This window comes from Gobio gobio (genome assembly GCF_949357685.1).
Source record: "Gobio gobio genome assembly, chromosome: 17".
Taxonomy (NCBI): Eukaryota; Metazoa; Chordata; class Actinopteri; order Cypriniformes; family Gobionidae; genus Gobio; species Gobio gobio.
This window is the reverse complement of record NC_137110.1, coordinates 20,801,095-20,873,183: the sequence shown is the minus strand read 5'-3', so window position 1 is coordinate 20,873,183 and position 72,089 is coordinate 20,801,095.

Here is a 72,089-nt window from a genome sequence, read left to right as displayed (position 1 = left end):
GAAAATTATAAAATATTATCATATTTCCAAAAGAGTACATTTGATCTAAAATAATATCAGTCTTTTTTAAAGAGCGAAGAGAGGCAGTTATCAATTTGAAACTTTCAAACATTTGGTATCTCTGAAAAGCCACGATTGTGCTCTTTATAGGACATCCAGAACTGTGAACTGTGTTCTGAATTCACTGAAATATAATGTCCACTACACAGGACAAAAGTCTATTCCTGGGTCCCAGGTTATAGAAAGAAATTAATTCAGGTCTTCTAATTTTATCGGACAAGCAGTTCAGAGACGTGTTTGTTTCATTCCATTTGTATGTTTGTGGCATTCCAGGCAGGTTGCTAGTCTGCTGTTGTTGCTTGGCATTATGCAGCTGTGGCTTTGTTTTGACTGAACAATAATGAATAAAATAGCTGGTTACATATTGTGTTACTTAAAATGTAAAGTATTGGGCTAGGGTTAAAGTTACTTTTTAATTTCTTGCTTGCACTTTTGTATAAAAGTCAAGTAGTGAAGGTATTGCTTAATTGTTTCATCCCTTTCAATGGCATCTCTCAGGTGCACAAGAGCAAATGGCAAACATTGGCATACATATCAGTAAATCCTTTTATTCAGACGCATTCGTCTTCAGCAGCAGCTCAACCTCCTTTTGACTCCTGCAAAGACATGAGCTACATTTCAATCGCAAGATGAGTGACACAGAAATATCTGGCTATCAGGATAAAGTAATGTATTCTCCAGATAAGTACCAGCCCTGAGGTGGGACCCCACTCTCGCCTCCTGAGACTGGTGGCATTGCTCCCTTCAGGTATAAGCAGTAACAGGCTTTAATGTCATTTAGCTGCAGGGTGGCCATCTCCTTATTGCCTCATGAATCCTTTTCCAAATGCCATAACATTTCCCGAAAAGCCCCCACTTTTTAAATCCAATAATTAGAAATGTCTATTTAAAGTTCACTGCTTCCGCACCGATATCAATTAAAAGCCATTTGAAGGTGATCAGTATCAATTGTCAACAAATTAAATCCGTGCAGTTAAGGTGGGCAAATGTAAGGAAACACATTCATCTTTTGAGGAAGGGCCCATGAATCATTAGGACTTTTCCTTTTTATCTGCTACTACGCAATATAAATTTCATTAGTGCTTTCAATGCTGGTGTTCCACACCAACAACAATCATGTGAATTGAGTAATTTAATTTTCTCTTCATTATAGCATGGACACTGTAGTTGCAACAAATTTGGTTTTGTTGGACAGAAAATAAGGTAATAGGGCGGAAAATAAAACAATGTCCCTATTATTGTAGAGGATAAACAATAAATTCTCTGTGTGTGTTTTATATTTATTCATTTTTGACACTGAAAGGAAGGAAACGTCTTGTTATACTTTAATACATTACTATGTCAATAGTTATTTCATTGGAGAGCATCATTTCATTTAGGGTTGATAATGATCTGTCAGTGTTGCACAGGAAGTTGATCATTTTCAAAAGGAAGCAAAAACCTTATTGTTAGGGATCCACCATCTGTTTTTCAAAAGCTTCTTTTAACATCCATCTTCTTGGGGCAACACAGTGGTCTCATTGAAGGCTGATTAGAGAATGATTGGCAATCAATTATGTATACCCATTGTAAATCATTATATTTTTTCTCTGCTGACTGTGCGCTTGAATATTATTAACCACATGAATCAAGTTATAGTTTGGCAAAAGATGAAATCCCAAAGCTTGGGATGACATTTAGAGCGGATTTTCCGATAACTTTTTTGTCGTTGCTTCGGAGTCATGTTGATGCGAGGTCTGATTTAATTAGGCGTCCGGATGCTCTTGCCTTACATATTTGTTGTTCATTCAACGAGCGACACGTTCACAGTGTGTCAATGAACGGTTTGGTGTTTTTGTAATTGATATTTTTTGCATGACTGTTCTCCCTTCAGTCCTGTCACATCTCCGGCTGAGGGTTCGCACAGAAGCACGGAGAGAGCAGCCCGAGGTGTCACCTCTAATAAAACATTTATATCCACGGGGAAAAGCATGTCCAGTGCCGGCAACCAGAGCAAACTCAGGATTGGCAGAGGGAGGTCCTTTTGAAGTAAGTGTTTTGAAGGCGGGAAGCAATGGTGTTCATTGTCTGGGAACATCTCCCCCCACCTCCCACCTCCCATCCCACCGCATGGGGGTAAGCGTTAAAGTCTCACAGTGGTAGCAGTAACTTCAAAAGCTGTCCCATGAATGGGGCTATGTGACCCCTGCCCACTACCAGCAGCTAAATTGGTAGATAAAGAATCAGGGTAATTTGTATCGACTCAATAAGTTACTATGTGGCCAAACAGGAAGGTCATGACTTCATGCCGCAACCGTGGCCCCATGGCAACCGGACATCAATGTAACATCAGTTCTCAAAACACTCCCGTTTCAGTCTCGATACACTGTCAACAAGGAGCGATTGTGCAAATAATATCAGGCCTGATAGCGGTATAGCAAGAGGGCAACGGGCAAAAGGAGGAAGTGGCGCTATTTTCTGGGCATCTGCATTTGTTTGTTTGAGAGAACAGCTTTCGGCATGAGATCATAGCCGGATGGACAGAGAAGGGGTGGGTGGATGAGGCAGAGACAGATATGACCCTCCTCGCCCCTCATGGGAATGACAGGGAGCGGTATTCCCCCTCGGTCCCGCTCAGTTTGCTCAGCTCAACCAAAATTCTCTGAGCATTAAAATCAATGTTGCCATTGTTAGGCCAAACAGTGCATTCTGACCATGGCCAATGCAAAGAATTCCCGATGGTCCACTGGGACTTACAGATTCGATTATGAGAATGGCCAAGGTTGTCTTTCACCCCCTCTGAAGAATGGGCCTCCTTGTTCCTAGCTGGGACAATGGTGTTTCTAAGTGCCATGTGAAACTTGCTGAACTTTGTACAATAATTCAAGCCTTTGATTCGACAAATGTTTTTGCGCCGGCCTCCACATCTGCAAATACCTCCACATTTTGTGCCTGCTAATGCTGAGAATAATGTGGCTCTGAGATTTTCTCACCCTGAAGAGAAAAGGCATTCTGGGGGAAGACAAGAAAGAAAAAGTTAGGCACGTACATAAGTTTTGCTATTTGGCTTTTGTTGTTTGAATTAAAATAAAGGTTTCCTTCTTGGCTGTCACAATCTATTAGAGACAGCGGAGAGCTGCTATCACTGTGCAGGCCGGCTCGTCCAGAGCTGGGAGTGAAGCTGACGGTGTGTGGAAACTAACACGGGCACTGCGCTGTGACCGTGTCACCTGCAATCAGCGCCAGCACCCGGCCAGATTAATCATGACAGTAGGCAATATTTCCAACATTATTAGAAGAGAAACCTAATATTTTGGGACATCAGGGATCCGGGTTCTGGTGTCCATCAAAGTGAGAGCCTTCATTTTATGCTCCGTGGATGGCTAACCTCGGCACTTAACCCCTTTTAGATATTCCATCTCTCTCCTCTCCTGTCTTTCAAAGCCGAGCTCAGCCCACCTTGGAGAATAAGAGATGCCTGGCTACAGCTATGCATTCAACCAATCCGTAGTATCCACACCTATTATTCCACGTTTTCCGACACCAAAATAAGTGATTGTAAAGTGATCTGAAAATAATGTCCCCGCATGCCGAACACCTCGAAGGTGAAGTGAAAACAAAAATGGCATCCGAGTGTATTGTATTGCATCTAAATGAATTTAAGCTTTCTAAAGGAGGAAGCTGTCAATGCACAAACACCTAAAACGGGAAATTACATTCGTTTGTGTTATTACATTTGCAACACATTACAATAAAAGTTCAACTCGTTAACATTACTTAAAGCAGTTAATAATAATTGTATTAATCTTAATGTATTATTATTATTTTAACCCATTTGCATGCATTCAATATGTAACTCTATATTAAAATATTAAAATGTTTTATTAATATAATCTCAATGTAAAAACAATTTATTTCTTGTTTTTATCTAGCTTGTTCTTGAGATTTGCCGTTTATTTAATTGTCACTTTTTCAGTTTGTGCTTAATCTATAAGAGGTAATCTATTTATTGATCTGACTCTCACCACTCTCTCTCTCTCTCTCTTTCTCTCTCACACAGCTCCGTGGCTGTTTTCTAGCCAGCACATGTTTGATTTGTCTGGCACAGGACGCTTTGTGCACCAACGTGTGACTGTTCATTAAGGAGACTTAGTGTGTGTAATACACCATAGCGTTTCCCCATTTATTTAATTTGTAAGGCTCTGACATCAATTGTTGAGCTTCGTTTGCCCAGTCGTGGCATCAGATGTCAGTGTTAATAAGGTAGTGGAGCTGTGTGTGTGTGTGCGTAAAGATGCGACCGCTTGTGTGTGGGTTGTGCCGTGCAAGGTAAAGCTGTGAAAATGCTTCATTTCGACTCCAGTGTCTGAAAAGATCAGCAAGATTAAAGAACAGAGAGATAATACATAAAGACATTCATTGCTGGCTATTTTGCCTTTAGAAAAATGTGTTGAATGTAATATAATCTCCATTTCCTCAGACATTTGAACTGTATCTATATGTCTGGCAGACTTTTGCCTCTTGGGCCATTTCCCACATTCTTGCCTGGGTTTTAGGACAAGACATTTATTGACCAGCCTTTCTTGTCACATATTTTGTCCTTTTGGATTTCTATCAGTCTTTTATGCAGAACGGGCTCGCGTTTTAAAACTAAACCCCATTTGAATAAGGGTGGACAAAAGGATGGTTTAAATCAGACAGCAGCCTTCTATGTGGTGGAAAACATGACTTCACGACACATCCTCATCTCAGGCCTGGACTCTTTTATCATTCACATTGGCTCAAACCATAAGCGCGCCTAGAATTTGATTAAAATGGACAAACACAATGTCCAAAGGTCTGCGGTGCACAGTGCAGACAAAATGGCATGACTCAGTTCTCAAACGTACTCGGTCACAATTAAGAAGCTCTTTGTCACAGACAGAAAAACACCATGATGGTGTTGTCCTCTATGAGTTCAACCCACCCACTCACAGGTCCAAGCATAATTCATGTGACAATGATACCCATTATGCTCTTGTTATGGCAACTAGGGAAAGGATGTTCTAACAAATAAGATGGCAAGATTGTACCTTAAAAAGGAGGGAAAAGCGGGATAATTCTGTCGTTGAGGACCGATATATTTGTACCCACGCACTTTGAGTCACCTCACAAAAGATCCAGTGTTTTCTATTCTCAGCAGCTGGGCTCCAACAGAGAAACTTGGAATGCTTTGTAGGCTACGGAGGAGAATTTATTCTTTGTGGAGTTTCATGAAGTATGTTTTACCATACGCCTTTGCACGGGCTGTCAGACATTTGGAGTTGCAACAGGCTAAAGAAAGTTTGAATAGAGTTATTGCAAATCTGCAGCCCACTAATGGTTTAATCAGTGGGATGCAAATAGAGACTTTGTTCAGACAGACCAGAAAAGGTGAATGCTGGTTTAATGAGAAGCTCTGTATGCACAGAGTGTGAACATCTACTGGGATAATTGATGCACTCTTTTCCATGATTTTATTTTGTGGAAGCAGTATTTTTGTTGGGACACTAATGCAATTGCACATTTAATTTGGGATATTGAGCTTAAATGCATTCGTTTGTGTGCATCTTAAGCGAAGATCATTTTATTTGGTTAACATGATTTTCAATGACTACTACTTTGTGAGCCAATGCATTGCTACAAAAAGAAAGTGTTTATTTATTTGCTCAAACCTTTGTAAAAATGCAATATCACACTCGTAGTCATGCGATATGGGTCTATATAAACACAGCTGTGGTTACCTATGGCCGAATCACAGCCGCGCTGATATAGAGCCATATCGCACTCCTGCTTATGTGATATTGCTCATATATATATATATATATATAGGCTGTGATTATCTATGGCCGAATTCGGTAATCACAGCTATGGCAGAGGCCAAAACGGAAAACAAGGACGTGTTGAATAAAGCCGTTATTTTGATTTTTTTTTGCTCACAAGAACTTTTGTTGTTGCTTCGTAAAATTATTGTAGAGCCACTGTAGTGAGATGGACTTTGTAACTACGTTTTTAGTGCCTTTTATGGGTCTTGTGAGTGTGAATGTACTGAATTCCAATGGAGGCCTATCTGAGGCCTTTCTCAGCCATCAGCTTTCAACAAAAATATCTTCATTTGTGTTCCGAAGATGAACGGAGGTCTTACGGGTGTCGAACGACATGAGGGTGAGTAATCAATGACATAATTTTCATTTTTGGGTGAACTAACCCTTTAATAAACAACAATACCCATTATGAAACTTTGCCCTCAGCCAAAACTATTTGCTCTGGAACAAATACAGTAATATATTAATGTGACCAAAGTTTGCCATTTATATATACCCAAAACAAATTATATCTCATGTTTAACCACTATAAAGACCTCAGAGCCAGCTGAAAATTTCAGAAGAACTGGCCGAGGTAAGGCTGTTCTCGGCAGGGTACATAAGCGGTGAAAGGCCGCTGGCACTATCTTTATAAATAAACCGTATATTTGAAGTTTAAACAACTATATTCTTGCCTAAAAACTCTTCCGTGACACAACAACAGTAGTATTTGTAAACTTATAGTGTGTTTACTCTTTCGCCATCACACTCATTGTGAGAAATGCTGCAAGCAGAGTGATACACATGATGAAACAAATATATATTTATTAAATAGTGTATATGACATTCTTCTTTCAGACGAATAGAATTGAATTATATTAAAAAATGTCCTGGCTCTTCCAAGCTTTATAATGGAAGTGAATGGCTGATCTGTTTTGAAGTCCATAAAAGTGCATCTATCCATCATTAAAGATTTCCACACAACTCTGGGGGTTAATAAAGGCCTTCTGAAGTGAAGCGATGCGTTTGTGTGAAACTTTATAAACTAAAATAACTAGCTTCCAACTGACGGCCTACACAAGTCGACTTATGGCAAAAGAATAACCCCTGACACGATATATGACGTGGGATGTAGAAATATTGCAAGCTTGGAAGAGCCAGGACATTTTTAATATAACGCTGATTGTATTCATCTGAAAGAAGAATGTCATAGACCTGATATCTTGAGGGTGAGTAAATCATGGGCTAATTCGAATTTTTGGGTAAACTATCCCTTTAAGAGTAAATATTCCTTGTTTTTCGCCCGACCGCATCTTTGGTAACTCAAAACTAAGAGAAAGAGAAAAAGAAATTTGCTTCATGCCAATTCAGCATTTATAGCATTTACAATTACCTCAAATTCCAGTTGCTTGCATTATGTCTCTAATTTCAGGTTGAACTTTATTTGAAAAAGATATGTAGTATTTTAGTCATTCATCTTAGTCATCTAGTCACCCCCCCCCCCCCCCCCCTCATCTTTATTAGTTTGTCTCTCTCTCAAATCTATGAAGACTTTATTCAACCACAGAAGAAATGCAGTGTCTTGGCAAAAACAGCTGCCCTGCTTGGCTGGCAGTTTATTAGTTGAAATGCAGTGTAATGAGAGTGAGAGAGAGCAAGAGCAACAACCCCGATTCAATAAAGCAAATCCTTGAACACAAAAGTGCGAAGCCTCAATCACTCTCCATCAATTTGTGAAAAATTGTATCGCTTATTGTCTGCCATTCGCACCGTGTGTACTCTTTGGTGTGTCGTCTTCATAGAGCAAAAGTTTGTGGTCACATTTAAACTAATTACATTGCAGAGCAAAGAACCTTGCAGTGTCACATGCACCATACATCTGTGAATAATATTTCTGGTGAATTAGTATTGAATATTGGTCATATGAGGATTCACATAGATGCTTGTTGGGGTTGATTATGAAAATAGGCAAGTAATTTGATTAACTGCTCATATGACTGCATATATGCAACTGGTCTTTTAGTCCAAAAGTATTACCTTGTGGGATTTGACTGAAAAATGGTTTAATCCTTATTAAAGGAATACAACTCTCAACAACAAAAACAAAACAAAAACCTTGAGTTTTGATGATGAGAAGCACTTTTAATATGAAACTACAACCTATCCAAAAAGTAAAACAGGCTATTTTCATATTTGCTGTTGGTAGTAGAAGTCAAAAAAGTCTTTTGAAGTTTTGTGAAGTAAACATTGAGAATTTTTTAATCGTAACCATCTCCGTAAAGAAATAATAATAAATTACCAGAACCTCCTAAGCAAAAATGTTTGCCTTCCCTTACCTTAATTGTATTGTTCCTCGAACAATACACTATGTGTTTACTGTCTTATGATATTCTCTTTAAGTCAACATAATATGAACAAAAAACACAAATTAATGTATTTACTTGGGCAATAAACAACAATAATCGTTTGTGTCACAAGTATGAATTCCTGACTCAAATGTAGTGTTCTCTACTGGTAAATTTGATCTTTTTTTAGAATGGTATGTTGTATAAATTGACTCGGCAATTATAAAATGGCATTCTGGTCTCGTCTCTAATTGGCTGTTAGCAGCTGCTTGGAATATGAAACAAAACAAGCCTGTTTTATCGTTAAATGTGAAACTCAATTTAACAGTGCTCAGGTCTCTTCTACTACAAGACTGTGAGGTAGGGGGGCCTACTTTTTAATGGTAAAAACTGAAATAAAGTTGTTTACATTAGGTAATGTGTTATTTTAACGGTACTTTTTATGCCCTTTTTCAAAGTTTGATTTTGTTTTTGGTATTTATAAAATAGGTTTTCATTCTTGAATGTTAAAAAAAACCCATTATTTTTCACATATTTTACATAATTGCAGCACCTCTCTTTCCAGTCTGTCTACGTTCTGTTTTGTTCATGTCTCTATGATGCCCCTTCTTTCAAAAAGTGCAATGTGTTCTTATTGGTCGGCTGGACCAGTGTTATGATTGTGATAGGTCAACCACTTTGAGTGTTTCTAAAATTCTCACGTACACGCATTTTCAACACACTACTTCAACTCAACCAGGCCTTTTTTATTTTGCCTATAACTTGGGCGGGAATTATTTTAAAGTGCCCCTATTATGGTTTTTCAAATATTCCCTTTCATGCAGTATGTAATATAGTTGTTTGTGAATGTAAACGTTGTGCTTGTCAAATTGTCAAGTCGAAAGTGCGCGATAAATAAAGTTATTGTCTCCCGAAAGAAAGAATCGACTCTGGACCGTCCAAACGAGTCATTTGTAATTCAAATCCCACTGCGTTACGGTTCTACGTCACTAGATAAGTCATTTGCATAATGCCCGCTTATGTTGTACGTTGTCCGCCCACGAACAACTTGACCCGCCCTCAAACGCCATTTTACTGACGACTGCTTCTCAAATCTCAGAGTTTAACGCAGGATTTGCAAAACGCTTGCTCTTGAAAGATGGGTCAGTACCGAGTTTATGTGGACCAACTTGCTCCTTAGTATCATAACCTGTAAGTATGAATAATTATTAAAGTATATATTTTCTATTGGGTGTTTAAAATACTTAGTTTTGCATTTTATATTGTGTAAGTTTCCGAATAAACGGATGACTCAAGTTATTACCGTCTTACTGAAATAGAACGCTAATCAGCTGTGGGCCACTATTACCTAAAACCGTATCTATTAATGCAGGTAGTCTGTCGTTCTTACTACTTTGAGTAAAGGTAAAGGATGGAGCTTTAATGTTATCAGTCATTCAAGTTAGTGCTCGGCTATGCGCTGTTATTGGTACAGTTCCTGCATGGGTTTGTTGATGGACATACACTTGTCAATGCTAATGGTGAGGAATTACAGTTGCAACATCTCACAATGTACCTCAAAATGATTAGTTTATTACTGAGAAATGTTCTGCTCAAGTCGTCCTTGCGATGGAGGGTTGAATAACTAGTTCTTCCAATATTGGACTCGGATTGATATGGTAAAATCAATATCATCATTACTGTCTTTACAGTGTGTCCAATTTCTGAGTTTTAGGAAGCCTCCGGAGCTGAAGTTTAGTTATGGTAATGCGCATTTACCTTCCGACAAGTGCTGTAAGCGGTAGACCAATTACAACAGAATGAGCCCTCTGGCCAATCAGAGCAGAGTAGCTCAGGGAAAGGAGGGATTTCTGTAATCATTCAGGTGTGAGAGAAACCCTGCTTTGAGCGACCCCAATTTTATAAATCAGCTATTTTTGAATGCGGTTCAAATACTGCTGTATAAGTGTAAATCACTGTATCTACACCGGACAGGACTGTTGTTGCATTGTGCCACACCGCATCCAGTGTACAGCATCATTGACAACCCGTTCTCACTCCCAAGGCGTCAAAATCTGAAGCATGATCTAAAGGTACCCCTAGGCGTCACTATATCGACGCGCAGGGTGCTCCATTGATTTCAATGAGAAACCTTTGGCGTCATACACAGACGTGTTGGGCATGGGAACGTTATCGTCATGATGAAATTATACATTGGGTTATGATTTTGCCATTATGACATGTTGGTGTGTGATTCTCAATTTAATCAGCCAGCATAATTTTATTTACATTTATTTTATTTACGCTATTTAGACACGTTTGAACATGTAACACAACCCCATCCCATAAACCCCATTTGTGTATTAAATAATATAAAACACAGGATATAACAGGCAGATACGACTGCAGGCACAATTTATTAAAAGGTACAAATCAAAGTGTTCCAAGACCAAATGATTGATTTGTGTGAAAAAATCCCCAAAAGCAATCCAAGTCTCCATCCGCCGAAGATCATGTATATTTACTGACTGTGTATCAAAAATTGCTGCCCGAAGAAACATTACCTCAGATTTCATGTCTTGTGACCAACTGCGTCATTACGTCAGCTTTGATTGTAAAATGTCATTGGCTTTCCTGTGTCTTGTTACCGATTGCGTCATGCTAAAGAGTCGTGTATCATTTGAATGAGATTTGACTGGGTGCGTGCGTGTGTGCACGGAGCGGCGGGATCATCATTTCAGCGATTAAAACATTAAGATCAACTTTGTTCTTTACATGAAGATATCGTATGACTTCAGAAGACTTGGAATGCAACATAAGTTGATACTTTTATACTGTTTTTTGGTCATTTTTTGCAATAAATAACTGTGACTGTACTTTTATTTGCCTGTTACGTGTTTTATATTGTTTAGAAGTGGGTAGGCTTAGGGTAGGAGTTGGGTTAGTTGATCCAAAATATAAAAGTAGCCTAAATATGAATAAAATCATGTCTGCTTTTACAAATGCAAAGAATGAAATGCGTCTTGGCTCATTTGGCAAACAACTGAAATCAATGGAGTAACCTGTACGTCGATATAGTGACGCAGCAGGCACTTGACCATGCATCAGATTTTGACGCCTTGGGAGTGAGAATGGTTTGTCATTGATTATAATGGGTTCTATTCTTTTGTTTTGTCACGTTGCTCCTCTCACGTCTGGTATAGACATTTTGCGCGAGTGTTGCGTGAGTGCTGAGAGGGCCTGTGATCACAGCATTAAATGACTTTAGGTCAGCTCTATGAAATGAGTTAGCCATGCTAATGAGTATGTGTGAATACAGTGTCTGTGCAAATATTTGAAAGTAAAATATTAAGTATTGCTCATTGCTTTTATTGCTGGTCACACTGAAAGTGTGATCTCAATTTATAAATGCTCAAATCCAATTATTTCAGTCTGTATCAAAAAAGCACCAAGAGAAACAATGTTCCTTTGAAAGAGAGATTAAACAGGTCAGTACGTGTGTCACAGTGATGCAGCTGTGGTGGTACACAAGGTAGTCTGTACAGAAGGACTTTTGTTGAAACATTACTGTATTATGCTAATGTGATCAGAGAGCACAAAGATCTAACGTAAAGTTGTTTCAAAACAGGTGGGCATCATACTTAAAATAATGATCATGTTTGGGGAAACAAGTCTGTTAATGGGATGCAAAAATATGTTGGATTGTTAATCAGACTTATGAAGATCAAACTTTAATAATATGCAAATCTGAATAAAAAAAACAGGATAAATCTCTATCCTGACACTAAGAAGGCCAAAGTTGCAATGAAAGACTTGAATGTCTGTCTGGCCTGTAAAAAAAACATTTCCTCTTCATCTCGATGAGTGTTTCATTCTCAATTAAATTATTTTTATCTCTTTGAGGCATGTGTCTTGTTCAAATGAAGCCAAATGAATAGTCCTCTCTTTTTTCTTTTAATAAGGCATCTTTTATCTCTCATCAGGAGTGACATGTGGCCTCTGGACAAACAGCTAATTCACCAAAAAATGTGATCTGAAAATCTGAAGAATTTTGGCAGTAGATTCACAGATTTACCTAACATCAGCCAAAGTCTGAATAAAGGTCTTTTGGACTCAACCGGAGGCAAGAATCTCTTCTTTAATTTTATTTCCCAAACTCATAATCATGTTCTTGAATAACACGGTTAATATGATAAGTTCTGTATTGTGACATGCTTTTATGGCTTTAAAGGAACACTCCACTTTTTTGTGGACTCCCTTAGAGTTAAACAGTTGAGTTTTACCATTTTCAAATCCATTTAGCCGATCTCCGGGTCTGGCGGTAGCAGGATAGCTTAGCATAGATCATTGAATCTGATAAGAATGTTAGCATCTCGCTCCAAAAAATTACCATAGAGTTTTGATATTTTTCCTATTTAAAACTTGACTCTTCTGTAGTTACATTGTGTTCTAAGATTTTCTTGGCCGATATGGCTATAACTATACTCTCATTCCTCCGTAATAACCAAGGAACTTTGCTGCTATACCATGGGTGCAGCAGGCGCAATGATATTATGCAGCTCCTAATATCATTGAGCCTGCTGCATCCATGGTATGGCAGCAAAGTTCCTTGATTATTACGCAGGAATGAGAGTATAGTTCCTATTGGTTTACAATTGGTTTAATGAATAGAAACTCTAAATATTTTGTTATCTGAACCACATGAATTATTTGTGATCCTGGACCTCAAAACCAGTCATTAGGCTAAATTTTTGGAAATTGAGATTTATACATCATCTGAAAGCATCTGCATCTGAAAATAAATAAACTTTCCATTGATGTATGGTTTGTTAGGATAGGACAATATTTTTTGCCGAGATACAACTATTTGAAAATCTGGAATCTGAGGGTGCAAAAAAGTCTAAATATTGAGGAAATCACCTTTAAAATTGTCCAAATTAAGTCCTTAGCAATGCATATTACTAATAATAATACATTTTTGATATATTTACAGTGGAACATTTACAAAAGATCTGATTAATAATATCTTTATATAATATTAAAATATCTTTACTTAAAGGGGGGGGGGGGGTGAAACACTCAGTTTCAGTCAATCTCATGTCAATCTTGAGTACCTATATGTTTACTCATTGTTTATGAGGATATAATTTGGTTTATGGACTATTATATGCGATTTAATGTTAGCAGTAGCAAGCATAACGGTTTTGCACGTCAGACTAGTGCGTGTTTACATAGAAAAACAATGGAATAGTAGCGCATTTGAATGAACGAGTCGATAGCTAACAACACAAAGACATTTTAAGCAGTTTTACTCACCGCCTGCTTCAAACGCATGACCGTGAACCTTAAAGGTCCCATGGCATGATAATTTCATTTTATGAGGTTTTTTAACATTAATTTGAGTTCCCCTAGCCTGTATATTGTCCCCAAGTGGCTAGAAATTTTGATGGGTGTAAACCGAGTTCTGGCTGTCTTTCTCTGCCTTTGAGAAAATGACAGCTCAGACGAGCTGATCTGGAATTTTCCTGTTATGACGTCATAACAGGAAAGGTTACCCCCCTTTCTCTGCTTTGCCCGCCGAGAGCATTCTGAGAAAATGGATTCAGTTTATGTCAGCACAGGCTTTACAAACAGACTTGGATTCAGACTCAGACAATATGGATTCGACAGCACCGCGACAAACAGTAAGTAACAGTAATGAACAATAAGTGTTCATTAATGCCTGATCTGTGATCAGTGATTTCTGATGTGTAGGTAATCATTCAAGTTCACTCAGACTTTCTTTCTAAATCATTTAATGATCGCCGTCTTGATGCCCTAAGCGCAATGCATCAGTGAATCAAGCCAGTGACTAAAACGATCGTTTCTGTTAGTAGCATGAAACAAATCCCTTATTTAAGTGATTAAACTACAGAGAGCGATCAGAGAACACTCTTTATAATGTTCGTGTGACAGAGGGCTCTGTCACGATCACGGCAGCACTACATTTTACACGCACATTTGATCCATTATCCACCTGGTTTATTGTTTCCTACCCTTGGGTGCACACGAGGTCAGGTTAACGCTTCAGTAGCATACATAACACACACATATTCACACCATTATCGCATCGTTTTCCAAATCCCCTTTATAAACACACACAGACAACAGATAAATTAATCCATAGATGTTTATTGGACTTATCTGCATATTATGTTTTGTCTTTGGTCGCGGTCTGTTTGTGTTGTGGTAAGTCCAGGTTACCGGAGGCAAATGGCAATCAATCGGTCAATCACACGTCGCGAGTGTATCTGCACACTTGCCCAAACTGCCGTTATAATGAATGACACTGTTATGCGGCACAAAGCTGTGTTCCTGTCGATGTTGTGTTTGCGGTTAGTTGTGGTGAAAGCATTTTGTGAGAGAAAACGCGTTGCAATGACGAGATCACTGCATTCACGTGATCAATAGACTGTCTGTGTACTCAATGCTCATCACTGCAGCCTTTCATGTGATAGGAATAGATGTCAGCCAATCACAACAGTGGGCGTTTTCACTGAAGTCTCATAGCAGACACGCCCCTTGAAACAGGACATTCAGCCAGAGGGGTAATAACAGTATAGAAAAAATGCCTTTTATTTCTAAATTATGACATTTTTTTAATGTAAAAATCATACTAACAATAGTTATACCTATAATAGAAAAGTGCCATGCCATGGGACCTTTAATCGCTGGGACTGTTCCATCTTTCAGCATTAGACGAGCTACAAATCCGGCGCAGGGCCTTGCTTATAAAACTATCGTTGCGGAAATGCAGGGAACAAACAAAACAAAACATTTGAAGAAATCCGTTGCTGCTCCGGAAAAACAAACTCCATCCACTGTCCCATTAACGCTGGGTTCTTTGGGAAGCTGTACAAAAACACATTTCTTTGGTGACATTGTTGATGTTGTGAAGTCCTGTGACTGTAGCGCAGCCGAGCAAAGTGATTTGATGGGCTTACTGTTTTCGCTCTCTCGCTCTGGTCTACAGGAGAAGTGCCCTTAAGGCCGTATAAGGAAATTCTACCCCATTTGACGTCACATAGGCCCATACTCGAAAAAAACGTTCCGATACTTGTGAGAAACCGGATTTTTGTGCCAAAAATACTCTATCAAACGTCCAACTTAATTTTTGAAACTTTGTCCATGTTTAGCATAGGAATCCAAGTCTTTAACAGTGTAAAAAAGTTCAGTATGCACGAAACAGCATTTCACCCCCCCCACCCCCCTAATATACTAATGATTTTTGGCATAAAAGAAAAATTGATAATTTTGACCCACACATTGTTGGCTATTTCCACAAATATACCCATGCGACTTATGACTTTTGTGGTCCAGGGTCACATTTAAGTTGACATTTAAGATAAAAAGGTGTGGTAACAAATCATGAAAACAATTTTTACAGTGTATGTACAAAACTTTAAGCAGTTTTACATTTTGCGTTCAAGTTGAAGTCCCAACGGGGATAGAAAAACATGTACACACACACACATTCATAGAAATTTCATTAAACCCTAAAACACAACATAATGCAATTATGTAGTTTAAAATCTGGGTAAAACACCTGTGAAAAATCTATGCGGGTTTGCTTTTAAATGAATGCAGTAACACTGGGCCCTATTTTTTTACAGATTTTTCTTAGAGTGTATATATAAAAAATGTGTAAAATGTAATTTTGAGTTTTTTCCCCATTCAAACGGGTTATAATATTTTAATTTTGTCAAACGTATGATGGAATCCTCCTAAACTGAGGGTGGAATGTCACAAAAGTGACATTTTGGTGGCGCAGGATAATAGAACCATGCAAAATATAGCCTACTTTCATAGTTTTAGTATCTGCTTCACCACTGTTGTCTTCTCTAAACCTTAAGGGAGCCCTTAAGGATCTAATTTTCTAGTTAAATATTCACCAAACAATGGCAGCTGTGCAGTCTTGATTTACCGTTTCTACCTTCATCCTGTCTTAATCAAAGCAGGAAAAGAGTCTGAGATCCCTCTCTGTCTACCCCCCTTTTCCCACAAACAGTTGATACAACATGATGAGAGATTTTTAAAAAGCATCCTTTGTTTGTGTCCTGGTGTGCTTTAGAATACTTTAATTAGGGGAAGTCGTAGTGCCATCAGAGGATAGCAACCCTGTAGGCTCATCGTGTATATTTGTTTTCACAGTGTTAGAGAGAAGTGATTGGGTTTTAATGGCTGGGGCCTGTGCTGTGCTTACCAATGCTCTAGCGCAAACTTCATTTTTATTACCTTGCGGAAAATATTTGTTCTTTCTCAGCTTTGATCTCTCAGGGTAAACCAAAAGCCTTTGAATACATAATATGTAGAATATATTACATTGTGCTTATACATCTCTTTGAGCCTGTCCCTGAAATGTAAGCAGTATTTTAATCATTCCGGAAAGGGTAAAGCTGCAGGAAAGGAATGAGCTGACCAGCACAACCACAATTTAGTCAGTTGGATTAGCGCTAGACTGACACCCTTAGATGTAAGGTTAAAGTTGATGCCACCTCAGGGTGAAAAAAGAGAGTTATTGATGCCGGTTCTCCTCTGATGCCCCAGGGTTCAGTCTCCTGGTCCCACACTAGCACACAATAGCATCTCTGTGCGAAACAGTATCAACTATAGGCTATATCTGGGGGTGAAGGGGCAGGTTGGACGGCATTTAATTGCTTTGTGAATCACTTGCATGAAAACATGGGATGCTCATAGACGGTGCATTCTGAACTCAATTAACTTCAAAACTGTACATATCGATTTTAATAAGCGGTTAAAACAACTTCTCAAATCAGGTTTTAATGTCCAGCAGACCTTTGCGAGGTGCGGTTTTAATACCATCCTCAGTCATCTCACTGCAGCCACTATTTTGGCCACTTCTGCTGTATAAAGTCATCCAGGCTCCAGTCGTTAGAGAAAGCGAAATTACATTACTGCTTTACTAATGTTTAATTACATTAATGTGCAATATCAGTCGTTAACGGCCATTAATTATAAATGAAGATGTAATGACGGCCATTAATATTTAATTAAAGAGCAATCAAGTGTTATTTGGCAGTGTTACAAAACTAGACACTAATAAAAGAAAGAATGTTCTCAGCCTGACAAGACAATGGCCAGTGTGCCATCGTATAATGCAGAAACTGAATGAGAAGGGCATGGATACATTTTCACAACCTTTCAGAGGTGAAGTTATCGGCTGATGAGCTTGGCTAATGTTTATGTTCAATGTTTGTGATGAAATGATTAAGTTTTATTAAACGCTTTGATTAATTATGCTCACTGAAAAGCGAAAATTCTGTCATTTACTCACCATCAAACCTGTGTGCATTTTGAAAATTTTATTTGTGGGGACATTTTTTGTTCCCCATGAGAAAAGCAGCTTATAAATCATACTAAGTGCCATTTTTTGAAAATGTAAAAATGCAGGAAGTTTTCTGTGATGGGCAGGTTTAGGGTATAGAATATAGAATACTGTATACAGTTTATACAGTATAAACATCATTATGGCTATATGGAAAGTTCCCATAAAACATGAAAACCCAACGTGTGTGTGTGTTCATGTTTTTCTATCCCGGTGGGGACTTCAACTAGCCTGGTTAAAACCAGACCATTCTCAGTAGTAACTGAGTAATGGTCTGGCAAAGCTTCATAGACAAATCATTTCCAAAGGGGCGTCACCAACGGGCGTCGCTCAAATGCCTCTCGGCGCAATTGGATAGACCTAAAACCAATCAGAGCGATGAGGGAGATGACGTATGCAGAGCGACGGAGAAACATCTGAGACTCTGGCCGTTTCTCAATATGCGTTCTTGTCTGTACTTGCGTTCTCAAATAGGAAATGTCCCCGGTTTCCATTTCAGAAATCTGGTCACCTTACCTAAACCACATATTAATGTTTAATATATTATTTTTAAAATGTAAACGAAAAGGGTGTTTTATACTTCGTTTTATTATAAATATATAAGATAATCAATGTAGGCCTAGCTACGCGTTGCCTGAACCACATTCGTGTGGCTATTATTATGTTTATTTATTTTTTTTATGAAATGAGGCAGTGGTGTTTTATGACATATTTCGTACGCGAACTTCTGACTTGCGTCCGTGACTTACCAAGTTTGACTCCGGATAATGAACTCCCGAGGACGGGAGGACACTAGTCCGCCTACTCTGCTAATGGACAAGCAGCGTTCTTGACAGTATCACTCAGTATATATGCAGTGCAGGCAATGCATATTATCTTCAATGCATGTTTATAACAAAACGAAATATAAAAAACCCAGCCTCTTTTCCTTTACATTTAAAAAAACACACACACATAATATAGGCTATCACTGTAATAAATTAAATATGACACAAAACACAACCCAGTCTCTTTTTGTTAAATGTCGGTTTATGTGTGATCATCAATAGCAGTTATAAAAGTATAAGTAAAAGGTATAAGAAGCTATACAATAAATAAAGCAATTCAGTCAAAGTCAGCGCTAGGAGACTACAACGGTAAAGTTTAATATCTTAAAAATATAAAGTTATGAAACTTCACTTTTCCCTCAGACAAAACGATCTGTCTAGGAACAAATTATAGATTAATGAGAGCAAAGATCAGCCGTTAGATCTACACAAGGTTTAACCACTGCAGAGACATCAGAGCCAGCGGCAGACGGCAGAAGGACTGGCCGAGGAAAGGCGCCTCTCGGCGGGCTCAATGATCGATTGAGCGCCGCTGAACCACTGGAGCTCACAACTCCGAAAATGGCAGATCAAATTTAAAAAAAGGCACTCTCTTTATAAATAAACCACATATTTGAGCTTTAAACAACTACATTCACGCCTGAAAAGGACTTAAAACTATATTTTGTAAAACATTAACACTACCAGAGGGCTCTCGCTAAGACCCATTCGTTTAGCCACCAAAGGGCCAAGCTGGTATCAGACTTTTGCCGAATCCAGTCGGTAAGACAGCGATAACATCTTTTTTAGATATGAAGGCTTCGAGTGTTGTTCTTTGCTCGGGTTTTAACGAAAAGGAAAAGTTTAAATCGCTTAAAACAGACGCGATAGCTGATTCGAACGAGTGATGCTCCACGGCTGCTTCAATGTCGCTGCGCTGTCGTCATCGTGTAAAGCCCGCCCCAACGTTTCTGATTGGTGCCGCGATTTCTAGGGTTTAGAAATGGGCTTGAATGGGCTCTTTGCCAGACTGCTTGCAGAGCAAATCTAAATTTGCCGGAAGTTGTCTGGGTTTTCCCAGGCTAGACTTCAACCTGACTGCGCACAGACTCATGGGGACTCGTGTCACCGTGTGGACCTAAATTGAGGTCGCCATGAGGAAACCAGCTTATAAATCATACAGAATTAGTTTTTTTTATTTTATTTAAAAATGCAGAAAGTTTTGTGTGATGTGTAGGTTTAGGGGTTTGGTTAATGTAAGGGGATAGAAATTACAGTTTGTAAAACCATTACGTCTAGAGAGCCCCCACAAAGATAGTGAACCAGACATAAATAATGATATTATTTTTAAATAATTAAAAATAAATAAATATAATGGTTATAATACATTTTTATTATTCATATATTACTTTTCTGAAATATTTTGGCTTAAAGTGTTGTATTTCTTGATTTTTTTTACGATTATTTCCACACGTGGTTCAAGTGTCCAAATACTTTGTGTGGCCACTATATATCACAACAATTCACATAATAACAAAGCAAAGCTTCGAAAACTGTAAAAATTGCAACAAAAACCTCAAGAGTGGCTTCAGATGGATTCAAATTCTCAAAGACAATTCCTTTTTATTGCTGTGCATAAACAAAGAGCAGAAATCAAAATGCAGTGGGCTGTTTTAGGGACACAATTGAAGCCTGTTTGCTGTCGAGTTCAGGCCATGCTATTCTCATAGTTTGCCTTGTGGCCCAGACTGTTGTGATGAAGAACACCCATGCAGCTCTATTGAGATGGTAAGCACTGCTTGTTTACTCAAGTTTTCCTTTTTTCCACATCCACAGTTACCAGTTAGCAAAACAAAAGAGCCTATGAGGCAGTCATTTGTCGAGTGGGCTCGCAAGCTCACTGTTCGAGTGGAGGAGGCCGGTTTGTGGTACGGCACATGTTTGTCAAGGTGGGTGTCACCATTGTTTTAACCCAGGACACCCTCCCTCTGTTCCTTGTGATGTCTTTGTGTCTGTCCTCATTGCTTCCAGAGTTTCCCTCTCCATACTGGAAGAAAGTTTGCGGAGAGACATTCAGTAAATGTTTATTGGAGTTTATTGTTGCCATTTGATTCAGGGTTGCACTTTACAGTAGAATTATCTGTATATTTAGGTGGACCTTGTTGCCTTGGTAGCCAACTCATACTAAGTACATTAATCAATCAAAACCTGATTTTGTCCTCAAACAAAGAATGTTTATCCATTGTCAAATTTAGTTAACTTGGCTAATCTAGATAATGCTTACAAAAAAAAGAAAAAGAAAAGAAAAAAAGGGTTCTTAACCGAAGGCAGGACTTTATAATGCCTTCCAGCCACCATAAAATTCCATTAATAAACCTCCTCATGTGGTCTCTGTTTTAAGCTCTTTAGTAAACCAAATCTCGACACATAAAATAAAATAGTCATCATGTCTTTGTCTTTTGGCCGTGCTTTTACTTGCGTTTTCAACAGAATTTTAATAAATGTGTTCCAAATGTCTGATCTTAAGGTCTATGAATAGAGTGCATATTAAAACGACTCAACAGAAAGCTTGAATCAGACGATTTTGTCACAGAATATATTAGCATAAGATTATTACTTATCGGCACTGACCCTGAAAGATGAGATTCATTACTAATAGGCTTCTTTAATGCTAATATATAGGCTATATATTATATATGCCTCATATATATCTCCCCCGACAGTAATGACTAAATGTTACTTTTCATTCATGCCATTACTATGATCAAAATTACATCTCGAGGACTTTTTCCTCTTTTTAAAATTAATTCCTGTCTTCTTTCCTGCAACGGATATTGTGGTTACAGACTCGAATGTCTGTATAAAAAAAATTGAAATCAAATGTTTCATTTGCAGTTCAACACACTTTGCGACAGTTGTTAGAGTAATGTAAAAAGATGAAAACTTTCCATTGCTTCATAAATGAAATATGTACATTTCCTCCTCCTCCAACAATTCTACTCTGTGGCTGTGAAAGCACATATTTTAGATTAATAATCATATTCACAGCTATAATGTGTGTAGCACAGTATTAGTGGAAACTAGTGTGTGGAAAACGCTCAGGCCATTCCTCAGGTCATCAGTATGCAGATAACACTGCACTGTAATTAAACACAACCCCCCATGCTACATTCACCCTGCAATATTTCATCCAATTTTGTCCACCTGATGGGTTCACCCCTTATGGAGTCATTTTAAGACTGCTGTGTTGGTAGATATACAGCATATAAAAAAGAGACTGCAGTGTAATGCTAATGCTAACGCTAACAGCTAATTATATAGACTTCTTACTGATAGATATATTCAGATTTGTTATCCGATATCCCATTTGTCTGTACCATTTTTTTTGTACAAAAACAACAACAAAAAAAGTAGACTATAGAAGATAGTTTGAGACAGCGCAACTCTTGAAACTGAAGCTAGCTATCCATATCACCGCACTGCCAATGGGTTTGAGAGTGTAAAGACGGGCACAAGGCGCTGATGCAACAATTTTATAGTGACTTAACAGGCTGGAAACTTCAGCGGACACACCATCATTCTTACTTCCAGAGGAGTCCTAATAGAGCAGTGGAGACTATGGAGTCATTACTGAAAGCAGATATATTTTTCAATCCATTTTAGTTACTGGTACCTAAATCTCAGAGACGTAGCAATGAGGGGTATCTTGGCACACCTTTCTGTATTTGAGAGAAAAGCCAACTTGTGTTTAAGTACACTCTTTGTGTTTAAATAATATATTGGATTCCTTAAGTAAGTACAGTTGTATTCTGGGACTTTTAGTTTGCTTTTCCTTGTTTCCTGTGTTCCTTATGTTTCCCATAATATAATACAACTGGTATTATATTCACATGACCACTTCCTTGCCTTCGCCTCACCTGCACCGTAACAGCTTGATTTGAAATATTTAAAGCAGATTTGTAATTCATTCATTTTGATTTCCTTGAATAGTGTAAATACTGTGTGCGTGATATTACAGTGTTTGTTTGAGGGTCCCAACATTGGTTCAACCAATGGTGTGAGTTTAGTCTTTGGTTTGGGCTGGACTATTGTTTTTATGACCAGTGTTGTTATAGTATCCAAAATACTAAAAATATTATTTTCAATTACATCAGTAATTGAAATGAAGCTGAAATAAAATAATAAATATAATAGAATAAATACATTATATTAATACATATATAATACAAATTAATAAATAAGTTAAGTTGATGATTCTAAAACTTAAATAAAATTAATTAAAGCTAATATAAATTTTAAAAACACTAATTCAAAATATTGATAATTACTATATAAATAAAATACTAACACTTTTTTTTGACTGGTGTGTGTTAGGAAACCCGTTTAAAAACATTATTTCTGCAATTGGTTTTGCATCCCTAGGGCTGCAGAAATGATGCCCTGACGCATGCAAATAAAAAAAACCTTTCCAGATGACGAAGAACTGCAATGTCATGTGAGTGTGACGGTGATAGAGATGATGATCAAAACCAAACAGATGTTTTGTTGGGTTTTGGCAGATCATCAGAGGCAGGAGCTGTAAAGGCACAGCACTGTTCTGGATAGGGGCAGGGAGCAGCAGTTCATTTGCATTTCATGATACATGTACGAAAACAGCACTAAAAAAATATCTGTGGGGTATTTTGAGCTGAAACTTCACAGGTTGCCTAAAACTATTTAAGTTTAAAAACTAATATTTATTTACTGCAAACTTATTCCACATAAAGTTAAATTAAACTATAATTCCACTAAAATATCTATGTAATTGTGTAATTAAATTGCATTAAAATCAGAATCTTTAAATGAACTCAAATCTTTTATTGATAACTGCTAGTTAGCAATAGCACAAGCATACCTGCATGAGTGATTAGCAAAGAGACTGTCACTGCTGAAGTGTGCACAGCTATTGCCTTTTAAATAAAGCAGGATTTGAAATTAACACCCGCCAATCCACCAAATGCAGGTTAAAAATCAACTCTGGCAGGTAACGCTGTCAAATCACTTGCCAATTTGGCGGTTTAACGTTACTTATGTTTACTTACTTTGCGGGGAAGATCGTGTAAACCAAATCTGCGCAGATTTAGCAAATACTCGTGTGAGTCGTGAGCGAGTCAAAAGCCTATTGCGCAGAATCTGCGCATATCTGGCTTACTTGAATGTACATGTCACCATGCAACAAAAAACGGCGAGCTTGTTCATTTGCATGGAAGCAGTAGCGAACATTGCTAAAACATAATAATGTGGCGATACTTGCCTGGAGTAACTAACCCCAGTGAAAAAAAGAAAGAACCACCAAGCAACGGAGGAAACCAAGAAAAGTTTTAATACCAAGTGGCAAGGTGGGTATAATTAGCCTACAATTGTAGCAGTTCCTGCTATCCTGAGACCAGGTTCGTTTTGTTCCGCATGGTGTTATATGTTCTTTGTAGCCTACTCCATATATATATATATATATATATATATTAGAGGTGTAATATATCGTGTCACAATATGTCGCAATACAAAAATGCAACAATATAGTGGATACTTGACAATATGTAGCCTAATTGTGTATAGTTGACCCAAAAAGAAAATTACTGTGTAAGAGAAAAAAAAAATCAAGTTTAAAAAGTTTTAGTGTCAGTAATACATTAAAATACTATAGCCTATATAATGTTGAATATAATGTATAATAATGCCATATTTGAGGGTTCGGACAATGCCAAATGTCTTATGTAACCAGTAAAAAGTGTCCTACAGTATTTTAGTTAAATATATCTAGTCTAATATTCTTCTAGCATATTCTTCTAAAATAATTCTGTATTTTTTTAGCTTCAAATATTTGTATTCTGGTGTCAGCATTGTTTTGTGCATTGGGTTGCCAGTACCAAATCCAGGCCTATTAATTTCCACCCCCAATATAATACCAAATTTAGCATTTTAATCAACAGTAAATTTTTTGTTAACCTTGTACCATATGTCTTGGAGTATCGCAATAATAACGTATTATGAGATCATCATTGTGATATGTATTTGAATCGTGACATGAGGATATTGTTATACTGTGTATATATATATATATATATATATATATATATATATATATATATATATATATATATATATATATATATATATATATATATATATATATATATATATATATAAGCTGTCACGTTTTTATCCAGTAAATTTCTTTTCTCATTTTTTCTCTTTTTGGCTAGTAGAAGTTCTGAATGGCCAGTAACTTAAAAATTTTGTAGCCAAATTGGCCGGTGAGTGAAAATGTTAATTTCAAACCCTGAAAGCAACATTGCTCCGCTTTGCAGCTTGTTTACAAGTTAATCGGACCACCTTTGGCATCGCCATTGAGCACATGCTCCAAAGACAAAGGAAGTACTTGTCTCTTTCAATAAATCCTTCAAATATTAGATTATGCATTGTATAATACGCATAGCTCAACTCCACAAAAACCTGCTTTAGCTCGATTATAACTGTGCATGTAAATGTATGTGAGGATAGTCTTTTGTCCACTTGAGGATCTTTGGTGTTTCTTGACTCACAGATCAAGGAGCCTGCTGTATGCAAGGAGTTTCAATGCTTCGGTGACACATTTCCAAGAGTTGATACAAGCTCCCAGGAAAAACACTTGCATGCCTTTTCCCTCCATTCTTGACGTCAGTGGGACATGTATAGATTCTCAGGAGAAGGTATGAGCCGCTAGTCCACGGTGTTTGACGTTTCTTCGGAATGCTAACAGTGTGTAACCTGACTCTGTCTATGCTCCATGTTACCCAAACAGCACAGGTGTACTCTATATCGCATCACGTCTGACTCTTCACCCCACCTGAAACCGCATCCATTAGGTGTGAATGTCTTCTCAGTCATATTATGATAGTGGTGTTATTGTTAGAAATGCTGTATGTTTTTCTCCTCCTTGTCTCCCTACAGCTGTGTCTGTAACTCGGTGTCCATGTCCAGTTCTGTTTTATTTTAGGGGCTTTTTAATGCGAGGGAGGATGAGTATTTGGGTTTGAGAACTGCATGTTCTTTGGGCAGAGGTCGTCTGACATTTCTAAACACTTTGAGATGTGCTGGGCTTGTATATGGCCTGGTTAAACCAGGTATTAACAGGCACCCAACACGTCCAACATGTTTGTGATCCGGTCACTCAAACCCCATGTAGTCGAAAGACTGCTTTGCATTTGTATTGCCATCATTAATATGACCTAATGCTTTCTTGTGCATTGAAAGACCACCTGTCAATAAACCACTGAACTATACACAGAATATTCTCAGTATGTAGTGACACAGAATATTAATACCAGTAATGTGTCTTGGCTGACAGCTTGTTATCAAATGGCAAAAGGCAGATGTTAATACCATGTATAAACTGAATCTATGACATACATTCTTAAATAATACAGGGATCCCTAATGAAGCCACCACTGACAATGCTGTTACAAGAACATGGACATAAATTGGACTTATAATACCTGAATATATTTTTGGGAGCAAGGACACTGAGCAGTTTCTACAGTCTGATGTGTTCTTGTCTCGCTGCACTGGTTTCCTGTAGTTACCTGCATCTATTTCATCTGCACCTTCCTGCACTTGTTAGCCACATGGTCTTCTTTACATTTATTCATTTAGCAGATGCTTTATCCAAAGCCATGTATGAAAATGAAAAAAATATCTTTCCAGAACTTTCACTTTCACAGCTCTGCAGTGGTGGAACAATACTATATTGCAATGTTTGCATGTTATGGCTGATAACTGGCTGATAATTGTTAAATAATTGCCAATATGATTATATAGGCTATATAATATATAATATTATATAGATATTACAATATTATTATATAGGCATTTAAATGCTACAAGTGAGTTTAGGCATCACAAGATTATGTATAATATGAAAAATGTATGTCTATTTTGATATCCACTAAACATGACATGCAGTGTTATTAAAATTATTAGCATTTTTAAAGATTTACTTTTGCTGTCAGCTCACAATCACGTAAAATGAGTGTAAACTAAGGAACTGAGTATGCTAAAAGAATATCATATGCAACCGTTCAAAAGTTTGGAGTCGGTATATATTTTTTATGTTTTTGAAAGAAATCTATGCTCACCACCGATGCATCAAAAATACATTAAAAACAGTAATATTATGCAATATATTACAAATTAAACGAACTGTTATCTATTTTAACATATTTAAAATGTGATTTATTTCTGTATTTTACATAGCTCACCCTTGCCACCTTCACCAAGACAGATGCATCAGGGCAAGCGTTCAGGGAGGAGAACCATAAGACTGGCTGCTCATAGGCATAACAAGAGCAGAGGTGATGCCTCCAAAGGTGAGAACTGCCCTTCTTCTGTAATCCCTGATGTTCTGGGGGCATCATCACCTTATTAGCCTGGTGAGACCTGGAAAAGGGGGTTGGTGGCCCAGATTGAAGAGGATTAGGGGAGCTGGTGAAAATCGCAGCTCCATGCGGAGAGACCTTCTATGAGGAACAGGCGGGGGCAGATGGGAGGTGATCACAGGAAATCACAGGACCTCTGACACTGTTTGTGGTCCTGGAGTGTTAGTTCTCACCCATCATTGCCTTTGGTGCCACGGCCCACACCGGGGGAAGTTGTTTTAGCACATTCATAAAAAGCGCCATTTAGCATTGTCACAACAACATTTAAAGCAGTGCTACTGAAAAGGCACACATGCACTACAAAGCCAGATGAGGGTCTTTGCGCAAGTGTACGTATACTCTCAAGTAACTGTGAATGATCTCTCTGGGTACAAGTTATGGTGTTGATTACTTACATGACAGGAACAATGATTAAAACTGGGAGATGATAATGGTGTGGCATTCATGCATTGACAACTTTGACTCTATGTTCCTTTCCAAAGGTTGATGTATAGCATCATTAGGATAACCTCAGGCCCTTAAAGACACTTATCTTCTTCATCTTGTCCTTCACACTTTCTTGTTTTGACATTTAGAATTATGTGTGTGTGCACAGTACCTGTGGTGTGTGTATTGGCGATAGCGGTACTCATAGCAGTGTGCAGTGTTTTAGCTTTTTTTTGCTCACATATTATGCATTTTAAAAGATATTCAAATAAGATTTTAAAGACAATTATGTAGTCACATGGTGCTTGAACATGCAAAACTTGACGTAGTGATGCTAGGGTGTTGCTATGCAATAGATAAATATAATCCAACGCTCTCCATTGACTTTGCATTGCGTGAGGCTGCATCCTTGTCATTTCGGACTTATAAAAAAAAACAGAACAATGTCTAAAAGCTGATATGTGGCAAAGTGTACAGCAAACAAGCTAAAAAACACAGAAATACGTTTTTATAAGCTGTCGACCCAAAAAAAACAGAGTTTAAGGAGAGAAAAGTGGATAAAGGCAGTAAAACGTGACGCTTCAGCAGGAAGAGTGGGTCAATTTTGGGATCCTGACACTCAGTGTGCCTCAGTATACCTATGTGTGCAGTAAATATATTGTCACTGTTAAGTCAAATATCCAAATGTCAGTTTTATATATGATATTTCCTGTCGCTGATTACGTTCCCCTCTAGTGGGTGTACTTCTCAGTGTAATATAACGTGTCTCAATGGCCTGTATCCACTTTTTTGTCCTTAAACGCTCGTTTTTGGGGCCAATAGTTTATAAAAACGTCTGGGTTTTTGGTTGTGGGTTTTGTTTAGCTTGTTTGCTGTACACTTTGTCACATATCCGCTTTTAGACATTGTTCTGTTTTTTGTTATAAGTCCGAAATGACAAGGATGCCGCTTCACGCAATGCAAAGTCAATGGAGGGCGTTCGATTGTTTTCCCCCCCGGTGGGCGTGGTCTTCAGATTATGATGCGTGTCGCTCTGTCTCTATTGTTAAATATTCAGAATGATTTAATTGAATGTGGTTGCTAGTGTATTCAGAATGGTTGATAGGTGGCTGCCAGGTTGTTGCTGGATGATCAGGCCTAATTCAAAAGAGACCCTGTCTCTGCTGAAAAAAAACAAACAGCTGAAACTGGGGCCTATATACCATGAAGTCGGTTTAGGTGGATAGCTACAGTAAGTATGTTTCAGTTTAGTTTGTGCCAACCCTGGGCTTTTGGCACCATGTAAAAGGTTTGGCTTTTAGCGGTGTTCATCCCCATTGTAATTTATGCTCCACGGCTAACCTGCTCTGGGGCAGGTTATGTTAAAGGGGTGGTTGATTGCCCCTTTTTACAAGATGTAAAATAAGTCTCTGATGTCCCCAGAGTGTGTATGTGAAATTTTAGCTCAAAATACCCCACAGATAATTTTTTATAACATGTTAAATTTGACACTTTTTGAGGGTGAGCAAAAACGTGCTGTTTTTGTGTGTCCCTATAAATGCAAAGGAGCTGCTGCCCATGGGGCGGAGCATCAAAAGCTTGTGTTAGCAGCAGCTCTGATTACCTCATGCAGACAGGCAATGAAACTGTTCAGCCTTTTATGTTCAGACCAGAGTCGGAAAATGATGGAGAGACTCAAGAAGAATGAGGATGCAACAAGATGTTCCTGAATGGTTAGTTGATGAATTTATGTAGTTGAAGTGGAATTAACTATCTTCAAGTCATTGATTAGCATATTCTGTCATGATAATCTCACCCCCTTTGTTGCATGTTCTCGGGGGCGGGGTTTATGTAAATTTCAGGGTTAGTGATGTCACTAACCCGGAAGGAAGCTTGTGTAGTCCCTACCAGCCGTTTGTTGTAGTCCTCAAAAAGCAATTTCTTTAGAAAAAAATATCTCCCTTTGCTTTGAACTTTGAGCGTCGTAACTTTGCAGATGTTGTTTATGCTCAAACAGCAGCATTACACACTAACTAAAGTTTAAAAAGTGAAATCATAATCAACCACCCCTTTAAAAGATATCAAACCAAGATGGACCAATCAGTTGTGAGCAAAGTGACTCTGACACAACAAAGTCACCCCCAGTTTCTCTTGCGCCATATTAAATGTCACTAGTAACAGATTTTTAAGGACAAAATTATCTGGCTTTTAGCGATGATCATTTATTATAATTATTTTATATAATATATATTTAAATAACTATGATACCCCAAATCGATTACACATGAGCAATTTTAGTTTAACAATTATTATTAAGCATTTAATTTAAATATATATAAATACAGATATTTATTGCAAATACAATTTAGAATCAATAGATAAAACTTTAAAAATGACTACATGAGCTTACATGTTCAAATTTCTGTATACTTAGATATATCATCAACTATATAAATTAACTTCATACCTCTCATTTGCACTGATATAGCAAGATATTTTCTTCTTGCTCTGTAAATGCATTTATATACTTCATATTATTCAATCTCTTAACCTTTCATCAGAAGAGAGAATTGAATTTATTCTCTCATGAGAACTGAATAAAAATAAATGAAGTGAATAAAATAACCCTGAGTTTGTTTAACTACCATCATGGTACGAGCCCCTGGTTTGCTGATCTCAGGGTTATTATTGTTTTGTTATTATTATTTTTAATTTTCTTGCCTTTTTTATACATTGCCATGTATCAAAAACTAAGATTAATATCTAGCCATTATTTTAATTTATTTTAAATTATTTTATTTATTCACTTTAACCTTTGTTGTTGTTGTTGTTTTTCCCAGTTAATGTTTTGTTTTCATTTAGTTTTTGTTAATAATAATGGGTGGCTGGTCTCCCAGCTCTCTTCAGCTGGTTTTACATCTGAAATGTGCCCCAAAAAAGAAAAATAATAGCCAATCTTTGGATTTCATGTGTTTGTTCAAATAATAATACAATGTTTATTTATATTGAACATTTAAAACAACCGAAGTTGACCAAAGTGCTGCACAAGGTATGCAAAACAGGACAGTCCACAAGATTAAAAACAATAAGACACAATCTATAAAACACACACATATAAAATGGACGAGGTGCATTAAAATAAAGGATCATTGCACAGCAAGTCAGGAAATTTTAAAGGGGTGATAAATTGAGAAATCAACTTTCCCTTGAGCTTTTGATATATAAAAGGTAATGGTAATATAAGAATATCCTGTAAGTTTCAGAGCTGAAAACTTCCTTGTTAGTCAAAGAAAAGCTTTTATTGACACCAGGCCCAGCAAACGATCGATCTCAGAATGTGCCCGGCTATGACGTGAGAGTGTAGTGAAGCACCGCTTCAACAGAAGAAGAACCACGCCTGATTCTGTAGCCCCGCCCGCCGACTCGTGCCACTAACATGACAGCTAAGAGCAGCATAGAGCTAAACAGCATCAAATTTCTAAGCAGTAAACATACCACATAAGCTTTTCGGATTCTGATTTTTAAGCATTCGGATTCCAGTATTATGAATGCATGGATGTACTTTATTTTTAATGAATATCCAGCTCACGTGGCGCGTGCCACGTGTGTGTTTGCCACACGCTTTCACTGACAGGGGGAGCAGAAGCTCATTAAATATGCAAATCTTATCCAATCCTTATCCAAATCTTATCCAATCCTTTACTTCCAAGTCTTCAGTGCGGCACGCCCATCAAAATCCGAGCGTGTCTTCAGAGAACCTCAAAACCAGGTCAGAAAATAGCCTATTACTTATTCATTATGATGTTTTTGAATGTAAAAACCACGCAAACACAATAAGTTGACCTCAGACAACAGTATAACTTTTTTTTAAAAAGCCAGTTCATGACCCCTTTAAATGCTAGAGAGAACTAATAAGTTTTGAGAGTAGACTTAAAAATAGACAGAGTTGAGGCAGCTTGAATATGAATTGGGGCCAATAACAGAAAAAGCATGTTCGCCTCTGTCTTTGAGACGTGCCCTGGGAACTCGCAATAACGTCTCGGTTACGTATGGTAACCCTCGTTCCCTGAAGGAGGGAACGGAGACGTACGTCGGTAATACCGACGAATTGGGATCACTTCAGAGAGCCCCTATCAGCTTCGAGAACTTAAGAACAGGCCAATGAACAATTGGCGTGCGAGATTTGCATCTCGCGCTCCGCCCCGCGCCGCGGGTATAAACAGGAAGCGAGAGCAACGCACTGACGTTTTTCACTGAGGAGCCGAACCAGTGACTCGGCCATGCAGTGATGGAAGGAACTGTGGCGACGGGACGTACGTCTCCGTTCCCTCCTTCAGGGAACGAGGGTTACCATACGTAACCGAGACGTTCCCTTTCAGTCGGTCACTACGACGTACGGAATTGGGATCCCTATGGAAAGCGCCACAGTTACTACCACTACCAGCGCCCAGCGAGAGCCCCTCAGACCCCGTTCTGAAGCGGGCGGGGAGATTCACGCCAGGAGAGTCATACTGCTGTTCCGCAAGACCCATTCAGCAGACTGTATTGGATAACGCTGGGAAAGCGTGCCCGAAGGACGCTGCGGGAGCCACATCATGCCCAGAGGGAGTTACCATGTGGAAAGAACGTATGGGCTGGCCGTGGGCAGCTCAAAATATGAAAGTCCCAGGGGTGGCCCCGGCCTAATGCAGGCGGGGGACGACACCGTACTGAGACGGCAGAGCAACTCTGCCAAGGGAAAGACACGAGCTCGCCGTAGGGAGCTGTACCGTGGAAAATACACGTATGGGACCGCCGTAGGGGTCACGACATACGGAACCCAGCCTGACACAAGTTCCACCAATGCATACGAGTGCCAGACCTGGCATCGGACGCTCCGCAACATCTGACTGCCGAGGGGTGCGGAGGACTCAACAGGGTTCGCCAATCCTGGGGAACTCGACTGGAGAAGATAAGCGCACGTATCCGTTCCAGGGGAAGGGAATGGCGCAGCAAGCCGACACTAGAACGGGCACTTCAGTGAAGCTGACTATGGGAAGCGAGCACACGAGAAGCCACCGGCTCTACACGTAGGCTATAAAACCTAGCGAACGTGTTAGGTGTCGCCCAGCCCGCAGCTCTACAAATGTCTGTCAGCGAGGCGCCACGAGCCAGCGCCCAGGAAGAAGCTACACCCCTGGTGGAGTGAGCTCTAACCCCGAGCAGGCAGGGCACGTCTTGGGAATCATACGCCAAGACGATGGCATCCACTATCCAGTGGGCCATTCTCTGCTTGGAGACAGCCTTTCCCTTCTGCTGTCCTCCGTAACAGACGAAGAGCTGCTCTGAGGTCCTCAACATAGACGCGCAGAGCGCGAACTAGACAGAGAAAAGCCAGGGCTGGGTCTGCCTCCTCCGAAGGCAGCGCTTGCAGGCTCACCACTTGGTCCCGGAAGGGAGTAGTGGGAACCTTGGGCACATATCCAGGCCGGGGTCTCAGGGTCACCTGAGAATCACCCGGCCCGAATTCCAGGCACGATTCGTCGACCGAAAATGCCTGCAGGTCCCCTACCCTCTTAACTGAGGCCAATGCAATCAGGAGGATTGTCTTTAGAGACAAGATCTTAAGCTCTACTGACTGTAAAGGCTCGAAGGGCGCCCTTTGCAGTGCGGTCAGCACCAGAGTCAAGTCCCAAGAGGGTATAGAGGAGGGGCGAGGAGGATTTAGTCTCCTCGCTCCCCTCAGGAACCTGACGATCAGATCATGCTTGCCTAAGGACTCACCATTAATGAGGTCATGGCTTGCGGCGATAGCGGCAACATATACCTTGAGGGTGGTGGGAGACAGCCTTCGCTCCAACCCGTCTTGAAGGAAAGATAGCACAGATCCGATCGAACACTTCCGGGGGTCTTCTCGGCGAGAAGAGCACCAGTCGACGAACAGGTTCCACTTCAACGCATATAGCCGTCTCGTAGAGGGGGCTCTGGCGGAAGCGATGGTGTCGACTACCGCTTGCGGTAGGTCACCTAGAACCTCCGCGTCCCGTCCAGGGACCAGACATGGAGTTTCCAGAGGTCTGGACGCGGGTGCCATAGGGTGCCCCGTCTCTGAGACAGGAGGTCCTGCCTCAGAGGAATGGGCCAAGGAGGTGCTGTCGCGAGGAGCACTAGTTCCGGGAACCACGTCCTGTTGGGCCAGTACGGAGCTACCAAGAGGAGATGCTCCTCGTCTTCCCTGTCCTTGCACAGTGTCTGTGCAAGAAGGCTCACTGGGGGAAACGCATATTAGCGCAGAGCCCGGGGCCAGCTGTGTGCCAGTGCATCCGTGCCGAGGGTCCCCTCGGTCAGGGAATAAAACAACTGGCAGTGGGTCGTGTCGTGGGCGGCAAACAGATCGATCTGTGCGGCCCCAAAGCGACTCCAAATCAGCTGGACCACCTGGGGGTGGAGTCGCCACTCTCCGGGGAGCACTGGCAACCGTGACAGCTCGTCGGCCGCACGATTGAGCAGGCCCGGAATGTGAATAGCACGAAGGGACCTCAGATGCTTCTGACTCCACAGGAGGAGATGGCGGGCGAGTTGGGACAAACGGCGGGAGCGTAGACCACCTTGTTTGTTGATGTACGCAACGGCCGTCGTGCTGTCCGTCCGGACCAGAACGTGCTTGTCTTTGAGCGACCCCTTGAGGCGGCTGAGAGCAAGACGAACTGCCAGCAACTCTAGGCAATTGATATGCCATTGCAGTTGGGGCCCCGTCCACAGACCCGATACTGCAAGCCCGTTGTACGTGGCACCCCAACCCGTGGGTGAGGCATCCGTGGAGACAACATGATGCCTGGACACTTGTTCTAGAGGCACTCCTGCCCGTAGAAATGAAGGGTCCGACCACAAAGTGAGGGTTTGGCGGCATCTCGGCGTCACTTGGACACGGAGGGACCCGCTGTGCCACGCCCATCTCGGGACTCGGTCGTGTAGCCAGTGCTGAAGCGGTCTCATATGGAGCAGCCCTAGCGGCGTTACTGCGGCTGCTGCTGCCATATGCCCCAGGAGCCTCTGAAAATGTTTCAGTGGAACCGCTGTACTGCGTTTGAGCGTACTCAAGCAGCTCAGCACCGACTTGACGCGCTACTCTGTGAGGCGCGCAGTCATGGCGACGAGTCGATCTCCATCCCGAGAAAAGAGATCCTCTGTACGGGACAGAGTTTGCTCTTCTCCCAGTTGACCCGAAGACCCAACCCGAAGACCCTGTGTTCGCACAACTGCTCCCGCGACTGGGCAAGAATCAGCCAGTCGTCGAGATAGTTGAGGATGCGAACACCACGCTCTCTCATGGGAGCAATGGCCGCCTCCGCGACTTTCGTGAAGACACGGGGCGACAGGGACAGCCCGAAGGGCAGGACTTTGTACTGGTATGCCCGTCCGTCGAAAGCAAAGCGTAGAAACGGTCTGTGTCGAGGGAGAATCGAGACATGAAAGTACGCATCCTTCAGGTCGATCGCTGCAAACCAATCCTGGGGACGGATGCACCTGAAGATGCGTTTCTGTGTTAGCATTCGGAACGGCATCCTGTGGAGGGAGCGGTTCAAGTAACGCAGGTCCAGGATCGGTCGTAACCCGCCACCTTTCTTGGGTACAATGAAGTACGGGCTGTAGAACCCGGACTTCATATCGGCTGGAAGGACCGGCTCTATCGCGTCCTTCGCCAATAGGACAGCGATCTCCGCCTGAAGCACCGGGGCGCCCTCCTTCGGTATAGATGTGAAGTGGACACCCCTGAACTTCGGGGGACGCCGGGCGAACTGAATCGCATAGCCGAGTCTGATGGTGCGGATGATCCAGCGAGACGGGCTGGGGAGCGCTAGCCAGGCCCCCAGAGACCGAGCAAGCGGGATCATCGGCACCACGGACGTACCCGGAGCGGGGCAGCGAGGCGGAACGCAGGGGCCCCAGGACGACATGGGAGTGGTCCGTGCAGGGGTCTGGGTCTGACACACGACCTGCATCCGCTGAGGGGACGGGCGAGCGTGGGGAGGCACATTGTGTGCGTCCGCACAACCGACGCCCCCTGTTGGCGAGGAGAGAGGTGTCTGAGGGGTACGAGGCATGGTAGCGTCGCATACCGCCAGACGCGCTCTCTTGGCACCCAGAGATGTTGGAAATTTTTTTGAAAATTTGGGTGCCACTGGTTGGAACCCAATTGTCTGAACAGACAAACAAATGGTGTTCCCCCGGCCCTCCACTGGGGGAAGGAGTGGTGCTGTAGCCATCTCCTGAAGAGCAGTTTCCTCCATCTCAGGGCGGCCCGTCTCAGGGTCTCTTCCGACGACGCTTGCCACCTGGCTTGGCAGCGGCCTGAGCGGGCTGGACGTTCTTCCCGCGACCGGCTCCACGCCCCGGTGGAAGGCTGCTGCTGGGCTGGGGCGGGAGCGGGGGCGGCCGCAGGAGGACGTCCTCGGCGACGGGCAGGCGGAGGTGCTGCAGCCGGCGGCTGGGTGGAGGAAGCAGCGGGCCGCCGGTGCAGGATGTGTTTTATGGCCTCCGTCTGCTTCTGGGCGGCCGAGAATTGCTGGGCGAAATTCTCGACCGCGTCGCAGAACAACCCGGCCGACGATATGGGGGAGTCCAGGAACCGGTTCTTGTCAGTCTCCCTCATGTCGGCCAGGTTGAGCCAGAGATGCCGTTCCTGGACCACTAGGGTGGACATCGCCTGACCCACGGAACGGGCAGTAACTTTCGTCGCCCGGAGGGCGAGGTCCGTCGCCGCCCGGAGCTCCCGGAGGAGCTCTGGGTCAGACCTACCCTCGTGCATGTCCATGAGTGCCTGGGCCTGGTGCACCTGAAGCAACGCCATGGCATGCAAGGCAGACGCGGCCTGTCCGCAGGACCTGTAGGCCTTCGCAGTCAGACTGGACGAAAGTCTACAGGCTTTGGACGGGAGACGAGGATCACCACGCCACTCGGAGGCGGTCGCCGGACGCAGCTGCATCACGACGGCGCGTTCGACTGGCGGGATCCTCTCGTAAGCCTTGGCCTGTCCACCGTCAAGGGTAGTGAGGAGGGAGGAGCCACCAGGTCTGTTTCTGGCACTGAAGGGTGTCGTCCACGACCTGGAAAGCTCCTCATGCACCTCCGGGAAGAATGACACTGGGGCGGGACACTGAGAACCAGCGCGACCCCCCCCCCAGGAACCAATCATCCAACCTAGAAGGTTCGGGACGTGGTGGAGGGTTCCACACAAGCCCGACCTTTTCGGCGGCCCGGGAAAGCATAGCCATCAACTCGGGGTCCGACTCAACCGTTGCCACTCTCCCAGAGGGAGGCAGTACAGCTGAGTCCTCATCCTCCGAGGACTGGAACTCCCCCTCCGATGCTGCGATCGACATCTGCTCGTCCGCGGGCGCTCCGAAAGAGATGACTGGGCGCCCGTGGGCGGGACCAGCGATCTCTTCCGGTGGCGCCACCGGCAGCGGTGCTTGTGAGGGCTCAGGGACCTCCGTAGGCACACTAGGCGGGTTTGTCCTGAACGTTATCCTCAGATCACCCCGGTCATCCGTCGAAGTAGGTCTATCCTGGTTAGGGATAGCTCTAGATCGAGGTATGGGGATGGGGACTCCGCCTTCCCGGAGGTAGGTGAGTCTAGATCTGCACCGCAATAGTCATGTTCCCGCAGTGGGAACACGAGCTATTCACAAACGCTGCCTCAGCGTGCTGTAAAAGTTGTGTGTCGTCAGCATACAGATGAAAAGAGACCCCATAATTATTAAAAATAGATACTAGAGGAATCATATAAAGGGAAAACAGTACTGGACCAAGAATCGAACCCTGGGGGACACCAGACTTTAGATGTATTTCAGATGAGGATTGGTTTCCAATGCTAACAACATACCTCCTATTAGTAAGATAAGTAATGAAACCACTGCAACACCATGCCCCGAAGAGTCATCAATAGTTGTTATGCGTAGTTTAGCAAAACCACAAACTAGGTTCACTATATTTGTAAACACAGACATGTAATATAAGCATGTAGCTAATTTCAGTTTCCCTTCTCAGACCTGTCTGTATTCATCTAATAGCTCCCTTGAATTTTAAATTTGGTTTGTCAGGGCATCGGAATGGTGGTGGCTGTAAACACACTGTACTACCATCCGCCCAGTCGGGTTGCACTGGGCAAATGTTTGTCAGATCATCTCTGTAAACACGCACACCCTGACAGGGTCATTCAGAGGGTGTCCAACACTTAAGCCAGTGCGCTGATACCGCAGTCATGTCAACGGAAGTGTAAGCATATACCCAGTTTTCCTAACAAGTCAAGCTGACTGTAAAGTCCTCAGGCATCTGCCGACTCCAAACACATGCCCACCCCTCCCACACCCCGAAATACACACTTTATTTTCAGCATATGTCTTCTTGATTATTCTAGCCACTGCATTTTAGAAGATTAGATTCCCCTTGCTTAAGTGCAAAGAGACGTGGGGAAAATGAGTGGCAGCGTCGTGAAATGCGAAAGGCTGTAGTTTATGGGTAACGGGCCGGTGAGGCAGTACAAGCCGAGGGCTCTGGTTTCAGCGCCGCTTTGGTTCGAGACACGAGCTCACGTCTGTTGCCTCCATCTGTCTGTCTGACTGTCAGTCAGTCAGTCTGTTTTGCTCCTGTTGAAGTGCAGCTAGTGTAAATGAGAATAGCAGACATGGTCTATAAAGTGTTAAGTCTAGGCTACTTTATGTGATGAATAACATTTATGTTTCAGTTGCCTACTTAAAGGTTCCCAGGAAGCCATAGGTCAATGTAATAAGTAAACACTGCTAGCCTGTTTGCTAAATACCTGATACAGTTGGGTTGGAGGTATTGATGACTATATTTAACACTAACGATTAATTTATACCCTAAGTTTGTGATGCTATTTAGAAGGCCATAACATGTATATATTTGACATTTTAGTTTAATGTCATAGGTAAACACACAGATAAGAATCATCTTAGCACTTAGCCTGCTAGCCAAGCACACTCACTGCAGGTGGTTTTGAGGCTAAATTTAACACTTAGGCTACTATTCATTTATACCCCAAGTTTGTGAAGTTATTTTTGAAGTCTATAACAATTTGTTTTACACTTTTAGGTCATAAGTAATGTCATAAGTAAACACAGCTAAGTGGCTAAATGCTTAAGCTTAAGGGTTTGGGTAGTGTTTGTTAAATTTTACTATTCATTTATACATTTTTTTTGTGAAGTTTTTTAGAAGGGCCATTATTGTTTTACCATTTTTAAATGTATTTAAAAAAATAATTATGAATAAGTAAACACAGATAAAAAATGGCTGAACACTTGTAACCTGTTATCTTAGCACCCTAACACGTGGCTTTGAGGTTTTATGCCCTTAATTTGTGAATTTGAGGCCATAGCATTTTTATATCAAACAATAGAATACAATTTACATAATATTCCTTTTTCATTCAGTGTGCAAGGATGTTATTTTTAAAGAGCCACTGCCGTATCTACTCTGTTACTCTCCACAGGACTTAAAAGAACCCTGAATATTTAAACCTAAAAAAAAATAAAAAAAATAAAAACCTAACTGCAAATTACTACTCCAAGTTCAGTCGCGTGATAGACATTTGACATTTTCCCGGCAACTGGTGGGTGTGTTGGCAGTTAAATATAAACAGCACAACAGAGTTTGTGGCATTGATTATTTGAGACAATCTTTGGAAAGGAGAAATAAGAGCTCGCCGAAAAGATAAATGATCTCTGTGTTGGTTTCATCTCGACAAAGACCAAAGCTCCTTTCTCCCTCCATTTGTGCTTCTAGTAGTATTAAAGTTTAAAAGTAAGTTGTACAAATGACCCGCTGGAGTTCCTAAATGGCAATTCCGAAATGAATAACTCCGATATATCACAGCTCGAGTTACTGGGGCTGTTATGCTGGATTTATTAGTTGCTGTATTTTTCTAGCATCAGCTGATGTTCTCAGTCTCCGGGGTTTAGAATGACCACCCGAGCGATGGTAGGCTATTCCTGTTGTAGTGTTAAACACAACAGATTAAGACACTTTGCGAAGCTCCCAAGGTAGTATTAGACCACTTATCCTATTAGAACAGCCGCACTGGCTCATCTGATACTCCCCCACATTCAGCTGCCCTGTAACCCCAGATGCATCAAAGTGCTTGAACATGGGAGATTGCTGTGTCCTGGATTCCTGTACTAAACCTGTTTTTGGCCTACACCTTTAGCCAGGGCAGAAGAGATGTAAATCTGCTCAACAGTGACCTGATGCATGCACTAGTTTAGTGTATGTGAGAGGGCGACCGATAAAAGGGACAGTGACATCATTCCATAAAATCATCAGACGTATAAAATACTACCTCTTGCTGTATATTATATTTATATATTGAGCGCCGTCTTGACATGGCATCAATGGGGCCGTACAGAAATGAAACATGACTGGGGTCAGCTTAATGATTGGTTAAATGTTATGTGAGTGCGCTCTGGGACGTTACTAAAGATACCAAAGTATCGATATCCACACATGTTTAGTCAGATATTCCATTTCCACATAGTGCTCATAGCTGCAGTATGACACGGCTGACCTGAGCTTTGCACACTGGGGCTTATTGCCAAAATATATTGTCACATTGAACATTTATTGATTTCTCTTCTCATTTATTTATCTGCAGTGTTTTCTTTCACACGTAACCGGTATTAATTAGCTGGTTATGAATCATCCACTATGATTGGCAACAGAAAATTCTGTAACCCTTTAGTTTATGGTCCAATTCTCACTTGCTTATTAGCATGCATATTACTAGGATATTGGCTGTTTATTAGCACTTAAACACATATTAATGTCTTATTCTGCATGACCATAATAAACATCCCTAATCCTACCAACACCTAAACTTAACTACCTAACTATTAATAAGCAGTAATTAGGAGTTTATTGAGGCAAAAGTTGTAGTTAATATAGTGAGAATTGGACCCCAAACTAAAGTGTGACCAGAAATTCGCCATTTTTACTGTTAGGTTTGATTATTTTTGGGATCATTTATAGGATAACAGTGGACACAATAAGATAATGGTAACAGTTTATAATAAAGTCTCTTTTTTTTTACTAACATGAACTAACAATGAGCAATAGATTTGTTACACTATTTATTTATGTTTAAAATCCAGCTGTTCATTGTTTGATCATATTATATCACAGTGCATTAACTAAAGATAACAAATACATTTGATTTTAATAATGTACTAGGAAATGTTGAAATTAACTAAGATTAATAAATGCAGTAGAAGTATTGTTAATTTGTATTTCATGTTAACTAAAGTAGTTAACTAATGTTACAAACTTATTGTAAAGTATTAGCAAGATATTGTTGATTGAACAACAATATTTTTACAGCATTAACAATTTATTGTATCAAAAATACAGTGAAAACAGTAATATTGTGAAATATGATTACAATTTAAATTTCTACTTAATATATTTTAAAATGTAATTTATTCCTGTGATGACAAAGCTGCATTTTCAGCATCATTACCCCGGTCTTCAGTGTCACATGATCATCATGTTCAAAACAACAGCATTTATTTAGAAATCTTTTGTAACATTATAAATGGCTTTACTGTTATTTTTAATCAATTCAATGTAGCCTTACTGGATAAAAGTATATATTTTTTTGCTTAGCTTAGTTAATAGTAGTAGATGTAGAAATTACATTAACATTTAACATTAAGAATTATTGTTTTGTTGTTGTTGTTGTTAAATATGTAAATGAAAAGTTAACGAATGAAAATTAAACGAAAATGTCTATGTGAGTGCATACAGCTCTCTCTATATGTGTATATACAGAAGGGGAGAGAACTTGTGTCCGTTTAAGCTTCTCAGTGTGAGCTGTTTGCATAGTGAAGGCTTAAAAGCTAGTGAACATGGCATGCCAGGACTAATGTGTGTTTTTGCAAGCGCTGGTGTAGGGTATTCCACACCTCACACCTCAGCTCGCCTGCCCCTGACCACAACTAAAGACTCAGGAAAGCAGGTGAGCCAGATTAGAGCCTTTCCTGTTGTGCTGAAACCAGGGTCAGGGTTGCAGAGACCTCTCTTCTCTTGTCCCTCTCAATCGCTCTCTCATGCCCACACACACGCATACACAAGCACAGCTGAAGATTTGACCTGTCAGCTACTTTCTCCCTTTCTCTAACACACATACTCATACTCACTGGTGGTCGTAAAAGAGGCCGCGCTGGCAGATGCCTGTCTCCCTCGGCCATATATGAGCTGAGAGGAGCTTCCTCAGCTGTTCCCTTCACATCAACTGTAATTAAACCATCTCTATTCTGCTTCTGCTGCCCTTTCTCTAGCACTGCTGCATGGCAACCTAATCTGTGTGTGGCATCAGTGTGCGTGCTTGTGAGAAGTGTGCACAGTTTCAGTTTATGTGTGCACATACTGGCTATTTTAAATCACTACAACACAAACATGAAGCCTTTGTTGATGATTTACTAAAGTCACATGATCTATCTATCTATCTATCTATCTATCTATCTATCTATCTATCTATCTATCTATCTATCTATCTATCTATCTATCTATCTATCTATCTATCTATCTATCTATCTATCTATCTATCTATCTATCTATCTATCTATCTATCTATCTATCTATCTATCTATCTATCTATCTATCTATCTATCTATCTATCTATCTATCTATCTATCTATCTATCTTCTATTGTCGTGGAAATTCTCAATCCGTTAATCTGACTTCACCACGGACAATTCAAAACAACTCCCAGTTGTTAATATAATACTACAGTATCTCAAGGTAATTCCCTTCTCAAATACTTCTAATACAATTTCAATACTTCGAGGTAATTCCCCTCCCGAAGTAAGGTGACAGCGTCCCGCCGAGAAGCTACTATCACTAACGTTACCTCAAACACACATCAGTACACAGGTCTTTAGCATCTATACACTCTCACCGTCCTTCTCAGGTGTACGCTGGTCTCTGCAGGATTCTTAATTCTAACGTATTACAGCCTCACCCCGAGAACGGCTCTATAGTCTTCCAACACTATCACTGTCTCTGCTGTGATCTTTTGAGCGTAGAATCTTTAGTACTTCTATTCCACAGCTGTGCAGCAAATATACCTGAACACCACTCCAAAGTTGCTCTTTGCTGAAATGAAGTTTTATTCACGGCCGGGAGATCACTGGTCACAACAACCAAATGAGTCTCCTGAATAGAAAGATGCATGTATATTTAAGTTTTTACAGTTGATTGAATAATCAAAGTCCCTCAAGTTTCCTTCACTGTGATTTGTTCTGGTGATTGGTTTATCATGATCTAAGGTTATCATATTACTGTTCTTATTTGTGTTAAAGGGATAGTTCACCCAAAAATGAAAATTCTGTCATCATTTACTCACCCTCACGTTGTTCCAAAACTGTATGAGTTTCTTTGTTCTGCTGAACACAAAATATAATATTTTGAAGAATGACTGTAACCAAGCAGATCCAAGCAACCATTGACTACCATAGTAGGGAAAAAATATATGGGAGTCAGTGTTGGAGGTAACGCATTACTAGTAACTAGAGTTACGTAATCAGATTACTTTTTCAAGTAAATAGTAAAGTAACGCATTACTTTTCAAATTTAAAACAAAATATCTGAGTTACTTTTTCACATTTGTTTGACTGACAGCTCAGCTCTGTCCCCATGTTGAGAAAAATCTATAGTAAGTTCAGAGGCGTTGTGTGTAAACGTGTTATTGTAGTTCTAGGATAAATGTGAGCATTTATGCATCTCACTTGCACAATAAAGATTCAGTACTCCTCAAAATGAATAAAATCAGTCAAATGCAAAATCACAGTACTATGCAAACCTTCAATAATTAAATGTTAAATAAAACAAATATTTTTATGCATTTAATCTACCTTTATTGACCAATGTCTTGCTGCTGACCTTTGATGACTTTAAATCATGAGCAAAAACTAGATTTCTTGTTTTTATTGGTAAAACTTTTTTCTCCTGCGTCCTATTCCATTATACCGAATGGCAGCACAGCACAGTTCATGTGTGAATTTGCATTTTTACCTCAGCCAGAGGCTTATTATTTCAATTTTGGTATGAGGAGGTCTTTACATCTGCACAAAAATATAACTTTTTTTGCTATAAAAAAACAACAACAACAAAAAAACAAGCACAGCCCAGGTAAGAAAAAGTAACGCAAAAGTAACGTAACACATTACTTTTCTTAAAAAGTAACTAAGTAACTCAATTAGTTACTTTTTAAGGGAGTAACGCAATGCTGTAATGCATTGCCTTTCAAAGTAACCTTCCCCAACACTGATGGTAGTCAATGGTTGCTCTATCTGCTTTGTTACAAACATTCTTCAAAATATCTTCTTTTGTGTTCAGCAGAACAAAGAAACTCATACAGGTTTGGAACAACTTGAGGGTGAGTAAATGATGACAGGATTTTCATTTTTCATTTTTTTCATCCCTTTAAGCACCTATTTGGGTAAGTCTACATTGTCTTTGACCTGGACTGACTATCTATCTATCTATCTATCTATCTATCTATCTATCTATCTATCTATCTATCTATCTATCTATCTATCTATCTATCTATCTATCTATCTATCTATCTATCTATCTATCTATCTATCTATCTATCTATCTATCTATCTATCATCTATCATCTATCATCTATCATCTATCAATCTATCTATCTATCTATCTATCTATCTATCATCGTCTGTCTGTCTGTCTATCTGTCTGTCTGTCATTGTGTCTGTCTACATTCTATCTATCTGTCGGTTGGTCGGTCTGTCTAAGTTATCTATCTATCTGTCTGTCTGTATGTCTGAATATAGATGTAATAGAATAGATGTAAATCTGAAAATATATTCAGAGTTATAACTATATTTTAAGGATTTACATTTGTACAGGATTACATGTATATATGTCTACAATATTATATTACTGGTAATTTTGTATAATATGTGTGTTTTTTTCTTACAGTTTTTCTCAGTTGCTTTGGTAAATTTCTCAAATCACCCTCGACATTTGCAAAACAGTATGTGCATTTCTCAAAACAATTCGTACAAATAACAAAACACCATGGATTACCTGCAAAAGCCAGTCTCTTGCTCAAAATCCTTAGTTCATCTCTCAAAAGTAAATATCTGTGTCAATGAACATGTCATTGTGTCATTGTGTACGGATAAGACAGTAAAATTGCTTAGTCATGTTGTCAATATAACAGTGTACACTGGAGGGATGACAATTGTAAATTGTAGGTTACACCTTAGTGTTTGTGGGAGTTTGATTGCAAGAGACTGGACAAGATTCACATTTATTACTGTAATTTGTTGACAGACCATGTTATTGCGATACAGAAAGGAAAAGAAAGTAGAAATGTGAACATCTAATGGAAATGTATAAAAATATGCTTGACATATTATGACAACTTGTTCAACCATTTTGCATGTAAAGACTTATGCTATGAACTAATGCCTAAATGTTGTGGGGGTGAAACTATTCAACAGAGACCCATTATAATACATTTTGATCAACATGACATAAGCAACTGATAATGTAGGAAACAGCAGATAATTGTACATAATCATTTGCATGGATGTACAAACGCATTTGCAACTTGTTCAAAGAAATGAGAAACTGCTTTTTTGATGTGCACAAGTGACACAATGATGTGAAGATTGAACAGGTAGTTTTGAGAATTTCAATTCTGATATGAAAAATGTACCAAAGCGACTGAGAAAAACTGTAAACATATAAAAACATTGTGTGATTAGATTACAAATATATATCACAGGAATTATACATCCTGCATTAGAACATGTCAACTCTAATCTCCTTCTTTGACCACTATTAAAAACATTCACACAGTGATAAGAAAAGTGTGATGGGAAAGGGGGTGAGGGTTGCTCTTTCAAAGAAATTGAAAAAAAAAGAATTGGTGGTGAAAATTGAACTCTGAGACAAGGTGTACTATCAGATCAATCTAAGCAGCTTCTTCCCCTGACAATAAAAAAAGCTTTGGTCTTCATGTATTGCTCCCTCTCTCCATGGAGAGGATACTTGTCCTATATACCGTCTCTGCTCCCCTGAGTTAATTTAGTGACTTTTTTTTCCAGATTTGAGCAAAAGGCTTTGAATGTTACAGTGCACCACTGCTTATAAAATATTAACAGCTAAAAACCAGCAACTGTGGGTTGTACTTAATGTAACCTGTAATTATTAACCAGAAGCACCCACTGGTATAATCTGTTAAAGTTACCAGATAGAATACAGATTTAAAGAATGGAAGTAAATAATGTTAAAATCATCTGTCACTGTCACCGGTTTGTAATGATCTCAGTAATTAGCGCAGCATCAAGCCCAAACATTTATAAATCCCACACATCTGCCATCACACGCTGTGAAACTTACAGAGAGTATTTTTTTATTTATTTAACAAAAAAGAATAAAATATATAATCGGATATACAGCTTATTTTCTAATTTCTCGGATTTTGACACCAATAGCTTTTGAATATTTGCATAATCACAGTTTCTACTGATTGCATACTTGAACCAGAATTGTTAAAGGAGCGCCAAACACACTTTATCACTCTTTCCAAAGCACTCAAATAGAAACATTACCTAAATGGCTGGCAAGCTGTGGCTGTTAGCCGAATGCTAATACATGTCAGAAAACGGGGCGAAAATTTATGACACGCCATCTGTTCTCCAGCATGCAGCTCAATGTGTACTTCCAATGTTAGCTCTAGTAAAGACCTCCCCATTCAAACTCACTAATCACTTTTCCTAACAAGAATTAGCTCTTGGTTCAGTCCGCCCAATAATGTTTTCAACTTCTTTCCTCAATGGGATTAAAGTACCATTAATTCTCTCCTAGATGTCTATGAATAATCCCCTCCTGGATACAACATTATTTTGTAATTAAAAAACAACCTGAATTATCATATTTTGGTCATTATAGAAGTAGTTATTATTTCGGGTTTTCTCAAAGCTATGCATCATTGTCATAGAAGATGAAGTCATTTTTCAGAGACAAAGTTGTTTATAATTTGGGCTAATATTTGTAGCAGAGGGTGGAACTGAATAATTTCAATATAAATATTGATGCTTCTGAAATTTGCCAGGGAATATTTTTTTTTGTCACACAGTGAGAAAATATAGTCTATTTAACCAATATTGCATTTCACCAAATGTAATTTATTAAAATATGATAAAACTGGGTAACACTTACAATAGGATTTCATTAGTTAACATGAACTAACAATGTACGATACTTGTACAGTATTTATTAGTCTTAGTGTTACAGTTTGAACAGTTACTAATACATTTTTTAAATCAAAAGTTATATATGTTGACTGTGAACAAACATAAACAAACATTAACACATATTAATACAAATAAGAATATATTGCTCATTGTTAGTTCATGTTAGCTAATGCATTAATGATAACAAATGAGACCTAACAAATAAAGTGACATTAATCTGTATATATATATATATATATATATATATATATATATATATATATATATATATATATATATATATATATATATATATATATTAGGCTATTTTCTGTTCTAATGAACAGAAGCTGAAGATTTTTACCTCTGACTTCTCTATATTTTTAGGGTGGCATTTAATAAAGCTTGGCGTTTGCTTTTGCAGAGAGGGGAAAAAATGGTAAAGGTTATTGAGAATTCCATCCAATCAATCTGTCCAAACAAGTTTATTTTTGCATTCGTCTTTTTCAGATCCCCCCAGGTCTAATGATGTCTAATCCTGTCTGATGAAGCACTAAAGATTTCCCATATCCTAAAACAGTAAAAACCTAATTGTCGGGCCATGGTCTAATTTACTGTTCAGTGTTTTATATGGCCGGCATCTTTAGCCCTTTGCCATGGTCTCTAAAGAGGCGTACATTATGATCCCGCTGTCAGTAAAATCAATCCTTATCAATTTTAAAGTTCAAATTTTGATTTCATGACTTTCTGGGGACCATGCAGCCTAGGCTGTAAATGGCTATTTCAGCCTCTCTTTTTTTTCTGCCCTCCATCTGCCTATGTATTGATTGTCTCTTTTTCTTTCTGTGCTGTGAAGAGAGGGAAAGACACTGGTTGAAGATATAGATGAGTTAAATAATGGTAATTAGGCTTAGCCCTATAGACCACATGTAGCCCTGCCCCTTTTCACCGCCACGCTCGTTGTGTTCTGTCTTCCGGGTTGTATTTCCACAACATGGAGGTAAGATCTTACGGATTATTGAATGAACCTATGAATCTTCCCAGTCAACTGACATACGCATACGTTATTACATACGCTTCAAACATTACAATGCTCATGATAACTTTCGTCAACTCTACAATAAGTAAATCCACCTCACCAGCAATAGCTTCGACATGGATGCCATAGAAATATACAGAGCTACTGCAAAAACGGAAGTTCAAACACAATATTTTAAAGATGGCTGCATGCTTGTTGTTCTGGCCTGGCGCATAAGGTCTATAGGTTAGTCTGTATATATGTAACAGTAGGTAATCACACTCAAGTCTCCCCTAGAAAGTATTTGGACACTTAAGATGCGTTCAAAAATGTGTGAATGTCATTTGGCCTAACCAAATATTACAGTTTTTCTCAGTCGCTTTGGTACATTTCTCAGATCAGAATTGAAATTCTCAAAACTACTTGTTCAATCTTCAAAGTTTCCTACATTATCAATTGCTTATATCATGTTGATCAAAACGTATTATAATGGGTCTCTGTTGAATAATCTCACCCCTCACAACATTTAGGCATTAGTTCATAGTATAAGTCTTTACATGCAAAATGGTTGAACAAGTTGTCACAATGTCAAGCATATTTCAATATACATTTCCATTGTTTTTTTTTTCTTTGTGCTATGCAGTGCTGTCTTTTCCTGTCTGTATCACAATGATATGGTCTGTAAACAAATTACAGTACAAACAGTAAAAGTGTAAATGTGAATCTTGTCCAGTCTTTTTGCAATCAAACTCCCACTAAGGTGTAACCTACAATTGACAATAATTGTCATCAAAACTTTAGCCATAGTTTACATCAGAACATCCCACCAGAGTACACTGTTATATTGACAACATAACTAAGCAATTTGACTGTCTTATTCATACACATTGACACAAGGACTTGTCATTCTGATGGCACTGACATGTTAATTGACACAGATATTTACTTTTGAGAGATGGACTAAGGATTTTGAGCAAGAGACTGGCTTTTGCAGGTAATCCATGGTGTTTTGCTATTTGTACGACTTGTTTTGAGAAATGCACATACTGTTTTGCAAATGTCGAGGGTGATTCGAGAAATGTACCAAAGCGACTGAGAAAAACTGTAAGTGGCATATTTAATGTGAGAACAGATTGAGCAATTGTGAAAATTGAGCAGATCTCAATCATTCCCTAATAAGGACCATATCTTTTTATTTCTGTTTTTATGCCTCTTCTAGCAAGTGTACAAGCAAAGTTATTACATTTTTCTTGGCAACCTAGAGTGGTACAAACATTGCAGTGCTGGATAGAGGGCCTGAGGATATATGGGTCCAATGGTAAACTAATGCTTCTGTGATAACTGCCCACTAAGTGGGTGGGACAAGGATGCCATGACCCTGATGGCCTTACTACCAGTCCCTCCTAACAGCTTTGGCCCAGAGGTCAGCCCAATTTCCCCACTGCTGAGTACTCATTACACACACGGCCTGTGATAAATGCCCATAGCTGCACGTGGTTGCGTTGTCACGCCACTGGTCGCTAGGGAGGCTGCTGGAGACGGATAGTCTGAGAGTCTCAGAAGGAGCGGTTACTAAGCAACCCTTACCTGAGCCTCCCTCTCACAGTATCCTCTTTCCTCCAACTCTTTCTTACTTTTTCTCTCTTTTTCAATTTATTTTCCCCTCACGCTTTCACTCTCTCTTAACTGTTATTGCAGATCTTTTTCTCTCGCACACCCACTTTGAGGAAAAAATATGGTGATGTGTGATAACATGAAAACTTTCTTGCTCTGTTCCAAAACTTAGTGAGCTGCCTATAGAGGGAGCACTGATTTGAAAGGCATCATAGGTGCACTAAATCGACATATAGGCTGTTCCAAAAGGTAGGCATGTTACTCTTGTGAAAAAGAAGTGAGCTTCATTTTATTGACTGTGCTTCAAATCTTAAAACTACACTATTGCAGATAATATAATATTAATGAAATTGAAGTGCACTTAAAGAGAGTACACTTTCATGACTGTTTCTTTACACACTTAAGTACACTTTTAAAAAGTGCACTTTTGTTATAATGTCAAATTAAATGTTTTATTTTAAATTGCATTTTGAATCTTTGTTTTACTATTCTTTTGTCATGCTCTAAAAAAGCACTTATTTTGAGGTGTTGTTGACTAACAATGTAAGGCAATGTTATTTGATATAACAGTTAATGTATTTGAAATGTTCCAAAGTCTAACTTCATCATTACAAATGTGTAATTACAAATATGTGACCCTGGACCACAAAACCAGTCATAAGACGCACGGGTATATTTGTGGCAATAGCCAACAATACACTGTGTGGGTCAAAATTATAGATTTTTTTTCTTTTATACCTAAAATCATTAGGATATTAAGTAAAGATCATGTTCCATTATGTTATTTTGTAAATGTCCTACCGTATATGTATTAAAAAGGTATGATTAGTAGTAATATGCATTGCTAAGGACTTCATTTGGACAACTTTAAAGCCAATATTCTCAATATTTATTTTAATATTTGCACCCTCAGATTCCAGATTTTCAAATAGTTGTATCTCGGTCAAATATTGTCCTATTCTAACAAACCATATATCAAGCATATTTATTCAGCTTTCAGATGATGTATACATCTCAATTTTTTTTTAAATATTGACCCTTATGTGTGGTCCAGGGTCACATATATCTAAATACATGACATACAAGTCTCAGCTGAAATGACAATAAAGTATATTTTAGTTTAGTTAAATCCATAAATCCTTGTCAATGCATTCAGCAGTACACTTTAACCATATTTCAGAGACAATGGAAGTAATTCAGAATTAACATATAAAGATGTAGGCTACTTAAAGCTGCAGTCCGTAAAGTGTACCATAATGATTCAGGGTAAGACAAAAACACAGTTTGGAAAATGGATTCATGTTGTACATTCTCATTATATTATTTTTGTAAATCTTGAACACAGAAAAAATTACAGACAGCAGCTTTAAGTCCTATACTTAAGTGGGTCAAAAAAGCATAGTAATTGCATTTAATGTACAGTAAATGTACATTTTAATGCATTTTCATTTAATTGCAATTCACATGCAAATAAGTGTCCTCAAACATTACATTCAGTTTTTACTTCCGTAATAAGTCACTTTAGAAGTATGCTAAAATGTATGTGAATTTTTTTCAAAACAAATCCAAGATGGTGGACGAAGCAAGAACATTTTTGATTTTGATTAACTAAATGTTTATAATACAAATATTTCATTTAGTACTGAGAGGTATCCATACAAACATTCTGTGTAATTGAGAATATTATGGTTCCCAATATTTGTTGTTGATATGTATTTTAATGCTTATCAGTGTATCATGCTGTTAGCTTAGTAACATGCTAACGTCATACTCTAGTAAAATCAATTGCAAAATCAGTCTCCAAAATTATTTGTGCAGCACTTGAGTTTTGGCATATATGGACTGCTCCAAATCAGTAACTAGACAGCGAGGCAGCTCACTAGGTTTTTAAACAGAGGTTATATCCTTTTTTGTGCCCTACCCCACATATTTACTAAGGTTATAGTAATGAAAATAGTTGTACCAGAAAGTGCAGTAAGAGCGATTGTCTTTGAAGGGCCACTACAGGGGCGGTACAGCTTATTAAAAGACCTTCACATCACATCAAAGACATTTGAAAGTCTTTGTTTGGCATAAAGGATGATTATTTGTGGGGTTGTGATTTTGGTGTACCAGAAATTCCCAATGATGGACACAAGAAAGTGGATTACTGTTGTTTACCACTATACTTAAGACGTATTGTTTTTCCATCATTCTGTGTTTATAAGGACACACACGTACACGTACACATACAAATACACGCCACCCTGATCTGTGTGTGTGTGAATGTATTTTTTGTTAACATAATTATCCCAGGGCCTCAAATCCATTTGCAGTCATGGGATTCAGAGGCAGACAAACTAAAGAGTCCCCAGGGTTGTCTGTGGCTGTGTGTAGGGACAAACTGACAGTAGTTCATTGAGTGGCAGCAGAGGGCGTTCTCCTGCCTGGTGCCAGGCATTTTGTGCCCTGTTCTACTGCCACCTGTGCCATGCACACATATACCTTTTTACATATTAGGCTATGGGGGAGATCAGGCCTTATTGACAATTTTTTTTCTTCAACTCAATTGCAGACACATACTTTAAAGGTTCTCAACTGTTCTGACTCAAAGGCCCACGTTTCATATCTTAATTGTATGTGATTTTTTTAAACATTTTAATTTAAGATAAGATTATTTTAATATATTTTAATAATTTATTAATTTAAATACATAAAGTCTTGGCTATGATAAAAGCAGGCTAAGAAAAAAATAAAAAAATTTTTTTTTTCATGAATTTTAATTACTAATTTATTGCCAATGCAATTTTTTTTTATATATATATATCCTAATCAGTTGTTAACAACATGTATTCTTCACATCAATGAGCTCATTGTTTCTGCCTTAAATTAATACATAATTTAAATGAATACATTGTATGTACATTTCTGAAATACATAACTTGGACACAGTCACCTCTGATAACAGATCACTCTAAATTGTTCTGTAGACGGATGCATTTTCTGTAAAGCTGCTTTGAAAAGATATGCATTGTGAAAAACGCTATACAAATAAATGTGAATTTAATTTAATTACTATAAAATTAAAACATTTAAACACAATGGGCCCTATCTTGCACCCAGCGCAATTGACTTTGTACACCGACGCATGTGTCATTCCTATTTTGCACCCGCGCAAAGCGCGCTTTTCCCTCCACAGAAGCACGTCGCTAAACTAGTGAATGAACTTGCGCTACCTGGGCGGTTCAGCGCAAAAAAGGAGGCGTGTTCCGGCGCAAACAAACCCTGGTGCTATTTTGCTGTTCCATTAAACAATTGCGCCACTGACCAGAAAAAACCTAGTCTAAAGTCAGTGGCGCGTTGCGCGTTGTTCATTGTGCTATTTTAAGGGCGCATGCTTGACCATAATGTATAGCGTGCACAACGCGCATACACTTTGCTCATGTAACCTACACAGATGCAACAGTTATTTTTGCAAATCATAAATTGTTACACTAAAAAATATTAACACATGAGATGACGGAAATCATTGTGGTGTGCCACGAAGATGTGAAAAAATAGGCATAAATCTAGCTTACAAATGATTCAGGCTAATTGTAATAATTAAGGATAAGACCTGTTTGCCCAATAGTGGCAAGACATATATGTATATAAGGACATCTGACAAATTGGTTTGTCCGTCAAGAACCAGGAAAAAAAATCGACTGAAAAACTGAAAAAACTGAAAGACTGAAAAAAAAAAAGACTGTGAAATCACCTTTACCATAATGTACAACATTACAACTTCACTTCTCTGTCTTTCACTGCTCTTACAAGCACATCAGTCTCCTCGGCTGTGAACCGCTCCTGGCGTGCGTAAAGTTCTGGTAAATACTGGTAAAGTCCTGGTAAATACGCCATAATAATAGCAATCCATAATGGAACTTGCGCACCTGCTTTTAAAGGGAATGTTGGACGACGCTCGGATTGGTTTATTCACGTTACGCCCAAACCACACCTATGAATAATGAAGCTACTTCAGACCAACCCATTTTAGATTTGCGCCGGGCGCAAGAGCCATTTATCCCGCCGGGAAAATAGCAACAGCGCCGAGACCCGCCCACAAAGTTACTTGCGCTTCGCGCTTTGACACTTGCGTTTCAGATCGTTAAAATAGGGCCCAATGTTACAGTTCACTTGACCTGATGTGAAGCCCTAGCTTAAAGGGAAAGTTCGCCCAAAAATGAAAATTATCCCATGATTTACTCACCCTCAAGCCATCCTAGGTGTATATGGCATTCGTCTTTCAGACAAAAACAATCCGAGTTATATAAAAAAATGTCCTGGCTAATCTAAGCTTTATAATGCAAGTGCATGGCAGGCCAAAATTTGAAGCCCAAAAAAGTGCATCCATCCTTTATAAAGGTAATCCACACCGCTCCGGGGGGTTAATAAAGACCTTCTGAAGCGAATCGATGGGTTTGTGTAAGACAAATATCCATTTTTAACAAGCCGTGTGGATTACTTTTATAATGGATAGAGGCACTTTTTTGGTCTTCAAATTTTGGTCTGCCATTATAATGCTTGGAAGAGCCAGGACATTTTTAATAACTCTGATTGTATTCGTCTAAAAGAAGAATGTCATATACACCTAGGATGGCTTGAGGGTAAGTAAATTATGGGGTTATTTTCATTTTTGTTTCAACTATCCCTTTAACATATAGCTTCATAATATAGTTGTTCGTTGGCTGAATTTATGCTAGAGTTTTACTTGTTTAAAATACAACAGATGTATCGAAAATATGATGATATTGGGATATCAGTGTGGAGTACAAAACATGTAAATGATCCCGATTTAAGAACGTTTTCAACTGTTGAAAACAACAGAGCACTGTTAGAGAAAACACATTTGGCCAATTGGACGTTTGATTTGAAACCATGTTAAGATATTGCCCTGCATGACAACCTGCCCTGTTATCTCCTTCGTATAGAATTTTGTTTTTCAAATGTTCCAAAGAAAAACCCATCATGGCAGCTGTACTGCAGTAGGCTCAATGACCAACCAGCCAATCACTTCCCTGCATTTAGCTCTTGCCAATGCATTGCGGTGATTGAACAGCTCAGTAGGGCATAATGCCAGGCTTTACTCTCCACTGCAGCAGACACAGCCCTAAACAGCTGGCATACAGCACCTCAGTGGGCCATTACTGCCATTAACATGATGATAATGTAGGTGTAGTGCATTTTAATGTAGCTTATGTTAATGCGTAAAAGTACAGCATGTAAGACCGGAATATAATCACTGACATTGTTTACCGCTGTGCCAGACGCTTTGTGGTTATGAACAACATCGAGTGTGTGTGTGTGTGTGTGGGTACGACAGCCGTATCCTCTGAAGGGAGATCACAGGCAGTTCGGAGAGAGGAGAGAATAGGTGCTAAAACACGTCTAACAGACCTCCCTTTCATTCCTGAAGAAACAAACACATCTTGCATGTGTACTGAAGATGCCACAGTGTGCACTCAAAGCCTTTGAACGTGTCCATCTGGGTGTTTAAACGAGTCTCTGAGCCTGAAAGTCATTATATGTTGCTGTAAGAGCCTTAATGTTTGGCTACATGCGCATTACAGTTGACTTTAGCAGGAGAGGAAAAATCAGAAGAGCTCTTTGTCATCTGGGAAATGTTTTCTCAATGTTGCATACTAGATCTGTTTAGAAAACAAAACAAATGACTATAAAATTGAATGCAGCTCTGCCAACGCCGTCCTGAGACTGAGGGAAGGCGTAGAACTTCTTAAAACACAGAGCACGGCAACATACATGTGACCCGACGTAAAGAGAAACAGATTGCCGCTGAGGTATCATGGAGTCTGCCAACCAGTTCATGATGTATTGAGATTCACTCTGACACTAATTACCTTAAATTAACAGTAGAGTTTGGTGTGACAGTTCAGGTAACTATTTTTCTATCAGTTTCAGATGAATGGGTTGGGGGAGTTGCTTGAAGGATGCTGTTGACAATTGGATTCTCGACGAATCTGCTGCAATCAATTTTTTTCCCTCCTCCCCTCTTTCCCCTCTCCCTCCCCTGTTTCTCTCCTCTCCCCCTCTCTCCATCTGTGATGTGAGGGGGGCATCGACACAACCACGGCAATTAAGATGTTATGAATGTGTGTGCGTGACACCGCGGATATTGTCTTAAAATATTATTTAGGTGTCAGATGAACATGCAACATGGCTGCACTTACTCTTATATAGAGATGGTTTATGTTTCGCCAATGCACTGCATAAGATATTGGCTAATGGCTACATCAGGCAATAAAGATTTGTTATCAAGGGCAGTACAGGAACGATTTCAAATGTTTAGTGAGGCAGGCAAATTAAGGACCCATTGAAATCCCTTAACAAACTTTCCCCCTTATGTTTATATACCTTCTGTTGAAACAGGATATTAGAAGAGGCATTATGAAGGACCGAAAGTCTTTATTTATCATAACCATAAATAGATTTGCTACTGATGGCCAGTTGTATGCAGTCAGTGGGAGGAGCATTTTACTTCTAGAGAGCATCTGATTGGGCCAAAATCTATGTAGTGTAGGATGAGTCATCAATACCTGTGGCCTGTTTTCCCAAAAGAGAAAGACTGTACATTTAAAGGGGACCTATTATGCCCCTTTTTAGAAGATGTAATATAAGTCTCCAGAATGTGTCTGTGCAGTTTAAGCTCAAAATACCCCACATATCATTTATTATACAATGTTTTAAATGCCCATTTTGAAGCTGAAGGAAAAACATGCTGTTTCGTACATGTATCTTTAAATGCAAATGAGCTGCTGCTCCTCACCTCACTTTCCAAGAGGACGGAGCCTGTACAGCTTGTGCCTCCAATACTCTGCCAAAAACAAACAAACATCTGTTTGGTTTTGATTATCATCTCTATTGTGGTCATGCTCACATGACATTGCAGTTCTTCATCATCATGAAAGTTTATTATCTACATGCGTTTTAAAGCCTTATCAGTCTAAACTTCTGATATATGGTTTTCTGACCGCACACATCCAAAGCACGCGCACTGACAGCTGGAAGACCGACGGCACGCCGCGTGAGTATTGAACTGTAAAATACACACCGGATTAGGTCAATCAAACACAGTTATGTCTCTGAATGTAAACAGCAAGTAAAGAAATCTCATGTGTATATTAGATCTGTGTATTAAAGTGAAGGCAACGTAATATATAGTATCTACTGCTGTATATGCTGTCAATATGAATCAAACAACAAAAGAAAAACAGAAAATCACTCGCTGTTCTTGATTGAATAACTTCAGTAGCTTTAATAAGAATACATTTCTTACTTGAATGCTGCTGTTAAATGCTCTGGCGAGGAGATAAACATGGCGGACTGTGTAGAGCTCACTCAGGGTGGGGTCTATTCTAAAAGAACATCAGCAGTCATGGGCGGGGCCTAGGCATTTGTGACTTCACAAATGCTAGAATCTTTAAACGGTTTGTTCTGAGACACTGCTTATGATTTATGGGGATTAAAAAAGAGGAGTGGGTGAATTTTTACCATTATAGGGTGGTTATGTACACACACTGTCGACACACGATTATGTTCAAAGACCAAGTGAATTTTGCATAATAGGTCCCCTTTAAAATGTGTAAATCTGCTTAAAAATGTTTTTAGGAATATATTATCTTTTGGGAATACACTATCATATATATATATATTTCTGCAAAGCTAAAACGCATGTGCTAAATCTGCATAAGTGACATAAGAAGTTTCTACTGTTCAAAAGTTCGGGGTCAGAAGGATTTTTAAAAAGAAACTAATACTTTTATTCAGCAAGGATGCAGTGTATTAATCAAAAGTACCAATAAAATCCTGAATATTATTTCAAATAAATGCTGTTTATTTGAACATTCTATTCATCAAAGAATCCTGAAAAATGCATAACATTTAAAAAATATTAAGCAGCACAATATTAATATCAAGCAATATTAAGCAGCACAGCTGTTTTTGAAGATTAGAACGTTTCTTGAGCACCAAATCAGCAAATTATAATGTTTTCTGAAGACACTGAAGACTGGAGTAAAGGCTGTTGATAATTGAGGTTTGCCATCACAGGAATACATTTGATTTTAAAATATTTTAAAGTAGAAGTTATTTTAAGTTATTGATATAATAATTATGATATAATATTTCAAAATATGTCTGTAATGTATTAATATTGCTCAATTTGACATGATTTCTGTATCAGATAAATGCATAGTAATTATATAATATTAATTATATTAATTCTAATATTATATTTATTATATTATGTCTCTTACTTTCTAGCCCTACCCAATAGGGTTACCATCCTATAAAATCTCTTTCAGTCTGTTTAGCTGGTGTACTAGAGTAGATTATGTGCTCCAGCCTCTCTAAAGAGAGCTTAGGGAGGATTTGTGGCTTGGTGGAAAGGACCAAGAAAAATGTTTTCTGATCAATTATTCACCATCTCACAATACCTTTCAGGCAGAGCATTGCATCTGTGGCAGCACGGCACATTACACCTTCATCTCTCTCTCTCAACTACCCCAGGCCTCCCTCTCCCACCTCTAGAGAGCAGCCCAGCTAACAGCCAAGATGCTGTGGATAATGGTGGCAATTAATAACGTGTCATAATCCAGCACTGGACTTGCAGGGGGTGGAGTGAATGAATGTGCATGTGTTTTCGTGTGCGACCATGTGTGTGCAATCCAAGGGATGCAGGTGTTGTGTTCTTTTAGAGTTGTGCATTGCATTTTAGGGCTTTGCGTTTTGTGCCAAGCCGCAGTTCAGCTCGCACCACACTGGCACATAGCTGAGTGCCGGCGGAGGACTGCTTCCCGCTGCACAAGTTCACTGACACAGCTAGTCTATTGTGCCTGGCTGAGTGTAGAGTGTAAACTGCGTCACACAGGTGTGAGGCTGTGCTAACCTTGTGCGCAGCAACTACAGGCGGGATGGTGTTAACGTTTTCTGGTTGATATCTTGAAAGGAGGGTGGCGTAAGACACGTATAACTTGTTTGTGTCCTTTAGCGAACTCATGCCACATAAGAACATATTAACAGTTATTTCACAAACTGAGGCGCTGTTTCAAAGCTGTTACAGTCTGGTGTGGAAATATGGAGTACCCTGAACCTGATTTTGTCTTTTGTCACCCAAAAATAAAAACCTTCATGTTTTAAAACAATCCACATGTTTCAGTTGTCATATTTGTCAGGTTGTTTCCCATGCAGTTGATGAATTAGGACTTTAAGCTTAAAAACAAACAAACACAAAAGCCCCATACAATTTTTCATAAATGTGGTCCATATGACTCTTGCACTATATTCCAAGTTTTCTGAACCCATATGAGTTTTGTGTGAGGAACGCATCGAAATGTAACATCTTGATATTTGGACTGTCTGTCATTGCTGGGTTTGTTAGAATTCATAAGAGAAGGAGAGACATGTGATTTATGAATCATTTTTTTAGTTTGAATCTTTTCAATTAATTGTTTGATCCAGCTCATAAAACCAATCTGAATGATTAATTTATGAATTGCTGTGTTTGTTAGAATGTATAAGAGAAGGAGAGATGTGATTCGTGAATGAATCTTTCTTTTAATCTAATCTTTTCAATTAAAGGCACAATACGTAAGATTTTTGGATTAAAAAATATTCAAAAACCACTAGAACAATGTTATATATTTTGTTGACTTGTGTACTTACATTATCCCAAATGTTTCCAAGAATGTTTAAATCCAGAGAAATAGGCAATTTTAACCAGGACACAGAACGTCTATCAATGACATCATACCCGTGTTACGCTCGATTTCCGTATGTTTTATTTTGTAAAAACCATGGAAACACCAAAGACAATTTAATATATTATGTGTTTTTTAGACAGGTGAGCAACTGTTTAGAAACATTCATCATCAGAAAACTAATCATTGTTATATAGCTCAACACAGTTAGTTTTATTGTTTAAATCTAGTTTACTTGATTTACCGTGAGTACCATGTTTTACCATGCCTAATATCGATCTAGCTTACTGCAGTGTGCAACAAGTGTCTCATAGTAGCTGCCGAGCGAACACACAGAGTAGCATTATAACATAACTTTCAACACACTCAAATAATGTATCTAATATGATAAAACCAGGCGTCATCAAGCTACGCCTTTGTTTTGACTAAGTGACCTTTTGCAGTGAAAAATTACATATTGAGGCTTTAATTGTTTGGTCCAGTTCATAAAACCAATCTGAATGATTAATTTATGAATTGGACTTATCTGGTTCTTGAGTTCAACTCATTTCAAATCAGTGATCTGATCACAGAGGTTAATAGCTCACTGGAAAGGAAGATCACAACTTAAATTTTGAATAGCAACTTAAATTTTTTGCCTTTTCCTCACACAAAGTTATCGTATGAGTTCAGAATGCTTGGAATACAGCACATAAGTGGACACTTTTATGATGCGTTTTGAAGCTTGAAAACTTATGTTCATTGTAATTGCATGGAAAAGAGCGACTAGTACAATCTCGCAAAATCTTCTTTAAGTGAGATAAGATATTGATTTGGACTGACTTGAGAATGAGTAAATGATTGCAGAATGTTCGTTTTTGTCTGTTAATATTCCTTTGTGTCACTGAGACATTTATAAATATTCCTGGGAATTGAAATGCAACCCTTTATGTCTGCATGAGTTTATTAACGTTCGCTGTGGGAGTGTGCGACGTGTTTATGAGTTTTAGTGTGAATGTGAGCACAGTCAGCCTTGATGCTTGTTAAAACACTTCCCCCTGTTTTCGTCCTCGTAAAAAAAAGTTGAGCTCACGGTAAGTGTGGGAAGCTGTTAACTTGCTCTCTTCTTAGTCCACCCACTTTTGTCCATTCCGCTGTCGTCTTTTTCACCGCCGAAGCTTCTAGAAGGCGCTCTTTCACAGTCACTATTGGATTTGTGGACTTGTGTCTGTATGCATTGGAACACGTTGATTTAGTCAGCGTTTGCAGCCAGCTAGACACCCCGGGCCTGGAAAAGCAGGCAAAGTTTACAAACCTCTCGCCATTTGTACACTCCTATTACCCACGATGGTCAACGCATTAGTAACTGTCAGTGGGCCCGGCCCTAACGCACTGCTCTCATTTGACCCAATTCATTTCAGTGGGTGTGTCCGGCTGGCATTGATATATGCCCCACAGTATTTTCCTGATGTATAATCCCTCAGTTCTTTGCTTACCAGGGTTCTCTTACCTTCAGGCGGGGCCAAGGCCTGACACCGGGGGGGATGAGATTCAAGTTTGGTTTAGTTTAAGTGTGGGGAAGGGGGAAAGGGCAAGAGGACATTCTGGTGTTATGCTAATGTTATGTATGCGTGGGATTAAATACAAACATGCTCACTGACATGATTAATTTGTGAGAAATGGGTGAATCTTAAAGTTGGCTGTGTTATTTTGACTTGCTACGGAATTTTACATATCCGTGAGGATAAATAATGATTTATTTATCTTCTGTTTCTGAAATGTCATATGCTGTCATAATTAAAGTCTTCTTAATACAACTTTGATACAATAATACTTTACAGTAAGTTTTAATTAATTAATGGTAATGCATTAGGTATCACAAATGACAATGATTTTACAGCATTTAAGTTTAACATTTTAAGCTCTATAAATTAACTGCATTTATTAAGAAAATGTAAATATTCCACAGATTAATAAATTATGTAAAACTTGTTAGTTAAAAGGTAAAGTTTACTGAATTGAACTTTGTAAAATGTTTTCATAAAGCTAACAAGTATATAATGATTTTAAATCTACATTATGCATATGTTGTAATTGTTCTCTATTTTTTGTGAATCCCTTTATTCATATAATTTGTATATCATTTGAACTTAAAAAGGCTCTACTCTGAAGCAGATCCGTTGAATTCTACACATAATCAGTGGTTTCATTTGCCATTTACTACCAACTGAGAGGTCATTAGATGTGAAGTCCCATCCCCGGACAATCTGGTTAAGCCACACCACTATTAGAAATTTTGGGAAATCTGTTGAGATGATATTAGAGACATAAGAGAGCTGATCACATAGGCGTCAAAGTTTATTTTATTATTCATAAATTGACAAATAGAGGAATGAAGGGCTTAGGGATGGAATGATTGTTAAACACACGTTCAAGGAAGGTGAGACCGGGAGCAGGTGGAGGGAATCTAAATTGAAAGAGGGATGTAGAGATGGAGAAAATAGAGGTGCTGGAAGAGAGCAGGGTGAGGGCTTCACTCTCGAGGTGATTGCCTCCCCCTGATATTGCTCCTCACCTTCAATGCTCCGCGGCCCAGGAGAAATTTCACCATGCATCCTAGATCTTCCCAATGACACTTTTTTTCCCTCTCCCTGAAACATTTTCATCCCATCTCGCCTGCGTTTGTTATTCTTCTGGCGTGGTGGTGAAGAAAAGTGGAAGAAATGCATGAGATTCGCCCCCTTTTTTCACCTTTTCATCCCCCTCCACAGCTCGCCTAAACGCTATCGGACCGCCGGCCCCTCGGTCTCTATATTGCTCTGCATAGCTTTGGCATAAATCACTCTGGCCCCAACTGCAAAGCACTCTTTTTCTCCATTGGACTCGCAGATTTAGTGGCATTTCAAATAGATAAACACAAGCAACATCTATCAACACAACAAAAAAGGGGCCTTAATCAAAGGTCCATGGTCCTTGGTCTGCAGTGTCTCCATTTACCTTGAGATAAATCCATTGGGGTGACCAGCGCTGCGGCGGGGGTCTGACAAATCACCCGCGTCAGGCTGCACTGTGCTAGAGCTTATTGGCCTTTCTCTAAGTGGTCTTACCCTTCACCGAAAAGGATGGTGCTTGTCAGGCAAGGCCAGATTAAAGCTAGACAAAAAGAAATGATTTGTTATTAGAGAACACCCATTGTGAATCTCTAAAAAGGAAACAAATATGTATGAGAGGCAGATATTCCTGTGCGTGCGTGTGAAGAAGAGCAGTATACTGGAGGAAAAAAAGCCACGGAGATGAAGCAGTGGTGTGAGGTCAGAGATAACTGAACACAGGGATCGGGCAGGAGTTTGTGTATATATTGGAAAACTGCATGTTATATACCATTTAGGGGTATGTGATATGTTTTATGTTCGTTGCAAAAGTGCAAGATAGGAAAATCTACACAGGAACTGCCAGGACATTATCCAGTGACTTTACGGACATTTTCCTTAACTCTAAAATACAACACAATGTAATTAATCATTGGCTAAAACCAATATGGAAATTCCTTCTTATTAGCACAGTACATTGGGGCGTATTTTTACAGACTTTTCTTGGAGCGTATAATTAAATGCACAATCGTAACACTTTACAATCAAGTTTCATTTGTTCGTGATACCTAATTCTACAACTCATTCTAGTTAATATTTGTTCGTAATATATACGTAACCGTCTTGATATTTACTTCTTGATCGCATACTTTGTCTTACTGTTCATTTATCACCTGAAATAATACAAATAAAAAAAGCATTGTTATTTCATGTTATTGCATTAATTAATATTAATGTATAATCTTAATCTTGTTGTAAAGCGTTACCAATTAAAAACTGTATTAAAATATACGGGAACAAATGCAAATTACCCTGAACAATACAATTTATTTTGGCTTGGTTTTACTTTGTTCTGTCTGCATGCATATTTACAATGATGCAATACAAGGAAAACACTTTAAATGATATTAGGGAATAGGGGATATTATTTTTATGAAAGTCATTTGTTTTAAGGGTAATGCCATAATTAAAACTGCATCTTTACAGTAAAATTACTCCAAGTTTCCAACACTCTATTTAAGCAAAAAGTTGTTTTAGATGAAAATAGTCTAAACTATTTAAATGTACAGATACTGTAGGAGATATGTGTAATTATTAATAATTTTTTTCACCTGAAATGTGTTTCTCTATTTTCATGTCTCCGAACCCCCTTGCCCACCACTTTCATTTGTCATGTCCTCAAATCCTGCCGTTCAGATTGCATCTGAAGACAGAAAGCCTTTCAGCAGCTACCAGCTCATGATGAAGAATGTCACATACAGCTGACCCACAGCTCATGCCCACCCTCAGCCTGGAGTAACATTAGTACAGTAGTGCTCTCAGCTTCTGGGGAGATGTTCGTGAGCGGCCTATGACAGGAAAAATGGACGAAAAGCAGTGAGAGAAAGAGAGAGAGAAAGGACAGGTGAGAGAGTGAGGTTGGGAGGGGGTGAGAGAAAGAGAGAGAGAACCTGTCAGGCTAATGGCCCCTCGAGATTGGCTGTCTCTCTCTCTTTTTTTCCAAAAGTAATCTCCACTAGCTCTAAGCAGGTGTACCACGGCCTGCCACACCATAAATAAAATGGATTGGCAACTGAATGGGGAATCGCATATAAAGCAATAAAGCAATTTTCAATCACAGTCTGCTTGCCAGGCTTCACTCTCGGCCATTGTAGACTTTAGTCAGTCCCAAGGTTATGGAAACAGTTAGTGAGACATGGGGTGCTCAGACCTCTTCCCCACTAGTGCATAGACAAACATGCGCACGACGACATACTTCACAACAGGGTACGTAACGCAGTTAATACCCACAGCACATAAAACTGACCTTGCCAGAGGTGCTGCCACTGGCCCTGCTGCCAGAATGCATTGCCAGTTCCTGCAGCTGGAAAAGCTGGGAAATGATGCTGGGGAATATGTAATCCCAATATGTGAGGCTGTTGCTTGCCGTCCATTTATTTCAGGGGCACTCTTACAGCCCCAAAGTCTACACACATAACACACAGTTTAATATTAGGTTTATGGCACCTTTGTTGAAACTGGCCAAAAAAGTTTCCCCAAAAATTGTAAAAATATGACAAAAAAAAAAAAAAAACTGCAGCTTCTGATATATATAAATTGCAGTTTGATATATATATATATATATATATATATATATATATATATATATATATATATATATATATATATATATATATATATATATATATATATATATATATAATGTATATATAATGTATATGAATGTATATAATAATATATATAAATATAAGTTTTTCATTGAAGAAATTGACAATTTACTATGTTTGTAATTGTATTTATTTATTTAGCAATGTATTATTATTATTATTATTATTATTATTATTACAATGCTAATAATAGTAATACAAAATGCCAAACTGTCCTAAATAACATTTCAGATAAAATAATCTATTAAAAACATAAACATAACTTGAAAATATAAAAAATAATATATGTATTATAAACATAACATGAAAACATAAAAAAAGACAAAATATTTCTCTCTCTCTCTCTCTCTCTCTCTCTCTCTCTCTCTCTCTCTCTCTCTCTCTCTCTCTCTCTCTCTCTCTCTCTCTCTCTCTCTCTCTCTCTCTCTCTCTCCCTATCTCCCTCTCTCTCTCTCTCTCTCTCTCTCTCTCTCTCTATATATATATATATATATATATATATATATATATATATATATATATATATATATATATATATACTTTAAATAATTTTCCAAATTTTTTTTACGTGTTCGGACTGAGTATTCTGTCACGCAATCAGGCTGAATCTAGTATGTAAAATATAATGTACTTAATAGTACAAAGTCAAGTAAATATTGTTGAACAGACAGGTTTCTGGACTGTGAGGTGAGACTTTGCAGTGTGTAGGTGATGTTCACAGGTCTAGCCCGCTGTGAGCCCAGCTGTGTTTTCTCTGAGTGTGCAGGTATGCGTGTTGTGCTCAGAGGCCAGACAGTGATAAAAGGCCCTGCTCCCAGGACCCCTGACTAACCCAGCTGTGACAAATAGTTTCCCTCGTACTCCTCTCATCATTGCTCTCAACCCTGGGCGTGAATTTCTTTGGCAAACAGCTCGATTGGATGGGCAAATGTTTAGCCAGCTTCGAAAGAGTGTTTGGTCGGAATATTTTTAAGCAAATGTTAGCACAGTTGTTTCGACTGTCTGTTTTAACTTTCTTTCGCGAGATTTTTTTCTGTCATTTGGATGAGCTTCTCACCTGATTTGTTTTTCCAGAGAGAGAAGAGCTTTCCAGATATTTAGATTATATGTAAATCAAAGTCCAGTCTATGAGTCTTCGTCAACGCATGTTTCCCATGTTTTCCAGTCGTAGCTCCATTGTATAATTCATAATACAATTGTTTTTACTGTATATACATATATATTTTGAATTGAATTACATTTTACATTTCAGTGAGTATATATATACAGTATATTAAATTAAATAATATCTATACATTTCAAAAGATGGATTTCATATAACAGTCTAAAGGGAATCTTAAAAGTTTCAGAATGCTACAGAAATATATATATACACACACACATACACGCAGAAACATTCGCAGACGGAAGCATTTCACATATCTTCCACTGGCAAGGTTGTTTGTGCTACAACCTTCAAATAATTTACAGCTGGTGAAACGCGCACTGTTAGCCACAGAAGTGTCTTTAAATCTTTGCTTTCAAAGTCAAACGTCAGATAAAGAACAGAGAAATAATGTTTATTTTCCACTCTGTGTCCACTCCTCGCCATAGACCATGTCAGCAGGATAATAGAAGTTCTCCGATTTGGCCTAGACCGCAATGTTTTTAGGTGCCATAAAATATGCTCGGAATGTTCAAAAATATTACCAGAATCACATTTTAGCTTAAGTGCAACTGCAGCATTTGAGAAAGGTCTTACAGAGCATTACTAGAGATTAAGAATGGTTGCATAGTGCTATCTGGCATTTTGGTAAGTTCAATCGCATGCATATTATGAGTGTTGTAGGTCACTTTAGGGTGAGCGAGGCATCTGCTTTACCCCAAATGGCCCTGGTGGAATATCTGAGATTGCTTAGAGATCACTTGTTTCTGTGTCTCTTTGTAATGAGCTGTGAAGAGCAGGATTCAGAATCCAGGACGTCCCACAAATTTTCCCATAAAACCATCTTTTGTCCCTCCGTGTTTATTTGATTGCGTTCTTCACAATGGTGTCACCGAAAATATGCGAGATGTTATGTTACACCCTATTGATTACTTGTTAATTAAAATTTTAATTAAAGTTTTTTATGGTGTGCATTTGCGCTTGTGATAATAGTACGAGAAAAGAGCACAGGGTCTATAAATTGAGGCTTTATTTGCGAGCAGCAGCCATCAACAAATACAACAGTGTACATAAAATTTTACTAACATTGATTCTGAAAATATTAATGTTACTTTAACATCTGAGATGTATTATTCAATTTAAAACTACAAAGCATAAAATCCAGGAGCTATAAGTCAGTTAATGAAGAGGAAAAGTCCATTACGAACCTATCAAAATCTGGATCATCTGATTCACATAAGTGCCTTGGATTATAACCAGAATCATTTACCTCTGCTGCTAGAGGCTCTTTACAGTAATACACACTCGCCGGTGAACCTCGCAAGTTATGGGATGGATGGCTAGTTAGACAGATGAATGGAGGCGTGCAGTCTTTGATTAAATGTATTGTCATTTCACATCCATTTCCATAATATCATATTCCGCCTTATGAAAAGAAAAGCAGCCCGGGTGAGAGCGAGGCTACAGGTTTGTCACCGTAATGAGAATGTCTTCGCGTGGCGTCCTTTTAAAATGCATTTGTTTACATGCTGCTAATTTATTTGAGCTTAATCGCTTGATGTATTAAAAACCGCTTGCATCTAATTTCCAAGATAAACAATTTCCTTAGCACCACTGACGTTAAGAGAAACAGCAAGAGAACGAGCGAGAAGGTCTCTTCCGCGAAGACTCGGCAAGTTAGTAAACCATGAGAGTTCAAACAGCTTTAATGAAAGTAGATTGATGTGAGGCTGGAAGGTATGCTAGAGGCTTTCTGGACCTTCTCCTCCTCCACGGTCCCCCCATGGCCTCCTCTATCAGTACCGGGCATAAAAAAAGAACAGTTGGGACTAATGTGTCTCTTTTGGGATGACACCATGGGGACATCATTCTCCTGCAATGGCCAGCCGGCCCACTGGGGACTCAGTAATGTGTACACCATTGTTAGGCCGCCGATGATGCCGCTGCATGTTGTTTTAAGGGCTTAAACCTTCCCAAAGAGCCCATTGTCTGAGGATCCTACCCTCAGCTGTCTCCTGCCCTGGGGTATGGCTGGACAAGATGGATTGTTTTAAAGCTCGAGGCATTATGGCGATGATGGACTTATAAGTCTATTATGTCCTTTTCAGAATGGAAACTTTGAGAAATGTCGAAATTGTATGTTTTAAATGAGTTGAATGGTGTCTTGCATGTTGCATTCAGAAATGACTGCAGTATATTTAGTTTTCCATCCCTCATAAAACTCTTTCAAGACATGACATTGTAATGATGGGCCATAAGGACTTTAATCAGTGATTCAGCTCTTGGTTTGTGGTTTTTATGACCAGTCCCATATTCACAGTGCTCTGCGGTTCAAAAGGGCATGGCCCTTTCACCTCAAACACTGTGTCTCATACGTTCTTTAATCGAATAGCCATGTAAGACTTTACTTTCTCGTGCTTTGGGCATAATAGGGTCACTGTATTGATTTGATATTTATCATCATACGCCGTTTTTATCTCCTTGATTATGTCTCTGAGGAACTTTTAGATTTGTTTATGGTTTTAGACTAGATTTATGCTTCATTTATCCCATCCTGTGTCTTTGTTCCTGTAGGCTGGACTGGTTTTGAATGAGGTAAAGGTGTTTCTTGGCTCTAGATAAACATGGATTTGTTGTCCAGGCTTTGTCAAAGGTCAAGCGCGAAGGGGTCCTTTGACAGCCGTTACAAAACTTGCTACATCTCTAGCGTGTAGTGATTAGGGAATATCTATTATGAAGCAGGTAAAAAATGATCACCGGAGCCTTTTCAAAAAGAGGTGATTCATAACAGGCTAAAAGGTCATGTCAAGTGGCATGTTAGTATTTCACTTTAACTTTGATTAAAGATTTTTGGAAAAGATGGGAAAAACGACTCAATAGCGGGGCAGCCCTCCCTTTTCTCCGGAGCGCTGGTTCTATATTTTCTGCACAAATCGATACGGTGGGAACTGAAGAAGCTATTGCTACTCAGTCAGGGCACATGGTTCTTTCATTCATCCTTCCCCTCTCAAAGTGTCAGGAGAGCCTCCCTAAGCATACTAATACAGATCCGACTTCACATGCTGCACAAGTTCAAGACATTTTCACCCATTGTTTGTTTGATATTTAATGGTATTCTAGAGATTAGATGTCTTTTTTTTAGTTTAGGACCTTTTTTTGTTTGATTGATGGTACTAAAATTCTGCCCTGTTTTCTTATTGAATATCCTCTTTTACTGTTTCACATTATGCAAACAGCAAGGCAGCATTAATTTGATGAAAACTACAGTAAAGCTGTAAAATTTGTATTATTACATTAACTATTTTAATATATTTTAAAATGTCATTAATTCCTCAGTGTCACATAATCCTTCTGAAATCATTCTAATATGCTGATTTGGTGCTCAAGAAACATTTATTTTTGTTATCAGTGTTGAAAGAGTTGATAAATAACATTGCTACTTATTTTTTTTGTGGAAACCGTGATATATAGTTTTTTTTTCTTTCAGGATTCTTTGAGGAAGTTAAAAAAAACGATTTACTTTTAAACTTTAACGTTTCCTTGCTGAATAAACATAAAAATATCTTACTGACTGCAAACTTTTTAACAGTATTTTTAACGTAATATATTTTTAATGCATATTACCCTTTACAACATTATTATATTATATTTAGTGTGATTAATTGCATCCAAAATAAAAGTTTGTGTTTACATAAAATATGTGTGTGTACTGTTTATAATTACATTACATATAATTACATAATTACATTATAAATATGTAGGCTACTGTATATATAAATACACACATACAGTATACATATTTAAGAAACATTTGCATGTATATACTGTGTATAAATATATATATATAAACTTTTATTTTGGATGCAATTAATCGCGATTAATCGATTACTAATTATATCACATTATATGATATTTTATATTAGTTATATTATGTTATATTATTAGTTCAGTTTAGTTTACAAAAAATCTAACTGTTTAACAGTAATCACAGAAACTCTTGCATGCTTTACACACATGCACATACAGTTCATAAACTGGCACTATACATCCTGTCCTTTTTCTATTATTGTCCTATGAGACCAATACAGTCTACAGAGACTCATGTCAGATAAATATGTATCCCCATCAATGAGCATGTAGCCCCGTTTGCTGCCTGATAGGTAGTAATATGAATGTAACTGTATGCAGGCCCAGGGGACTCCGGTCGCAAGCTGCAATTACTGGCGGCCTGGCATAATGGGAAACAAATTTGCAGGAATATTGCCGACCATTCGTCTTTATTTACACACCCGATAATGAGGGCCTGTGTTAATCTGGCTCTAAGGAATCTCCGTGCGCTGAGTGCCGGACTGGCTTAAGAATTCCGTAGCCTGAGGGATAAATCAGGCCTTCACTCCTCCGGTCTCTCTCATATTGATCAGCTACGGAGGTGGATGGATGTTTTTTACAACTCTACCTCCTAATACTTGGAAAACTCAATTCTGAACAGAGGGACAAAGGGCTTTTTGTGTGTCCTGCTCCCTAAGAGTTATGACTAAAGATATAGAAATACTGTTTAACAGGGATTTGAATGTGCCTTTTTTGGGTAATATTTTTAGCTCATAGCCCACTTCTGTGTACAAAGACAGCCGCAGATTAGACTGCTCCGTGTTATGAAATATGTGCTCATAAATTGACTATTCACACATGTTAGCTGTCAGAACATTGCCTTTCCTCGCTGTCTGCTGCATTGAAGTGCAATCAGTCACCGAGCATGTTGATGAGGATATGAATATTATTATGTGTTCTATAATATAAGCATTATTTTATGTGGACGGAAGCCATTCTTCACACATGTAAAACATCCATCAATATGAATATAGATATCTGTGCTTTGTTCTTCTGTTCCTTGTGCAGATTTATTCAAAAAATAAATTACATCAGTATATTTCTGATGAAATACTTTTTCGAAACTTGAGATTGAATTTCATTATTTCATGAATTACTTATTTGTTGTCACTTTTGAATTTTGGCAGTTAAAACATGCCATTTGGTTAGAGAAGAAATTATCTAGAATATACATTTGCACACTGTAAAAAAATGTAAATGCTACAGTAAAAACCTGTTAATTGGTTAACTGTAATTTACCTTACCATATACACTGTCAATGGTTTTATATTGCATTATACATAATTTAACTGTGAATACTGTTAAATTCATGTTTTTTTACCTGCATGACGCATAACAAAATAAGGTTTTTGTTTTACATTTTGTGTTATTTAGTTAATGTTTAGAATTGACAACGCTATCTCACGACCAATTAGTACGAAGTGGCTAATTCGTATGAATTCGTACAACCTCACTCGTATGAATTCTTACGATTTGTCTATACTGCAGTGATTGTTAGGTTTAGGGGCGGGGGTGAGGTTAGGTCAAATACATACAATTGAGTGAGGTCGTACAAATTCGTACGAATTAGACACCTTGTAAAATATGTATTGGTCCCATGGACCCATGTATTATGGACAGGTCACTTATGATTGATCAAGTGATTTTCTCACCACGTCTTGGTTGTTATCAGTACATTTTAGGGTAAAAAGCAGATTTTGGTAGTTTAACGAGACCAAATGTTCCAAACCTGTATGACTTTTCTTTCTTCTGTAAAAGTGTGAAACCTAAAAGAAGATATTTTTTTAAATGTCTGTTTTTCTTCTTCCATGCAACGAGAGGGTGTTTGGAGTCCAATGTTCTTCAAAATATTTTCTTTTGTGTTCTGCAGGACAAATAAATGCATACAGGTTTGGAACGCCATAAGGGTGAGTAAATAATGAAAGAATTGTCATCATCAAAGCTATCCCTTTGAGAAGAATTTCAGTACAGTCTCCTGCATGATTCCCTCTAAATGAGATGTCCATAGCACAATGCAGTCCCCCCACCGTCACACCGCATGTTTCCTCTCATGCCAATTAGACTCTGTGATATAGTCACAGCATATCCAAGAGTGCCTCTGGAGTTGCTTCCGTTCCCAGCATGCACTTACTCCTTATTAAAATGACAGCATTAGCTAGAGTTGGTGCTTTTTAAATCAAAATGTATGCATTTAATACTAAACTGGGGAAGAATTTGTATTTGCTGAGTTAGAATTTTGTGTATTTTCACTTAAATTTTACTTTTTGTTTTGCAGAAACAGTGTTATATTTCTTTCAGTGAAAAGATTTATAATTAGGTGTGTTTTTTACTCACTTACATTAAAATCTGTCATTTTTATCTAGCCTATAGGTTAAACAATGCTGACATTTGTCCAAAGTCAGCATGAAACAGAAGCTATGATATAGTCTTTTCTTCCCTATGCGATATATATCCAAGTGAAACGGCTTCTCGAACAAGAAAAAATGCAGGGCGGCACTTGATTTTGTCCATGAGGAATTGATTGAATTGTTGCTATGGTTTATTGCTGTGATGTCATGTGAGTGACAGGTTGTCCCACCCTCGCGCCAGCAAACACGTCATCAGAGAAGAGAAGAGATATTGCGAGGGGGAGGGGAAGTTATTTAGATTAAAGATTATGAAAAAATTCCATAAAAGTATAAGACTCACTGACTGTGATGATGCATTTCCACAGTTATCAACATCCTAAATCTTGTAAAGTTTTTCATGTTTTCATTTAAAAGAAAATTAAATATACATTTATAATGCTATACTTTGTGTTATAGTACCGTGGCAGTAAATTACAAAAAATGAATTAACGCTGCTGCTGCGAGGTTGTTTCTAATACAACGGCCAAGGAAGTGATGGCAAATTTCACATTATTCTTTCTTATTACTACTGTAATCTATCTCTCAGTATTTTCCCCTCTTTTGGAGAGTCG